Raw genomic sequence first — 72089 nt, forward strand, 5'->3', positions numbered from 1 at the left:
AAAATAATTTAAATGGAATATCTCTACTTTTTTTCATATCAAACAATATAAACTGATATACATATATATATATTAGTAAATAAATACAACAAATGAATCAGCGTCTACCTCTGGGAGGAGAGTAAGTGGTGTGGGTGGGGAGGTTTGCATGAAATAATGGACTATCTTGAATGTGGCATTAATCTTCTGTATATTGGCAGCGCCCCTCAGGCCTCCGTTACTCGTGCTGCGTTGAGGCACGCCTCTACCCAGCTAAGGATTGCCACCACTGTCTTTACCACCAAGGCAGCTGGAACTAGCTTTAAGTTATCACACGAGCTTCGGCCAAAGGTTTCAAGCCAGTGTAAGTTGAAAAAAAAAATCTTTACCAGGAGCACGTTATGTTCTACTAAATGTTTTCCCGTTTATATTTGAAGGCTCCCTGGGGTGTTTTTTTACCCGTGACGCTCAGTGTGGTGAAAATCACCGACCTGATGGATTTTTATGAAAAAAAATGATACAGAAAATATGATGATTTATTAAAGTACACAGACATAGTTGCAGTGCAGTAATGTACGAAGGAACAACACCCACAGTAACAGTTGCAGAACAACACCAACAATGAGAGCCACAGGAACACCCACAACAATCACAAGACTAACACCAATGATAACATTCTCAAGAACAACAACCATACTAACACCCACAGGAGCACCCATAATAATACACAGGAGTACCCACAATAATACACAGGAGCACCCACAATAATACACAGGAGCACCCACAATAATACTCAGGAGCACCCACAATAATACTCAGGAGCACCCACAATAATACTCAGGAGCACCCACAATAATACACAGGAGCACCCACAATAATACTCAGGAACACCCGCAATAATACACAGGAACACCCACAATAATACACAGGAGGACCCACAATAATACACAGGAACACCCACAATAATACACAGGAGCACCCACAATAATACACAGGAGCACCCACAATAATACACAGGAGCACCCACAATAATACACAGGAACACCCACAATAATACACAGGAGCACCCACAATAATACACAGGAACACCCACAATAATACACAGGAGCACCCACAATAATACACAGGAGCACCCACAATAATACACAGGAGCACCCACAATAATACTCAGGAGCACCCACAATAATACTCAGGAGCACCCACAATAATACTCAGGAACACCCGCAATAATACACAGGAACACCCACAATAATACACAGGAGCACCCACAATAATACACAGGAACACCCACAATAATACACAGGAGCACCCACAATAATACACAGGAGCACCCACAATAATACACAGGAACACCCACAATAATACACAGGAGCACCCACAATAATACACAGGAACACCCACAATAATACACAGGAGCACCCACAATAATACACAGGAGCACCCACAATAATACACAGGAACACCCACAATAATACACAGGAACACCCACAATAATACACAGGAGCACCCACAATAATACACAGGAACACCCGCAATAATACACAGGAGCACCCACAATAATACACAGGAGCACTCACAATAATACACAGGAACACCCACAATAATACACAGGAACACCCACAATAATACACAGGAACACCCACAATAATACACAGGAACACCCACAATAATACTCAGGAGCACCCGCAATAATACACAGGAGCACCCACAATAATACACAGGAGCACCCACAATAATACACAGGAACACCCACAATAATACACAGGAACACCCACAATAATACACAGGAACACCCACAATAATACACAGGAACACCCACAATAATACTCAGGAGCACCCGCAATAATACACAGGAGCACCCACAATAATACACAGGAACACCCACAATAATACACAGGAACACCCACAATAATACACAGGAACACCCACAATAATACACAGGAGCACCCATAATAATACACATGAGCAAAGCCAAAATTAACATACACAGGAACCACACCTACAATAACACACTGGAACGAACGCAATAATATACGCACAAACTGTGTATATTACACAACGCTCATACCAACGCCCCATAGCGATCAACACAAAGAAAAAAAATCCACAAAAGCAGCGTGATGAAAACCCACGATAGCTTCCTGTGGAAAGTTTCAGAAGTGAAGAATGAACATTAAAGACGAATATGGGTTGTTTATCCAACAAGGAAGTTCTCTTTCCTTTCTTGGAACATACCTGATTGTGTCCCATCTTCCAACGGGTTTAGCGAATGTGTAAGGAGTGATGCTTGAACAACTACTGTTCCTGTTCACATTATAACCACTATTGCAAGAATCTTACCATCCAACATACCGCAAGTGAGTCTCAGTTATATATACCAACTTTCTTGAACGACTTATAACTCTTATTTCTCTTTCATTTGGTAATCACAGGGCGTGACGACCAGCAGGATGGGGGACGACGGTCAGAGCACTGGAGTATAGTGCAGCTCCAGCAGTAAAACAGCCAACAGCTGTATTACTAAAAGAGAGGGGAAAAAAACATTATATTCATGAGGAAGTGTGTGTGTGTGTGTGTGTGTGTGTGTGTGTGTGTATGTGTGTGTATGTATTGACAACGTATGTGCTGGCACAAGGGGTGACATGTCCAGTGGTACTGGCCACCTGTTTGAAACATTGATGGCAGAGTGGACTAAAGTGTCTCGAAATTTTGGCAGACTTCCCGGGAGGCGTGCTAAAGGACCGGCAAGTCGCATTATTGTTTGCTTAAAACCACTCGTTCCTGGATGATTATATATATATATATATATATATATATATATATATATATATATATATATATATATATATATATATATATATATATATAATGTATCGTGCCTAATAGGTAAAATTGGTCAATTAATAAAAACTCATTTAAAATTAAAATCCTTTCTAAATTTTTCTCTTATACGTTTAAAGATATATTTTTTTCATTAATGTTAATGTAAAAAATTATAATTTTGCAGCAAAAGAATCTTAGAAAACTTACCTAACCTTGTTATAACAAGCGCAATTTATTTTAGCCTAATCCAACTAAATATATTTTAGATACGTTTACAATAATTTAATATTAAACAAACACAGAGAAATATATTTTTTTCGTTAGGTTCAGAATGATTTTTGCGAAATTATTGCATACACAAATTTTCGCTTGTCCTATATGGCAAGATGAGCCTTGCTATTTCAGCCAAGATCGCAAGTTTTGCATATTTGGCACGACACACACACACACACACACACATATATATATATATATATATATATATATATATATATATATATATATATATATATATATTCTTTCTTTTCTTTCAACACACCAGCCGTATCCCACCGAGGTGGGGTGGCCCAAAAGGAAAAACAAAAGTTTCTCCTTTCATATTTAGTAATATATACAGGAGAAGGGGTTACTAGCCCCTTGCTCCTGGCATTTTAGTCGCCTCTTACAACACGCATAGCTTACGGAGGAAGAATTCTGTTCCACTTCCCCATGGAGATAAGAGGAAATAAACAAGAACAAGAGCTAGTAAGAAAATAGAAGAAAACCCAGAGGGGTGTGTATACATATGCTTGTACATGTATGTGTAGTGTGACCTAAGTGTAAGCAGAAGTAGCAAGACGTACCTGAAACCTTGCATGTTTATGAGACAGAAAAAACACCAGCAATCCTACCATCGTGTAAAACAATTACAGGCTTACGTTTTACACTCACTTGGCAGGACGGTAGTACCTCCCTGGGCGGTTGCTGTCTACCAACCTACTACCTAGGATATATATATATATATATATATATTGTACTGCCTAATAGGTAAAACTGGTCAATTAGCAAGAACCCATTTAAGATTAAGTCCTTTCTAAAATTTTCTCTTATACATTTAAACATATATATTTTTTTTCATTTATGTTAATATAAAAAATGAATTATTTTGTACCAAAAGAACCTTAGGAAACTTACCTAAGCTTAATTAATATAATTAACGCAATATAATTTAGCTAATCCAACTAAATATATTTTATGCAAGATTACAATAATTTAATAATAAACAAAAAATGAAATATATTTTTTTCGTTAGGTTCAGAATGATTTTTGAAAAAAATTATTGCACATACAAATTTTTGCTTGCCCTATTCGGCAAGAAGTGCGTTGCTATTTAAGCCGAAATCGCAAGTTTGGTATAGTAGCCTCCACGAGCAGTATCTATAGAATTGCAACCACGAACGAGTGGTATTTAATCAATAACAACTCTGCGACTAGCTGAGGCATCGAACTCGTGTTGTTTTAGGCCGCCTCATGGTGAGCGAAAATTCACGACAATACGCGTTCGATCCTCCGGCTTTTCGCAGTGTTGGTATTGATTAGATACCACTCTCCAAACGGAGAGTAGAATGTAATTAGCTCTGAGGTACCTACACCATCGTATGTCCTCGGATCACGGTACAACACCTAGCTCTGCTAGGTGCGTGGTTCTTGTAGGATTGTTTGGTCCATTGGGTTAGAGCATCGTGAATTTTTGTTCACCATGAGGCGGGCTAAAACAACACGGGTTTGATCCCCTGGCTAGTCGCAGTGTTATTGATTAAATACCACTCGTTAGTGGTTACAAATATTGTGTGTATATATATATATATATATATATTTATTATCACACCGGCCGATTCCCACCAAGGCAGGGTGGCCCGAAAAAGAAAAACTTTCACCATCATTCACTCCATCACTGTCTTGCCAGAAGGGTGCTTTACACTACAGTTTTTAAACTGCAACATTAACACCCCTCCTTCAGAGTGCAGGCACTGTACTTCCCATCTCCAGGACTCAAGTCCGGCCTGCCGGTTTCCCTGAATCCCTTCATAAATGTTACTTTGCTCACACTCCAACAGCACGTCAAGTATTAAAAACCATTTGTCTCCATTCACTCCTATCAAACACGCTCACGCATGCCTGCTGGAAGTCCAAGCCCCTCGCACACAAAACCTCCTTTACCCCCTCCCTCCAACCCTTCCTAGGCCGACCCCTACCCCGCCTTCCTTCCACTACAGACTGATACACTCTTGAAGTCATTCTGTTTCGCTCCATTCTCTCTACATGTCCGAACCACCTCAACAACCCTTCCTCAGCCCTCTGGACAACAGTTTTGGTAATCCCGCACCTCCTCCTAACTTCCAAACTACGAATTCTCTGCATTATATTCACACCACACATTGCCCTCAGACATGACATCTCCACTGCCTCCAGCCTTCTCCTCGCTGCAACATTCATCACCCACGCTTCACACCCATATAAGAGCGTTGGTAAAACTATACTCTCATACATTCCCCTCTTTGCCTCCAAGGACAAAGTTCTTTGTCTCCACAGACTCCTAAGTGCACCACTCACTCTTTTTCCCTCATCAATTCTATGATTCACCTCATCTTTCATAGACCCATCCGCTGACACGTCCACTCCCAAATATCTGAATACGTTCACCTCCTCCATACTCTCTCCCTCCAATCTGATATTCAATCTTTCATCACCTAATCTTTTTGTTATCCTCATAACCTTACTCTTTCCTGTATTCACCTTTAATTTTCTTCTTTTGCACACCCTACCAAATTCATCCACCAATCTCTGCAACTTCTCTTCAGAATCTCCCAAGAGCACAGTGTCATCAGCAAAGAGCAGCTGTGACAACTCCCACTTTGTGTGTGATTCTTTATCTTTTAACTCCACGCCTCTTGCCAAGACCCTCGCATTTACTTCTCTTACAACCCCATCTATAAATATATTAAACAACCACGGTGACATCACACATCCTTGTCTAAGGCCTACTTTTACTGGGAAAAAATTTCCCTCTTTCCTACATACTCTAACTTGAGCCTCACTATCCTCGTAAAAACTCTTCACTGCTTTCAGTAACCTACCTCCTACACCATACACTTGCAACATCTGCCACATTGCCCCCCTATCCACCCTGTCATACGCCTTTTCCAAATCCATAAATGCCACAAAGACCTCTTTAGCCTTATCTAAATACTGTTCACTTATATGTTTCACTGTAAACACCTGGTCCACACACCCCCTACCTTTCCTAAAGCCTCCTTGTTCATCTGCTATCCTATTCTCCGTCTTACTCTTAATTCTTTCAATTATAACTCTACCATACACTTTACCAGGTACACTCAACAGACTTATCCCCCTATAATTTTTGCACTCTCTTTTATCCCCTTTGCCTTTATACAAAGGAACTATGCATGCTCTCTGCCAATCCCTAGGTACCTTACCCTCTTCCATACATTTATTAAATAATTGCACCAACCACTCCAAAACTATATCCCCACCTGCTTTTAACATTTCTATCTTTATCCCATCAATCCCGGCTGCCTTACCCCCTTTCATTTTACCTACTGCCTCACGAACTTCCCCCACACTCACAACTGGCTCTTCCTCACTCCTACAAGATGTTATTCCTCCTTGCCCTATACACGAAATCACAGCTTCCCTATCTTCATCAACATTTAACAATTCCTCAAAATATTCCTTCCATCTTCCCAATACCTCTAACTCTCCATTTAATAACTCTCCTCTCCTATTTTTAACTGACAAATCCATTTGTTCTCTAGGCTTTCTTAACTTGTTAATCTCACTCCAAAACTTTTTCTTATTTTCAACAAAATTTGTTGATAACATCTCACCCACTCTCTCATTTGCTCTCTTTTTACATTGCTTCACCACTCTCTTAACTTCTCTCTTTTTCTCCATATACTCTTCCCTCCTTGCATCACTTCTACTTTGTAAAAACTTCTCATATGCTAACTTTTTCTCCCTTACTACTCTCTTTACATCATCATTCCACCAATCGCTCCTCTTCCCTCCTGCACCCACTTTCCTGTAACCACAAACTTCTGCTGAACACTAACACTACATTTTTAAACCTACCCAATACCTCTTCGACCCCATTGCCTATAATATATATATATATATATATATATATATATATATATATATATATATATATATATATATATATATATATATATATATATATATATATATATTATACAGGTTCAATCCAAGAAAGGGGAGGGCAAGTCCGATTCCTTGGATTGAGAACCCCCCCCTGTCTTGCATCAAAGAGCCCCCTTTGAGGAGTCGGGGTTGTTAGCATTGCTAGGTTTATATATAAAAAATAAGCTATGTTCTTTATTTCACACGACTCTTGTCAACCAACAGTTTCAATATCCTTTTAATTTATACCATCTCTTCAATGTCATTAACTATTACATATATTAACTATTACATATATTGAGTCACTACATGTAATGTAACTGGTCTACTTTCGACAACAGGCCAAGATATGTGTATTTACACTGCATTTTAGAAATTATCATATTATTATTATTATTGTTTACTGTCACGGATAAATGCTGTACCAGGAGATGGTACAGAGTTTTGGAAATGAGAATCAGGTTCTATACAAGGAAGACGAGGGTAACTATAATTCCTGGGATCAAGAGCCCTGCCCCGGCATCAAAGCGGCCTCTTTCTGCTCCTTGAAGGGTAAAAATAAATATGATCCAACACATGCTTGCTTGATGCAAGCTTGTGAAGAGTCATAACCTCAGTTATGCGCGGATGCTCTATATGATGTGGTCCCCCCTCCTTTTCTGCTTGGTAATCAAAAAGGTGACTGAGGACCTGATCAGCAAGCTCAGTATCTGGTTCTTGAATAATGGCACACTATCAGGTACTACAAAATCCCTTCTAGAAGACATCAATATTGTCAGGGCAAGGAAATTATATAGGTCTCTCCATCAGCCCTTCCAAATGAAAACTGATGTTCTTGAGCGAATGCACCCTCGAACAAGTGACAGCTGCCCTGCAAGAAGTCAAAAGTTGTCGATCCTGCTGCTTGCACTTTCATTAGTGCCACACTTGGGTCTAATGCCATTGATGAGATATTGGGTCTAATGCCATTGATGAGATTTTGGAAAAAAATCCCTAACCTCAAGCAAATCGAACCCAGGATCAACGATACTGATGTCCACTATGCCTTTTATCCCCTCAACAGGTGCCTATCTTTCCTTAATCTATTTTTGTACGATAGTCTCCATTGTTTGTCAGCTTCAAATTGGGAGGGGCATGGCTTCCTCCTAAGGGCCATCCTAGGAAAATAACCTAAATCTTTACCCTGGACGAAAAGGCAATCTGGGAATGTGTACTGCCTCTCAGATTACCTTGTCACTTTTCCTTCTCCAATGTATCCACAGAGCTGATGAGGGAAATTTTTACCAGAACATATATGAAATATGGCAGGAGGAGGATGACCCCAGCCACACCAGTTGTGCCAACGCACGAGATACCCCTTCAGTGCAAACAAGACCTGCTGAAACATTGGCTCACAAACTGCTCAGCTGGGACAGCGTAATGAAGTGGTTCTTCGCCTTGCTGCCTATTCAAATTGAGTACAAGTGTATTTTCGTCAAAGTGGTAGTCAGCCAGTATGGTCTGCATGGTATGGATTGTTCGAGTTCCAAAGGTTGGCATGTTAGTTACAATGAAGTCAATGAGATCAGGAAAAGGCTCACTGCAGCCCTGAGCCCAGCCGAGTGAAAACCCTGATCTTTACTACCCAGTATCCCTGATAATGCACCAGCAACCCTTATGGGAAAACATTATATCCCTGGAAGAATGTTAGACTGGCGATGAGAAACTACACCTGCGTATCTATCATCGAGGTTCCACGTGGGAAACGAAGCTTCTGTCCACAAACCAGGACCAAGACTGTGGCGAATACCATTTTTAAAGCACATCTGATTTCTTTATTGACGTATTTAATGTGTCTTCATCCATCGTCAGAATTTACAAACGTATTACAAAAAAAAATAAAAGCATAGTTTTAAAGACATCACTAATTTTTTTTTTCAGCAACACGGTTAAAGTAACCAAACTAAGATAATTTAATCTAAATGACTTACATCAAACCTAAATTTGTGTATCTTTTATATATTTTAAAGATGGAATTCAGCCAGAAATGTTAGTAATAAACTGAATCATTCTGGTAGAAAAAATTATAACGGAATTCTATATAAACAGCACAACAATGCAGTGATATAGGATAAATTCTAGTTAATGCTTAATTGTAAAATAAATACCAAATAAAAGTAATATAAAACATAGAACAAGGTAACATTAGAATTATACTCAGACTAGACCACAATGAGACGACATTAAGCACATGATTTCGGAACTCTATTTACTCCACGTAACCTATGTACTAAAGGAAATATGCTAACTTGAGGTCAAGGCTATGAGACTACATGAAGGAAATTAGTTCCGAAATCATTTGTTTCACGTAGTCTCATTGGAAATGTGTTAACTTGAGGTCTACTCTATGTAAGTATAATTCTATATCAAGGCCTTTTGCAATCTCACCGGTGGTGCTTCAAGATGCTTAGCAACCGAGAAAATTTAGATATTAAATGGAAAATTTCAGGAGTTGGCTAGTGCTGTGCTGTCAGAGGCACCGAGGCGGTGGAGACCTCGCAACACTAGTCAACGCCCGAGATTTTCCATTTCATTTCTCAAAATCCTCAATTGCAAAGCTCCTGACGAAGCCCTGGTGACAGAGTGAAAAAGCCTTGAACTATTTCGCCCGCCTGATTTTTTTTTTCAGTTATTGATCGCTTGTCTACGACTTTGCACGTCATTGTAGACATGTATATACATTTATTTTTGCTTTATTTATATTAATTTTTGTTTTAACTATGCAATCAACATTACCTTTGTATATTGCAGTGAAAATAATATAAAATTTTCATGCAAAATATTCAATTTAATAGCAATTTTCCGAAGAATTACGATAATAAGATGGAATTTTGTGTTACTGATCCCTTGGCGACGAATTCAATAGCCTTGAGTAGGATCCCAATGGCGAAGAAATGTCACGTTACAGATCAAGCTTATACCGGAACAACGTTTCGCTCTTTCAAGAGCTTTGCTAAATCGATGCTCTACACAAGAGCGAAGAGTCATCTCCATGAGAGCTTTACGACCATGTATGTCTTTTCTTCATTGCCTTGCGTAAGTTTATTTTTGCGAGGTATTGTGGTGATACTGTCGCACCAGGATTTAGACACTAATGAATAGGAGGGAAGATTAAGGAGGAAGGGGAGGAAAAAAAAAGAGACTTCCAGAGCCAAACAGAAATCCAAGTCACCAACCGCCAGGCAAGCTGATGAAAAGATTAAGAATAGTCAATGGAAGGAGAGAGAGAGAGAGAGAGAGAGAGAGAGAGAGAGAGAGAGAGAGAGAGAGAGAGAGAGAGAGAGAGAGAGAGAGAGAGAGAGAGAGAGAGAGATTTAATAATTAAGGAATGAGGAGGCCTCAGAGCGGAAGCAAGATCTGAGACGGCCGAGTTAACATCTTAATGGGCGGGTGGCTCTTGTGATGCTATCTGCTGCTGCTGCTGGCTCCACGGAATTTCAATCATCTTTAATAACTCGGGTGGCATTTAGCCTAACTGCAGCCTCCTGACGCTGAAGGAGTTTTTGGGAGGATAAATCAGTAAGGATACCCCACCTCAGGATAGCGGATGGCAGGCGTCACTTACTTATTTCAAAGCTGCTTTAACTACGCGTGTGAGGATTTACATTTGTTCCTATTTGGGAAAATATTATGTTCATGGGGAGGTGAAGTCGTAAGGGTTGGAGGTAATCAATCATGTCTGGTTCAAAGAGGGCAGCACAAATTACTTTGATCATGAACCACTGACTGGCATGAAAGTATTCGACCTTAATGGGTTGGGAAATAAAGGTTTCATTGTACACCACTAAGAGCTGGAATTCTAGCAGCAGCAGCAGCAGCAGCAGCTGCTGCTGCTGCTGCTGCTGCTGTTGCTGTTGCTGTTGCTGTTGCTGTTGCTGTTGCTGCTGCTGCTGCTGCTGTTGCTGTTGCTGTTGCTGTTGCTGTTGTTGTTGTTGTTGTTGTTGTTGTTGTTGGTTGTTTGTGTGTGTGTGGTGTGTGTGTGTGTGTGTGTGTGTGTGTGCGCGCATAAACACAAAGTTGAGAAAACGGGTTCATTCGTATACGAATACTTAATACCTCTTTCAAGGTCCAGTATTAACGTGTATAAAAATGCACTACCTAGGACTGTGTTTGTAGCTGCTGGTGTAACCGAATTCGGGAAAAGACGTGCTTTTACTGGCCACCCAGTCGCATGATATCTGTAGCTTGGTGATCTAAGGCATTAGAGCTTGATTTACTTACGTGGAGAACGAGGTGAGTCTGATTGAATCCTCGAACAGACCCATCATATCTTTTGCAAATAATTCCACTGGTGTTTGTCAGTTGTACATGTCACGCAAATAGCTCCTACACTAACATACATGTGTAAGTGCAATTATTCCATCATACTTATATGTTTTCATGTAATGTTTCAGCGGATAATTTGCAGTCTGGTATATCATGACAATTGTACTGCGTACACAGTATTCACTCATAAAACTGTGGTTCATTCACCGTTAGTACAAAGGGAGTTAGTACAAAGGGTTAATTGTACCGACAGTGACTCTCTATATAGTGGCCTGGTAATTGGCATTCAATGAAGGATATGCATAAAGAGGCAGTCTGCCCATAATGTAAGTTAGACTCTGCTTCTCTCCTACCACATAACATTTTGTAAAGCAAGCTTATTGACAAGAAGTGTGGGTACATGGTACAAACATGCGACTTATTTTGTCCTCTAATTTCTAAAATAGGTCAGTGAACATACCCCATGACTAAATAAGTCGACCCAAGGAATCCTGGTACTCTTCGTCCGCCTTCATTTTTCTGAAGTTGCTCGTCTTTCCAAGGTCAGAAAATCTACTGAGAGTTTCGGAACCAGAGTACACAAGAAGTTCATCCAAGGTATTACAAACACTGCCTCCGAGGGATCCGGCACGCTTTGAATGTCAAGAAATATTCTGTTTTATACTCCACACTTCTGATATATAGCGTTTGGAATGTTTTTCATGAAGCCAGAACAATACCGGGACATTTGTATATGACATTTGATATTTAAATAGCTTCTGTTGCATGCAATGCATTGAGAAGAATGCTAGTGTCAACTTCTTGTGCGCATTTAAATTACTGGGATTTTCTCCCGGAGTTCCTTGGAAATCTTGGAGAAAATCTCACAGGTTACACTGAAGAGCTTCTGTAACAACGTTGGGGCCGAGCCAACACATTACTCATGGTGGTAATCATGGCACGGCAGAGGTTCCATGAGGGGTGGACGAAGCAACATGTCACTCATGATGGCTACCATGGCAGATGTTGATAGGGAAGAACCAACACATACCATGGCCATTAAAGATCATGTTTCCAATTCGAATTCAGAACTACTTGTTAAGTCTGCGCATAACTGATATCGGAGAATGTACTCAGCATTATTTTAAATCATGCCATGGTAAAGTTGAAGGGAGTTTCTCAAGTTTCATCGTGAATATGCTGTGCCCTTACAATGATAATGTACGAGTGGGATTTTACCCTAGGGCACGTTTTTGGTTATGTCGATGACAAGGATACATTTCCAAATCTCGGCTAGCAAGCGTGGAAGCGCTCGGGAGAATACAATGTCTTAGATCTTTTAAAATTTTTAAAGCATTCAGGGTGATTAAGATGAGACGTATATCAGTGTAAACGTGACGAATACTTCTGACCTGTTTAGGGGAAATATTATTTTCATGAAAACTGTGTTCGCTCAGTTGATGATAATCTCGTGTAAAAAAAAAATCTTAAAAATATATAAATAAATATGATGTGTGCTTCTGGAGAAGCTATTACATATTAATTTATATGTCCTACTGGTAATTTAGTAGATACAAAGGTGTGTCCACTCTAGTGGTGGCTATGCATGGTTTGGCTCACGGAAGCATCAATCAGCTAGACATTGAAACCCATCAATGAGGCAATGTGAGTAGTTTTTAACACGTAATACAAGTTTTAAGAATCGCTCTATTTGTAGGTCACATTTTATATTCTCTTGCGAACATTTTTCTCGCCTATATTATTTACTTTCAGTAAACTCTGACGAGCGAAGAAATGCCTTGCATAATAAAGGGTTTTCTATATAAGCGGTTTATATATGTCAACCACTAACTGTACAATATACTGCACTCCACCTTATAAAAACTAAAGTTCATTTGATTTTAAATGTTTATTTAATATATATTTATGATACCTTTGATATACCTTTGATGAATTCCGGGAGTTTTTCTTTCCCGGAGCCCGGCCTCGGGCTAGGCTCATCAAGTGCTTGCCTGGTCAGCTAGGCTAAAGTCACATGTAAAACAAGCTATGTATATTAAAAGCCTGGTCAGTTAGGAACCAGCGAATTGTTTTCCAGCTGACTCCGTCTTCCCACGTGAGAGTACTTGACGATACCCCTTCTCGTCGTGCTGAAGTTTCCCAGTTCAAGCTGACAGCTGTAAACAGTGTGTGTGAACCATCCTGCCTGATGAAATAGAACATGGAAACCTAAGTATTTTTTTGTTCCCTCTGTGTAACTATCATAAAATAGGGTAACAGTAGATTGTTGATGCATCCAATTTTGATAAAAAAAAAAAAAAAAAAGATTCTTACCCCCGTCAGTCGAGGCCCGGGTTGTGAGACACTATATTCTCCACACGGAGCGAAATTACAGCAATGTAGCGTGTCCACTATTATCTTTAACATCATTCACTTTTTAATTTATGTTTTTCCTCTCTCTTGTAGAAATAATTACAATTATGCTGTACTTACGAAATTACGACTCGACACACCTGCACTGCTTCTGATACCATCTTGATGATAATGATCACACCTGAGCTTACACAACAATTACAAAAAAAATGACATATCACACTGCAGAACACCAGATAACAAATGAACTGTAACAACACGACATTCTCGCTAAATTCGGAAATATAAAAAGAACGTATCGAACAATTGAGCAATTATATATATTTTCACAAATAAATCTATGTTTATAAAAATTTCGTGATTACAACCAGTTAATTTGTTCTGCTTGATTGAATCTGATAGTTAGATGATACGTCTTCCCTACGAGACACGAAGCTCGTCGACTCCTTGGAAGACAAAAAGAATTACAAACCTTTCAGCGCTGCACTAGGATACAATAATTTACTCTTTTGTGCTTACTCAACAACAATGATACACACACACATTACACACACACATACACACTTGTTGGTAGGTTGGTAGACAGCAACCGCCCAGGGAGGTACAACCGTCCTACCGAGTGTGAAACGGAATCCTGTAATTGTTTTACATGATGGTAGGATTGCTGGTGTCTTTTTTCTGTCTCTTAAACATGCAAGATTTCAGGTACGTCTTGTTACTTCTACTTACACTTAGGTCACACTACACATACATGTACAAGCATAAACACCCCTCTGGGTTTTCTTCTATTTTCTTTCTAGTTCTTGTTCTTGTTTATTCCCTCTTATCTCCATGGGGAAGTGGAACAGAATTCTTCCTCCGTAAGCCATGCGTGTTGTAAAAGGCGACTAAAATGCTGGGAGCAAGGGCCTAGTAACCCCTTTTGTACAAATTACTAAATTTAAAAAGAAAAAATTTCGTTTTTCTTTTTGGGTGTATATATATATATATATATATATATATATATATAATATATATATATATATATATATATATATATATATATATATATATATATATTGTAGGTAGTAGGTTGGTAGACAGCAGCCGCCCGGGGAGGTACTACCGTCCTGCCAGGTGAGTGTAAAACGAAAGCCTGTAATTGTTTTACATGATGATAGGATCGCTGATGTCTTTTGTCTGTCTCATAAACACGCAAGATTTCAGGTATATCTTGCTACTTCTACTTACACTTAGGTCACACTACACATACATGTACAAGCATAAACACCCCTCTGGGTTTTCTTCTATTTTCTTTCTAGTTCTTGTTCTTGTTTATTTCCTCTTACCTCCATGGGGAAGTGGAACAGAATTCTTCCTCCGTAAGCCATGCGTGTTGTAAGAGGCAACTAAAATGCCAGGGGCAAGGGGCTAGTAACCCCTTCTCCTGTATATATTACTAAATGTAAAAGGAGAAACTTTCGTTTTTCCTTTTGGGCCACCCTGCCTTGGTGGGATGCGGCCGATGTGTTGAGAGAGATATATATATACATATATATATATATATATATATATATATATATATATATATATATGCGAAACAACCATGGGGGAGTAGAATGATAGCTCTAGGCCTTTCGTAGCAAACATATCATCAGGAGCTTGCAAAGTTGCAGAAAAGAGGAGGATGTCCTCTCAGTAGTAGTAACCAGTTACCAGTGTACCAGTAGATGACTCACTACCAACCGTCTCTGCCTGAGTCACTGGCTGTATTCATATTGTTGCTGACCTAGCAGGATTTCAAGCGCCCCCTCGCCCATGGGCACTCCTCAGTCAGTCTAGCCAAGGGGCAGAGAGAGGCAGGTTCGGCTGTGGCGCCCTTCCACATACTTCAGTTACAATATACGTACTTCCAGCCTATGTGAGTATTTTTACCCAATCCACGTGTTCGAGCTCCCACATGATAGTCCAACCAAATACGATCCCAGGGGACATCTTCACTGGAGTGAGGGAGAGTGAGTGAAGGGAACAGGAAATGCCCCCAGGCATACCAATACCCATAGCCATTAGAAAAATCCGACAAGCACCGATATTTTAATAGCAGCCTAAATGGACAGACTCCGCTGTGATACAAGTAATTTAACATACATAATTATGTTGCCAATGATGTAGAAGTCATTGGCAATTATGAAGTAACAATCCATGAGAAAGCGGGTCCATTTACAAGGAAGAGAAAACGGGACCATTTAGAGGGGAGACTTTTATAAGTTATACAGAGTAAATGGGGCTCATTAAAATAAATTCATATAATGAGGGAGGCATCTGTAATTGCAAGACAGCCACAGTTATTCATCCCGCAGGATTCTGAGGCAAACTCTGGTTCAGCCTTCAGAAAATACATGTAAAATAGGCCCTAATTCCTCGGTGTGGCACTACATCTAAGAGAGTCTAATGCATTCGTATAAGAGCCCAATTTTTGACCGTACTATTGCCTCAACTAAAAACACATCTAGTTTGAACAATTTACCACTGATATTGTATAATGAATGTTTATCATGCTTAATAACTGCCGAGAGGAGCAAAAGAAGAAGACTCTTGCTTCCTGCCAATTTGCTGGGTTGTTACAAGCTCTAATGTGGTTGAAAATCGCGTTCAACTCCTGTGTTATACATATCAAATAACGGTGTTGTGATATCCTAACTTCTGAAGGTTTCCCGGTCTGTCCCAAATAAGAGAGACTGCAACCGTTGCAACCAATTCTATAGATACCACCAGCACACTGTTGGAGTAAATTCTTTATCAGAATTCTTCTAACAGTCCATGAATTTTTAAAAACTACTTGTTTATTAAATCTTTTAAGGGCATTTGGCAGGATAAATTCTCATTGTATGGGAGGACCAGCACATTCTTGTCTGAGGTGTTGTCCTAGGCTGTTCTACAATAAGTTTTCCTAGCTGCCAGCAAGGCAGATTCCCCGAGATCAACTTTTTTTTTTAAGTGGGCTTCAGAAATGCTGCCAAGCAAAGGAGATAATATTTTTACCAACCAATTGACAAGGCATATGATGCTGATGCTACAGAACTAATAATAGGTCTCGCTGGAAAACCAGACTTGTGAGTTTTAATGAAACCATACATATAAGGGAGTGCCACAGATCTCACTCTTAACTGTTTAGTTCCTCATTCCCTCTCAGTAAGGTTCTAGATGAAGAAAGTAGGAAAATATTTGAGATTGGCATGAAACTACGGTATTCTAAAAAGTTCATGGACTCTGCCTTGCTGGCAGCTAAGAAAACTTATTATAGAACAGAGCCTAGTATAACACAGACCATGCAATGAGAATTTATCTATCTTGCCGAATGCCCTTAAAAGATTTAATATACAAGTAGTTCTTAAAAATTCAGACTGTTAGAAGCATTCTAATAAAGAATTCACCCTAACAGCATTGGTTGCAGTCTCTCTTATTTAGGGCAGACTGGAGCTTGTAATAACCCAGCAGGAAGCAAAAGTCATCTTTCTTTGTTCCTCTTGGCTTTAAATATTGTAGAATCGGCAATTATTTAGCATGATAAGCATTTATTATGCAATATCAGTGGCAGGTTGTTCAAATTAGATGCGTTTTTAGTTGAAGCAATAGTACACAGTCAAAAATTGGGCTCTTATACGAATGCATTAGACTGTCTTAAATGTAGTGTCACACCGAAGAATTAGGGCTTACTTTTACTGCATTTTCTGAGGGTTGAACCAGAGTTTGCCTCAGAATCCTGTGGGATGAACAACTGTGGCCATCTTCCTTGTAATTACAGATGCTTCCCACTTTAAAGGAGTTTACTTTAATGAGCCCGGTTTCCTTAGTATAACTAAATGGTCCCATTTTCTTGTCCCTTTAAATGGATCTGCTTTCTCATGGATGGCTACTCCATAATTGCTAGCGAATTCTATATCACTGGCAATATAATTATGTAAAATTACTCATATCATTGTGGAGTCTTACCGAATTTTTTATAGCTGCCACGTTACTTTCTTTTAGGCTACTATTACAATATCAGTGCATGTGGGATTTTTTCTAATGCTATAATATTCAACCTTTCTGGCTATGGGTACTGGTATGTCTGGGGGCATTCCTTGTTCCCTTCTGTTTCTCTCTCTCTCTCTCTCTCTCTCTCTCTCTCTCTCTCCCTCCAGTGAAGACGTCCCCTGGGATCGTATTTGCTTGGATATCATCCTCTATTCTTCAACTTTGCAAGCTCCTGATGTGTTGATTGCAACACGAAAGGCCTAAAGCTATCTTTCTACTCCCCTCGTGGTCGTTTTGCATTCTGTATTGGTTGGTTTGCGATATCAAGCCAGGACTCGATCCTGCGTTCCTATGCCCGGCCCTGTGAGAACTGAACCAAGTACGATTCACTCTTTCCACTTGACCAGCAATCCTTAAACACCAATTGCTCAGCAGTACTGAGCCAGTTTTCCCTGATACAAGGACATCAGTGGTCGTGGAGCCTTAGAGACTAATTTCAAGTCCTGGCCAATTCGTAGTACTGTTAATGATTCAGAACCACTTGTTTCGTGATTTCATTGATATTATATATATATATATATATATATATATATATATATATATATATATATATATATATATATATATATATATATAGTGTGTGTGTGTGTGTGTGTGTGTGTGTGTGTGTGTGTGTGTGTGTGCGCGCCCGCGCCCCTAAGCAATAAAGCCACAGGTAAGGGGCAGAATAAGAGCTCTATACTTTTGAAGATGGTCTCTTTGACCGATAGGTCTAGAACTCTGTTATTCTACCCAATACTTGTGATTTTGTTTGTCATATCATTGTTCATCCCGATAAGTACTGAATATATATTATGCACGCGCGCGCGAACACGCGAACACACACACACACACACACACACACGCGCGCGCGCGCACACACACACCAAATTACATGAACGAATATTGATATAATTATCACTAACTTGTCTTTTCTACTTTTTCTTAGAAAGAGTGATTACCTAGAAAAAAAAAATGTGCCCAGAAAGCTAAGAAATACATTGTCTTATGTTAATTAGAATACCAATGCTCATATTAATGCTAAAAAAAATTGTTTATATCCATCATAGAATCCAATCTAATGTAATCGGCCTTGAGATTACTGATATAAAGAGAGCCGAATTATGAGTCATGGAGGACCCGGGGCTAGCAATTTGTGGGAATCCTGCCACTAAAATTTCTTTGTTAAATTACATATCTGTGTGTGTGTGTGTGTGTGTGTGTACTCACCTAATTGTACTCACCTAATTGTGCTTGCAGGGATCGAGACTCAGCTCCTGGCCCCGCCTCTTCATTGATCGCTACTAGGTCCTCTCTCTGCTTCCTGAGCTTTGTCATACCTCGTCTTAAAGCTATGTATGGTTCCTGCCTCCACAACCTCACTTGCTAGGCTATTCCACTTCTTGACGACACTGTGACTGAAGAAGTACTTCCTAACATCTCCCACGGGGAGATGTTGTCCGGACCCCTCGCCTTTGATGTATCGAGGTCACTTAGCAGGTTTTGCACCTCCTCCTCCGTTGTTTGTATGTCATCCAGCACCTGTTGGTATGTTCCTTTTTGGTGTTCCCCTCTGTGCTGTCTTCTCGGAGCCATTCCTGTCTCTACTGTAAATACTTCCTTAAATTTCATGTTGAGCTCCTCGCATACCTCGTGATCGTTTCTTGTGAGTTCCCCACCTTCTTTCCTCAGCCTGATCACCTGGTCTTTGACTGTTGTCTTCCTCCTGATGTGGCTGTACAGCAGGTGTGTATGTGTATGTATATGTATGTATGTGTGTGTGTGTGTGTGTACCTGTTCAGCATTATATATATTTAAGTATATATGAACTTGAACTTATGACCAGAGCTTTGGTAAGAAGGGAAAGGAAGAAGGATGGGTAAGGATAGAAATATGGGAAAAGGGTGGGAGAGGGAAGAGACGTAGGATGCTAAAGGGAAGCGACACAACCACTATGGTACAATTTGGAATGTGTATATGTAATAACAGAAAATTATTGAAAGGGGTATAACACTTACCCATCAGATTCACACAGATATAACAAATACATAGGTGCATGATTCTGAGTTGGTAATGGATACACAATCTGTAATTGCCAGTTTTTTTTATATGTATATATACGTTGTGTCGAATAGTAAAACTGGTCAATTAGCAAGAACTTATTTAAAATTAAGTCCTTTCTAAAAATTTCTCTTACATGTTTAAAGATACATTTTTTTCATTTATGTTAATGTAAAAAGTAATAATTTTGTACCAAAAGAACCTTAGAAAACTTACCTAACCTTATTATAACAAGTGCAATTTAATTTACAATAATTTAATAACAAACACAATGAAATATATTTTCCTCGTTAGGTTTGGAATGATTTTTGCGAAATTATCTCATACACAAATATTCTCTTGCCTTATTCGGCAAGAAGAGCATTGATATTTAAGCTAAAATCGCAAGTTTTACCTATTCAGCATCATAGAAATATCGGAAAGGCATAGAAGATACCCAAATAAGGCATGTTAATCTATACTGAGAAGACTGATAGACAATATTTATGAATATATTTAGGAGGATTCAGGAAAATTTAGGAACATATTTAGGAATGTATGAAGTGATAGTTCTGGGGACCCCGGGGAACATTCCAGAACCCCAGACTATGGCTTTTAAACGAACAAAGAGTAATTTATTTATTTTCTTTTATCAGTTAAGGGTTACAGAGAATAATAGGAATCCATATGTATTTTATCCATTGTGAAACGCATTTTCTCAAATCACATGACCTGTTCTAGGCGACTTGAAGACGCTGGGGGCTGGCTATTGTATTTTATAATTTCCTATTCCTTGACTGCCCCATGTGTGGGGGGGGGGGCGGGGAGGGTCGTAGGGCTGGTGGCACACAGACAGTTGCCTCACATTCAGAGAGATTGTGGCTGATGTCAACCCGCTCTGCGCTATTCTGTGAAAAAACTTCCCCTCAATCCTTGCAACACTGCATAGCTCCTGATGATGCACTGAGAAGTGTGAAAGTACTTGAGCTAAAGATTTCCACCCCCTGTGGATTGTCTTGCATTAAGATCGCCTGTCTGCGATTGTTTCCATATATATTTATATATATAGGGAGGTACCACTTCTGGAACTATGCTGGGGACCCTCATCCTCAGAGAAAAGAATAAACTTCAGGGAAAACTCAAAGTTCTCCCCAGAGCTGTTTGAGTATTTTCTACTACCCCCTATATTCTATGTAGACTTTATTTAAAGACAAAATATATTCACAAAAATACAATAGGGAGTAGAACAACATAGATATCTCAGAGCCTACATCTTGAATACTTCGTCCAGCTTCCCGGTGGTGAGCCCAGTGTCCAGAATGCTACAGGCATTTTCCCTCTGGATCGTAACACTGAGTCTCTGAAAGCGGAAGCTGGCCGCTCTGTGATCTTTGGTTTTTGTGATACGTTTTTCACCCAGCTCTTTGAGGAACTTTAGAGCACACTTGCCCCTTGCTCCAAGGGTCTCCGACCCTACCGAGATGAAGTTATAGCAAGGGGGCAGGCTTTCATATTTGTGGGTTTTCTGGGTCTCCCTGTAACTGGCTCCTCCCCTTCAGCTTCAGAGTATGGCAAGTAGGTGTCTGCCAATGTGGCGGCACAGGCGTAATAACAGGCAATCTGCTTACCATCCTTCCAGGGTAGCATAGTGGCTCCATCTGGACGCTCTTGACTTCTGTCAGACCTCTGTACTTAGAGTTCCCGTTCGGCTGGGCAAAGGGCTGTGGCGAAGCTTCTCTTTATGATGTGGTTAACCTCATGTCTAGTATACTTCCCTTCTGATGTGTGACACACGTCGCCCTGCCGGAAATACACCAATGTTCGGTGAGTATGGGGGTGGTTAGGCGAAGAGCAACACCAATCCGAATGGTCCACAGAGGAATTGGCAACAGCTAAAAGGAAATCTCCTGAATGTGGTGCCTTCACCGCTAGGAGACGAGCTTTGTCCTTTCCTGAAGCGTTGTTGAGCATTGTCTTGGCGATTTTTTCCATGATCGGTTTGTCCCAGTGGGACTGTTTGTGCTCTCTGGGAGAAGCTGGTCTATTGGAGTCTGCAAGGGTGTCCCACCACACGGCTGCTTCAGTGAACCTGGGGTCTTGAGCTACTACTGCACCTCTCAAGCGTTCGGGGACAATCTCCTTGACTAGTCCACTGGAAGCCAAACAAGAGGACAGAAATGAAGATGAATCTACCTGCGCTTCCTTGTGCACGCCTATACCTCCCAATCGCACTGGGAGAGTTGCCTGATACTATTGCTGATCTTCCAGTGACAGATTCAGTGCCTTCTTAAAGAGTGATCTCAGGAGAGAATCATATTCGTTGAGTGTTGGGTTGTCAAAAGAGGGTGCGCCCCCTCAGAAAGTGAGTTTTGGCATAGTAAGACACCTTTTGAGAAGATACAGGGCATCATGTGCATCAAGATCCCTTATTATCTCCTCCATTCTCTTCAGGCATTCAGTTTGTCCTCGAGGGCTGTGTCGATGGCGTGATGACCCAGCGGTGCTCCCAAGAGGGTGCTCCTGGATGCAGTTGTAGTAGACTTCAGGAACGGCTGCTCGCACAGCTCTTATTATTTCCTGGTTCTTTGTGATGATTTCACACTTGGAGGGATTGAGGATGAGTCCCAAGGCTTCTCCCTGTGTCTTCACCAGTTGTAGGTCTTCTAGCAAGGACTCTTCAGTACCTGCAAGAGTGCCATCATCCAGGTACCAGACGCTGAGCTCGCTGCGCAGGCTGGTAGTTAGTTCTCTTACCGCAAAGCAGAAGAGAAGTGGAGCGAGTGGGTCACCCTGCTGAACACCCTCTGATAAGGGAATTTCATGGTCGCCAAACAAAAGAATTGAGGGTTTTATATATATATATATAGAAACGTTTACTCCCATTAGCATCTCAGCGTCCTTACTGAGGCATGTTAACATGTAGACAAATTTATAACCCTCGTATGCATTCAGTTTCTGAAGAATTTTCAATTAATTACATATTAATTTGCAAGACGCCTTCCTGCCACCAGGAGCGTGGGGACCGACCAGCATAGTAACCTCGGAGTAACGTGAAGCTACACTTAGACGAATCGCTAATAATAGAGTTTCTAATGGTTACTGCTTACAACTACTGTGATAACACACGCACTCACCTATTTGCGTCTATAACTCTTCACAATCTGATGGAAAAAAAAACCCAGATTGGCCTTGTCAAGGATGTGGCTGGTTGAGCCCCGAGGATAGTGATTAGTCAATCGGCTGAGAAAAGACATCATGGTTAGACAGATGGATAGATTGATGGAGGACTAGGTTAGAATAGGTCGTGGTGTTGTACAGGGGAAGAAGAGGCGGAGAATACAAAAATAGAAACAATGGACAGTTAAAAAAAAAAGCAGAAATAATAAGAGCGTTAAAATAAAAGAATACGTGAAACCCACAAGTATGGTACTCTGTTCTAACCAAGGAAAATTAACATCGATGAGGGAAGCATTAATCACAGTGGTCAGACATGACCAGGGAGGCAATCAGATCTTTGTCCAAGGATGGGGAGAGTATTTAGGTCTAAGAAGCTGAAGTAGCAGCAGTAACATCAACATCAGAACTACCACCACCACAACTAGTAGTAGTAGTAGCAGCTGGTGGTGGTAGTAGCAACATTAACATAAATAGTAGCATCTGCAGGAGCAGTAACAGTAGAGGTAACAATAGTAACTGAAGTAGCACCAGTAACTGAGGTAGCACCAATAGCTGCAGTAAATGTGGCACGCATGACACCAACTACAGTAGTAGGAACAGCATAACTCGGTAACAATAACAGTAGCTGTACTAGCAGCAGCTGCTGCAGTAGACACAGCAACAATGCTAACACCAGCCACAGTACCCGTAGTAGTAGCATCAGTAGCACCAGCAGTAATTCTACGAGTTGCAGTAACAGGAGCAGTAGCAGTAATTTCACATAAGACTTAGGGTACCGTTCCTTTTTCTTGTTAGGTCAAAAGACTATTTTTAATTTGATAAATTTGGATAAATCAGTACTGTGCTGCTATCCTAGTCTGTATGGTAGTTACACAATATTATCTTAAACTATCTATGTTTCCCTATTATATTCCATCAGGCAGGGTGGACCTCAAACAAGGTGTTGACGTCTGTCAGCCTGAGTCGGGAGACTGCAGTAAGGCACTAAGGATATCGTCCAGTATTCCAGCAAGGGTTCATCAGCTAGGGCAGTTTCAGGGTAGCTGGAATAACTGTCACTTGGAAATTGCCACCTCTCAGAATAACCTAATACCACGACCAGGGAAAAAAAAAAAGAGGATTTTATATGACGATATCTCCATCCTTAATAAGATGAGTGGCATGATAAAGATTGTGTTTAAAAAGAGAGAGAGAGAGAGAGAGAGAGAGAGAGAGAGAGAGAGAGAGAGAGAGAGAGAGAGAGAGAGAGAGAGAGAGAGAGAGAGAGAGAGCGCAGACTGTGTGCAACTGACAAAGATGCCTGACCATTGGCATATTACATCTTACCTCATTCTATCCATTTTTGTTGTTGTCTTCCAAGTTAACTGGCCGTCGCTTAGCGTAAACACCAAGCACAGTCATAATAAGTCAATTAGAACACAGTGGAGTGGCTGCAAGGTTTATGGCCTCAGTGACCAGAATACTCGGCCCGCACAGTGACCAGAGCAAGAGCAGAGCACAAGCTCAAGTACAACGCTGGAGAAGAAGAGTTTTTTTTTGTGTGTGTGTTTTAGCAAAATCAGATACATCTGCCAATGGTTTGCTATCCTATTCTATGTGACAGATGCACAGTGGGAACGAAAGCTAGTCATACTGAGTACACAGGATGGGATACATACATACTGAGGAAATCTGTAAGCCTCAGTTGAGAGATTTCGATAGGGCCATGAGGATATCCTCAGTTAACATCGAGGGAGGTGAAGGAGAGTGGAGGGCGGCAGTTTATGATGGCAGTAGAAGGCGGCAGTGGAGATTGACGGTGGAGGGGATGGCGGTGGAGGACTGAAGGGGAGGATGACGTTAGATAATGACAGTTGAGGTTGAGGGTGGTGGTGGTAGTGGTGGTAGTGGTGGAGTGTTGTAGTACTGTGGCATGAGGGAGGAGTTACAGTTGGACACAGAATCCCGGGACCGCCTGCCCTCCACACCACTACATAGCTTGACATACGGTCAAGTAGCTGTCGGTGTTAACCTTTGTAAACTTGTGACCTGCATGTCGGTAGGTTTACCACGCTGCTGCTGTGATAAACATATTAGTCTACCTTCATGTCTGCCTTTGTTATGCACGCAACTACCAGCCTAACATGAATTATTCAGATGTCAATGTGACGTCTGTTTCCAGCACTACTCAAGCGGGATTTAGTAAGACCTTTGCTACCACGCAATCTTGAATTCACACTGCACAGAATAATACATAATATACGCATGTGTTTTTTGCCTGTTTAGTTACAGTGTGCTCCTCGTGCTTTGAAGATCAGCGCCCAAACTCTATTAATACTATACCGAAGCTGTTTGTTTTTGCGGCTGCACTCACAATAGTTGTTGTATAGATAAAGTGCTCGAGCAGCCCGGTCACGCAGCTCATCGGGAGTCCCATGAAGAAATCCCATTGTAATTCTCGCGCGCGTCTGCATGTACCTTGATAATGGCGACAGAGGCGTCTGTAACTAATACAAGCACAGCTCAGGGTCATGCAAAACCCACGTACTCTGACTATTGTCAGACCTCGAGGTGCCTCGCTCTGATGACCAGCTGGAGCGCCGCCGCTTTGCTAGGATCGTCTGCCCTCTTAAGAACATAAGAAAGGAGGAACACTACAGCAGGACTACCGGTCCATACTAGGCAAGTCTTTCTCAAACCCAAAACCAAAAACAAAACCATTGGACCAATGCTCCCTTCACACTTCAAGGGGGTTGATGGGATACCCTCTTGCTACTGAGGAACTGTTGATTCAAGACACTGGAGCTACTCTCCCATTCCTTGCATCTAACCTGATTTTCTATTTCCCATGGGCTGTATGATTCCCACGGTTACAATAACCAGATGCAATTCGCTTGCTACGCGCCCTGAGAGAGGTATGGCGTATTTAAAAGCTCAGCTTAGTCTATCTTGGTGCAAGGCAGTCATAAATATACGTCTGCGCGTATATATGCGGATACTTGTGTATAATTTTCAGTACGTATGCGCTTACTCATCATTACCATCAGTGAAATATATTAAATCTTGGGAGTTTCACGTTGATTTTCGCAGAGTATCAAGGAACCTTCCTTGAGGGGCGCGTACTCAGCGATTTGTACTCACCGAGTTGTGTTCGCGGGAATAGAGACTTAGCTCTTGGTCCCACCTCCTAGACTACTTAGATATCTGGACTCTTGTGCCTTATCATATCTTCTCTTGAAGCCTCATCAAAGTCATCCCACTTTTCAAGCATCCCATGACTCATCTGTTTTCAGCTTCTACCTGTATCTCCGTGATCCTGGTCCTCTTAATTCAATCTGTCTTTACCTTTTTGTTCTTCAGAGAAGAGTGGTGGAAGATTAGTCACTCAACTTAGAGTCGATGTGATCAGTGAGGGACTGAATCCCTCAAACTCATTCTGGTCTTTCACCATTCTTCTCTGTATTATACTGAGGAAGCCACTAGCTGGTGAAACGTTTTCACAATAGAGATACCCAGATGTCGCTCCTCTATCCATTCAGGTTTCAAAGCGAAAATTCTGCGCCTCTTGCATGTATTGATGTCCAGCGAGCTGGGGCCACAGGACATGGGCAATACCTTGTCTCGGATCACACAGCCACTGAAAAAAAAAATCGCTTTTTATATTCATTGGAAAACGCTAATCCCGTAAGGTTATGCAGTGGGTCGGGAAAGGAAGGCATTTATATTTGATTCAAAGAGAGAGTAGCTCGAATTCCTTAGATCAAGAGTCCTTAAGCAGCATGAAGGCAACTCTTTGAAGAGAGTAGCAGCAGCAGGAACAGCGTATTGCAGCAGTAGCAGTTGCAGCAAATTCAACTGCATGGTCGGTAGCGTTATTTCTGAAGTCACTTGCAACATCAGTAGAAACAGCATCGTCAACAAAAGAAGCAGCAACAACACTGGCAGCGACCACAGTAGCATCAACAACAACAACAGCTGCAGAACCCACAGCTATACCATTAGTATTAGCAACGACAATATTAACTTCATAATTATCAGCAGAATCAACAGCAATATCATGATCAGTACCGGCAACAGCTTAATATTAGCGTGGTCAGTCACAGCAGCAGTCACAGGAGAAGCAAGCAACAGCAGTAACAGTAATGGGAGCATGGACAGCATAATAGGTTGCATAATTAGTAGCATCAATAATACCAACAGCATTAAAAAAAACACGCAACGGGTGGGATTTGAACACATGGCCGGTGGATAAAACAGAGGAAGTGTGTTAAACGAAGATTTGATTTTTTTTAGAAAAGTCGGATACAACAGCGATGTGCTGCTTCCTTATCTAAATAATAATTATATATCAGGAAACTTAAGAAAGCTATGTTTTATTCTTATATTCTATAACATGGGATGGGTTTCATATATACTGTTGAAACCTGTCAGCCGAAGCAGACAGATGAAGACAATGTTTTTTGTTAGGTATTCCATTAATTATGGGTCCTGCAGCCACGGTACTTTTAATGGTTTCGTTCCAACAGAGTTGAAGTTACTAATACTTGGGAATTACCAGCAGTCAGGATCGTCTGTCCTACATGCACTAGAAATGGAATTTGCAAAAAGGTATTTCGATCATCAGGTAGAAGTGCAGGGAAGTGGAGTGTGTCAACTTACGTCCCTTCCCGACTGTTGGAAGGTGTCAACTTACGTTCCCTTCCCGACTGTTGGAAGGTGTCAACTTACGTCCCTTCCCGACTGTTGGAAGGTGTCAACTTACGTCCCCTTCCCGACTGTTGGAAGGTGTCAACTTACGTCCCTTCCCGACTGTTGGAAGGTGTCAACTTACGTTTCCTTCCCGACTGTTGGAAGGTGTCAACTTACGTTCCTTTCCCGACTGTTGGAAGGTGTCAACTTACGTAACCTTCCCGTCTGTTGGAAGGTGTCAACTTACGTTTCCTTCCCGACTGTTGGAAGGTGTCAACTTACGTTCCCTTCCCGACTGTTGGAAGGTGTCAACTTACGTCCCCTTCCCGACTGGTCGAGGGTGTCACCCCATGACTGGTGAAGGAATCAGAGATGAGTGGAGAGTGTCCTGACCGGTGGAGGTAACTAGGAAGTAGTGTGTTTCGCCGTTTCCAGGCTGCTGGAGGAGGGAACTGGCGGGTGGAGGGTGTTACCCTTCATTGACTGGAGTGAAATGAAAGATGGAGGGCATTCTCCCGCCTCCATCCCTTCCTTTCATCCCATGATGACGCCGGGTCACCATCTGGAAAAAAACCTGGGGATGGACATGTACCGGCGAATGATTCAAGTGTAACCCAGGATGATGGGGAGCTGGATTAAGACACAAATGCAGTATAATACATTTCTTTATTAATAACGTTTCGCCCACACAGAGGGCTTAATCATATCATCAACAGATGTAATCTACCTGGGGTGAAAGGATGTGCATATATATATATATATATATATATATATATATATATATATATATATATATATATATATATATATATATATATGTTGAGTGGCTAACGCGACGGGCTGGAGTTTTGAGACTCTGACCGCGGGTTCAATCCCGGCCGGGGTATGGTTTGTTTGCAATCGTGTCATTACGATTTCGTGAGTCATATATATATATATATATATATATATATATATATATATATATATATATATATATATATATATATATATATATATATATATATATATATATATATACACACACACACACACACACACACACACACACATACACACACACACACATATAGCGAGTGTAGTGAAGACGAATCAAGTCATAACATGTTGAAGTTTACCTCTTGGGTAGTCTAATGATAAGCGGGACAAATATTTGACTGAGAAGAGATTGGATTTGACTGGCTGAGAAGTGGTTGGATTTGAGTGACTGAGAAAAGATTAGATTCAAGACCTGCTTTGCTGGGGACAGCTTGGAGTTGTCTGATATGCCGATTAGTGACGATTCCAGAATCCCGCGTTTTGACGTGACAATGAGTCGTGCGCTCTTGTAACTAGTCAAGTGGTTCATTCTACTGGCACATTTGTGGAGGCAACCCGATGGTTCTCACAATTGTTGCAGGTGATTGAGTATACCCCTGCCGTGGTACTGAGTTGGTGGGGTCCCTTACTGGTGATGTCCTTGATTGTAGGGGAGGCATTGGTGATGGATTCTTGAAATGTGGTGTTGAAGAGAATGTTGGAGACATGTTTAACATCGCTTTATACTACCATTATGCTGGTATTTTATTCCGTCTCTTTCTCCATGGTGGAGACAGATGATGTAAGGTGCCCTTTCCTGGCTGGTGGAAGGAGAGGGGTCGGTAAGAATTCGCTCATTTAGAAACCTTTCCGACAGTGAAATCATACGCATGCCCAAAAGCATAAAGTCGTGCACGTGCCCAGAGCAATCAAGCGCTCCGAGGTTCCTTGCTCTTGGTAGTCAGGTCCTGGAGACTAGGAGTGTGCATATTATAAACCTTGGAAAGTGATACCGACAAAGTGGCTTAAAAAGACACGTGAGCAAATACTAGGACACATTTAAAATGTTTCGGTCCTGAGACCGAAGTGATCAAGGTCCCAGGATCGAAACCTTTTAAATGTGTCCTAGTATTTGCTTACGTGTCCCTCTTCCTGCTCGCTCACCCTCTCCTGTAATAAACACGGAGATCAGTGTGGAAGTCTTGCATTCATTCCTTAAAGAACCCCTAGTCATGCCTGGAAAAATTAATGAGAAGTGAAGGGTGTCACCCTCCCTTGGTTGGTGGAATGAACAGAGGTGGTTGGTTAACTGGGTTTAAAGCCTACCAACTTCACATTTAACGCTGCATGTGACCTGCGCACACCAGTCAAAAATACTTTAACCCCTAAAAAAGGGATTAAGGTAAACGCAGTATATATACACTAAGAAACATAGACCTCGCAGTTCTTAGATACAAGGAGGTGGAGGGACCGATATAACGGAAACCTATAGGAGCAGCGAAAAAAAAAATTGAGAACAGGAAAATAAGAACAGAAGTATACGAGAGATGCTGCAGAATGTCATACTGAGTCAAAGATAAATTAAGAATTGAAAAAGCAACAACACTGTGTGGATGTGTCTATTACTCAGTAAATGACTCTGCAGGATGCCTCGGAATGTCCCGAAGGGGGAAACAATTATCAGGTCATGAGTGTGAGGGCGTGGGCGTGAGGGTGAATGCATGAGAGTGAGGGGGTGGGCGTGTGGATGTGTGGTCGTGAGTGGGCTGTCAAGGAAGACTTATTAACGTCACAAAAATACTCCTAGCCGAAAGACGTGTCGAAATATGATCACGAGTTGCAAAAAATATCATGAACATAATTTTACTGGCAGACGATACAAGGGAGGAGGAGGAAGAAGAAAGCCTATTTGCTACCAGGACAAATATCCTCCAGTGTCGAAAAAAAGCAGACACGAGTACAACATAATGCGATCCTTTAGTGACTACATTTCGCCCACACAGTGGACTTTATCAAGTTACAATCAGATCTGTGTCGATATTTTATATGTACCATTCATCTCCTTCCTCCAGTGTTACCTGAAGCAGTTCATCAGTGATATTTTCTCGTTTTTTTTTCCATCTGACTAAGACCCGCCTCAGGAAATATTTGTCGTGTTTCCTGATTAACCTAGCCTAACCTAACCTAACCTAACCTACCTACCTAACCTAACCTCTTCCCCCAAGCAGTTCAGTAATCCGTCTTGATATTCGCAGATCCGTCCAGAACAGAGGCTGGTGAACGGTCCCCAGGACAGTGGACATACCTGAGCTGGGAATCAAAATATATACTTTAATCTGCTGCTTCGAGGACATACAACCGAAGGTAAGTTATAAAATTAATTCATTATTATCGTTGCTTTTTTTTTCATCAAGATGGTGTGTAGTAAATGGATTTCAAAATGGTGCATTCAAAAAGACATCCAGATGGAGTTTTCTCTCTGAAATATTAATACATTTCATAATGTATTGGTTTTAAATGAATCTAGGAGTGAGGAGACTAGGCAAGCAGCAAGTTGAATAGGCAGGGCCAGGAGCTGAGACTCGATCCCTGCAATTATTAACAGGCGAGTTTCTATACGCAAATATCTGCGTGGACACACACACACACACAGACACACACACACACACACACACACACACACACACACACACACACACACACACACACACACACACACACACACACAGTGAAAGTTTAAAATTAAAATATTTTGACTAGAAATCCATTACTTTAAAGCGCCTAATCTTATAGATCTAAATGTATTTTTAAAAAAAATATGATTTTTTTATAACCTGTCAACGTCAACACCATCTGTAACATCAACACAAAAAAACGTCAACAGCAACACAAACTCAACACCAAATCTAACATCAACACCAACGGAGAACGCACTTATAAAGTACAATAAACGCAGTGCAGAAAGGACAAGTTAACATTTTATTTTAAGCAAAAAAGTGTTGGAACATACCAGGAACGGGATCTAAGAGTGTTATACAACCACTGTAAGTTAGTTTTTTTTTTTTTACGAGCACACCATTGGTAATCACAAATATAAAATCTGCATGACTCACGAAATCGTAATGACACGATTGCAAACAAACTATACCACGGGCGGGGTTAGAACCCGCTATCAGAAAGTCTCAACGCGAAGGTCTGGAGTTTTAAGATTCTCTGATCGCGGGTTCTAACCCCGCCCGTGGTATGGTGTATAAAATCGGCAATGAGAAAATACAACTTTAACTTTGCTTGTGTATCATGCCAGGTAACAATAAAACAATACAAGAGGCCGGTAAAGTGTCACAGGATTTTCTTTATACACATTTATGTATTAGGAATGAAACCTGTGAAGTACACGGAGTTCATTAAGGATGAAGATCACCTGGATGAAAAGACGCGTAAACCGGCGTAAGTCAGTTGTAGCGACATTTGGCTACAACTGACTTACGTTATGATTAAATAAAGTTCCCATAGGACGATACGTCGTCATAATTAGTGCATACGTCGTACTTTATCTTTGTATGCGTTTGTCTGCTTAACATCTCCCACCAGCACATCAGCTGTTCGCCTCCAGTCATCAATATTTTAATCATTACGACAGAGCTTAAACACACTTTCAGTGCATTGACATAGATAAACATGACTCACGAAATCGTAATAATATGATTTCAAACAAACCACAGTACGGGTGGGGTTAGAACCCTACCCGTACCACTAGGGCCAGCTGGCCCAGTGGTTCCCCCTCCAGGGAGGTTCCTTGACACTGGTGAGGGGCTCTTGATCTAGGGAATTGGATCTGTGCTCCAGTTCCTTGAACTGAGACTGAATACCTTCCATCCCTCTCTACTCTACAGGCGCTGTATAATCCCTACGGTTTACCGCTCCCCCATGATTATAAGAATAATTTACACACTGGCTTGGAGTTTTACGATTCACCATGGGTTCTAACTCCAACCGTACTGTGCTTTGATAGATAAACATATTTCTTGGTGTATATTATCCTGTTGCTCATATGAAAGAAAAAATTTACGCACACACACACATTATATATATATATATATATATATATATATATATATATATATATATATATATATATATATATATATATATTCAATAAGATCACAGTAAACAAGTGATATCACAATTTACAAAACAACCACTGTGAAAAACTAGCGAAATTCCTAGCGTTTCGTGATTTCTCACATTATTAAGGAACTATGACAATATGAGAAGTCACTAGAGCGCTTGGAATTACGTTATTTTTTCACAGTGGTTGTTTTGTGTATATATATATATATATATATATATATATATATATATATATATATATATATATATATATATATATATAGAGAGAGAGAGAGAGAGAGAGAGAGAGAGAGAGAGAGAGAGAGAGAGAGAGAGAGAGCTAAGCAGTGTGGTACGGAATCGAATCTCGGCCAGCCGCAGTTTCGTCAATGATTAAAAATTACTTGTTTCGTGATTTCATTAATATATCGAGAGGTGTAACGTGACAGCATTGACAGAAAAAAAAAATCATATCTGCAGGCAGAGCAGGTTAAGCAGGAGTTAATAGTGTGACATCAGAGGAATTGAAACAGGAAATAAGCAAAATTAACTTGCTTCTGCACAATATTCTAAATAAATACATTAAAGTGAAGAGCCCTTATTAAAATATGTTATAAAACAAATTTCCGATAATAACAGTTTGGAAATGCGAAAAAATAAATTAAATAATTGTGAAACAAAAGAGAACGTTAGTTATACAGAGTGAAACTTGTAAACCAGGAAAAAAAAAAAAAGGAGTCAAATGAATTGGCAGAAATAAGGATGACCGCAAATAACTGTAGGTTATTGAAATAAGCAATAGACACAAAACTGTGTACATTTCTGGAGGTAATGCGAAACAGAAATAACAAAAAGGTAAAGTTGACGTAAATGGAAAACGTAAAACATTGACATTCTGATTCCTACATGTTGAACGCCAGTCCTTGTACACCTTATCTGTACCAAATTATCTTATAGGACCTAGTTATGTCTCCTCGGGATCTTTGTTACTCAGTCGTTATGAGATTTCTGCTGTTTCCCTTGTATTCGAAATTCATGTCCGTAAGAACAAGCACGACTGGCAGCAACTCCTTCCAGCTTCTTCAGTGGTTTTTTTTTTGTGCGTTGACCTAAGCAGGATGTCCACACTGACACCGCATATTTGAAGATTAGTTTTACATACATGATAAACCACTTAACTGAAAGACTCCTTATTCAAGTTCCTGAAGGATGTCATTAGATTTGGTAACCTTGCGTATGCCAGGGGCTGGGTTTGGCGTGATTATTATCCCCACGTGAGTAAGGTTATCCGACAACAGTAGTTATTTCTCTCCACAGTCGTACGATGCCACTGATCTCCTTCCTCTGTATCTCAGCTCTACCTTTACACTTAATAAAGCTGATTATTATATCTGAAAAAATGCGCCAGATGTGTAGGAGACATACAGTTCTTTACCTTGGTTCAGCTCTAACCTTCATTAGCATCACCAGTCCTGTAGTCTGCCAAGGACTTCTTGCAGTTCCTTGTTTTGGTCTTATGATCTTAACTACTCATCAGCATTATATTATTCACAACGTCCTGTAAAAATCGAGCTCTCGGGTGAGATACGTAGTAATTTAAACGTTTTTTTTTTCTGTGTTAATGAGATAGTATTTTAGTTACCTAGAATTTGGTAACCCTACAGTATAAGTTTTTATAGGTAGTGATACATGCCACTTACACGGGCAGTTAGAATAAACGACTAACCATCTGGAAGATTAAGACATATTTAACAGATTGGTATCTTCCCACAATAAAGTTATCCAACTGTTGTACATTTTTTTGAACTCATCTACTTGTAGGTACTGCAGACCATTAACATGAAAATAAACACTTTACGAAGGTGGAAGTGCTACAGGTACAGCGGAGTCGGTGCAGAAGGGTGAATAAAATAATTAAAACCAGTGACTAACATCCGAGTAGACACGTTGGGACGTCACACACTCAACATTCATTAAGCTTAGATGATAATTTCTCCTGATAACATCTGCTATTGTTCACGTATTACACAGCAGTGGACGGTGATGGGCGGGTGTCAGCAACTACGAGTGCTCTGCAAGCAGGAAATTACTGGATTTAAAATCCTTCCAACTTGAATGACTAAAACAATACAAAGAATGATGGAATTAATGATATCATAGTTGTTATATCTAGACTAAAATCGGTGAGGATGACAAGGTAAGGATAACAATGGAAGGATGTAATGTAGTTATCTCAGCCTAAGATATACACAGCATATACACGAGCAAAAAACGACAACACACGCTCCGAAGATGATCATGAGCAGTAATAGTCCACTGGCCAAGTTACAAAATAGATTTCTCTTTTGCAGAATTGCGCATACACAGACAGGCAGACATAAAGACAGACACACACACACACAGTGCAAAACTTTGAAATGAGACTAATCTCGAAGTTGAGGGGTAAGAGCTATGAGGAGAAGATAAAGCAGCTAAAGCTGATGATATTAGACAGAAGAACAAAAGGTGACATGATGACGGCTCACAAAATACTGAAGGGATGGACAATGAGAATCTCTTTGAGAGGCAGATCTCAGTGACACAGGGGCACAAATAGAAATTAAGAACACAAACAAACCTTAGGGATGTTGAGAAATACTTCTTCAGTCTTAGAGAGGTCAGAATATGAAACGACCTAGATAGCTAACTGGTAGAGGCAGGATTCATTCAGAGTTTTATGAGTGGTTATGATAGGGTTCACCCAGCTAGGAGAGGATGAACTCAGTAGCAGCTAGCGGAGAGGCGGGGCCAAGAGCTAAGAATCGACTCTTATAACTACAAATACTCGAGTAAATAAGCACGCGAACACAGATACAGATAAACGCACGCACGAACACACACAAACTACAGACCAGTATCACTGACAAGTATAGTATGTAAAGTCATGAAGAAAATTATCCGGAGAAGAGTGGTGAAGCACATAGAAAAGATTAGGCTTATACATGAGAATCATCATGGCTACAGAGAAGAGGAATCCTGTGTCACAAATCTAGAGTTCTACAAGGTAACAAGACAAGACCGTAAGAAGCTTCCGACACTGTACCACATAAGAGACTGGTTCAAAAGCTAGAGGAGCAGCCAGGAATAGTAGGAAAAGCACTAGAATGGATCAGGGAATACGTCACAAGAAGGAAAAAAATGGGTGTTGGTACGTGACGAGGTGTCAGAGTGGGTGCATGTGTCGAGTGGGGTTCCACAAGGGTCAGTCCTAGGTCCGGTGCTGTTTCTTGTATATGTGAATGATGGAAGGAATAGATTCAGAGGTGTCCATGTTTCCGGACGATGTGAAATTAATGAGGAGAATTCAGTCGGAGGAGTATAAGACAGGACTACAGAGGGATCGGGACAGGTTGTAGGCCTGGTCCAACAAATGGATCCTGGAGTTTAACCCCACCAAGTGCAAAGTCATGAAGCTTGGGGAAGGACAAAGAAGGCCGCAGATGGCGTACAGGCTAGGGGATCAATGGCTGCAAACCTTAATTAAGGAAAAGGATCTTAGGGTGAGCATCATACCGAGCACGTCCCCTGAGGCGTACATCAACTAAATAACCTCTGCAGTATATGGGGGCATCGCAAACCACTTCGATGTTTAAGTAATGAGTCATTCACGACACTGTACACTGAGTACATCAGGCCTATATTGGAGTATGCAATACAGGTATGGAACCCACACCTGGTCAAACACGTCGTGAAATTGGAGAAAGTACAAAAGTTTGCAATAAGACTAGTTCCGGAGCTAAGGGGTATATCTCATGAGAAGTTCAGGAAACTCAACCTGATGACACGAGAGGATAGGAGGGACAGGGAGACATGATAACGACTTATAAATACCGAGACTAAGTGACAAGGTGGACAGGCGTAGAAAGTTTCAGAGATGGGGCACAGGAACAAGAGGACACAACAGGAAACTGAAAACTCAGATAAGTCATAGGGAAGTGAAGGGGGCCCTGCAACCCATGGCAGATACAATAATGGTATAATAGCCTGTCTTTTCTGGTGCGGTGAATAATACTCTTCGGAGGCGAGTCTGAGATTTATTTGGTTCTTTGTAGAGGCAGTGTGTGTAGACGGCCCTGAGGTCAAGCCTCGCCTGGCAGTGTAGACTCAGGAGACACTGCTGGTATATCTTCATAGAAAGTATTTTTGTATTAATTTTGGCCTGAGTGGGTTCCAATTTCCAAATTTTCTTTCTTTACAAAATTTATCAAACTACATTTTTTAAAACAGTAAAAATAATATTTTCATACAGAATTGTGGAGAATTTTAAATAATTCTATTTAAAATGAGAAAATATTTTTTTTTTTTTAAGATTATAGAGGGAACACACTATTCCGAACAGTCTCATCAACATTTCCGTTTTCATTTTGGTTTTTTTTGCCCTAAAATGTCTTTTCTTGACCTTCCAGTTTTCCAAACTGGTGTAACGTATCTTGGGCAAAAATCCTGAGGCTCTTTGCATTCTTGGCTGCACATAAACATGTTTGTTACACAGATCATTCCCAAATTTTGCTTCCGTGTGATTACTGGAGACAAACTCCATTGTCTGGCTTCAAAATTTCACCAATATTTTACCTTACCTAGAAGGTTCGTGTATTTAATGTTGTGTGTAGATGCTATTTTGTATCTTTTAATCTGGAAATGGTATAATATTTTACAGTTTTGCATTATTTTGTTTTTTTTTTATGTTGATAGTTGTTCTTGAATAAAGAAACTGGAGTTATCATCCGCTTACCTGGACCGAATTTGAGTTCCTCTCATTACACAAGCGCTATATGAGCCCTGCGAGTTTAGCGCTTTCCACTGGCAAAAATAAAAAAAATGAACGGCATCAGTCTTCAGTGGCTGATGCAGTAAGAGTCCGACAACAGTTGCAGGCTTACTGTTGCAACAGTAACATACTGTTGTTGTAACATCCGCTTTTTCCGGGGGAGCTCTAACTGCTGGCCCCTGTACTGCCATTTATCACCTACATCCCCACACACAATCCACACACAATCCACACACACCCACATCCACACACACCCAGACAGATACCCACACAGGAACTACAAAGGGATCTGGACAGGCTGCAGGCCTGGTCCAGAAACTGACTCCTGGAGTTCAACCCCACCAAGTGCAAAATCATGAAGATTGGAGAAGGGCAAAGAAGACCACAGACGAAGTACAGTCTAGGGGGCCAGAGACCACAAACCGTACTCAAGGTAAAGAATCTTGGAGTGAGTAAAACACCGGGCACATCTGAGGCGTACATCAAACAAATAACTGCTGCAGCATATGGGCGCCTAGCAAACTTAAGCACAGCAGTCCAACATCTCAATAAGGAATCGTTCAGGACCTTGTACACCGTGTACGTTAGGCCCATATTGGAGTATGCGGCACCAGTTTGGAACCCACACCTAGCCAAGCACGTAAAGAAACTAGAGAAAGTGAAAAGGTTTTCAATAAGACTGGTCCCGGAGCTAAGGGAAATGTCCTACGAGGAGAGGTTAAAGGAAATCGACTTAACGACACTGGAGGACAGGAGAGATAGGGGGGATATGATAACGACATATAAAATACTGAGAGGAACTGATAAGGTGGATAGAGACAGGATGTTCCAGAGATGGGACACAGCAACAAGGGGTCACAGTTGAAAGTTGAAGACTCAGATGAATCACAGGGATGTTAGGAAGTATTTCTTCAGTCAGAGAGTTGTCAGGAAGTGGAACAGTCTGGGAAGTGATTTAGTGGAGGCAGAATCCAAACATACCTTTAAGAAGAGGTATGATAAAGCTCATGGAGGGGGAAGAGTGATATAGTAGTAGCGGCCAGTGAAGAGGCTAGGCTAGGAGTTGTGACTCGACTCCTGCAACTACAAATGAGTACAACTAGGTGAGTACACCTACACGCGCACACACCCCGCACACGTACTCCACATACCCCACACACACCCACCCACACATACACCTACACACTCCCACACACACACACCCACATATAGGCGAGTAGAAACGCGCGCGCGCGCGCGCACACACACACACACACACACACACACACACAAACACACACACACACACACACACACACTGAAGTATAGAAAACGGGTGGTGTGTATAAAGGGCAGAGAGTAGGAAAGTAGTATTGGGTAGCAGCTTAACAAAACACAGATCACCTGCTCCCGTGTTCCTGGTTAACATTTGTCTTCCTCCTTCGTCTTCTTGTTCAGTGGACCAGTGCAAATTGGTCACTAGGAAGCATAACAATAAGGGTATTGACCCCTGTGGAGAACTGGCATGACCCTGTATAAAGCAGGGGCGCATGTAAGGGAGGATGGGAGACTAGCAGTGATTCAGTTGTATTTTTGTTCCCTATAGTCCAATAATAATAATAATAATAATAATAATAATAATAATAATAATTAATAATAATAATTGATAATAATATGTATTAAGAGTTCTTAGATGTTCTTTGAGATGTTATCTAACTTAGCTACACTATACGTCAGCAAAATAAATAGTCTTAGTAGGTATACGTCGATACTCTCAAGAGGCCGAAAATCTAGAGCTCAATTCTTTCACGAGAGGTAGGAACTATGCTTAAACATTAGGAGGCCCAGGAGATTTAGCTTAACACACTCAAGCCTACCACCTGTACTTTAATACCCTGAAATGGCTCAGACCCTACTGATCAACACACGAGGCCCAGGATCTGTAGATCAACGCATCTCAAACCAGTCGTAGTTAAAATACGAAATCAGTCACATGAAATTATGTCTGCAATGTCAGCAGAGTTTTCAAAGTACAAGACAGAGACGAGGAGGGAATTTTTTATTTTAGGGAGCTTAATCTCGCTGACATATCAAGAATAGTTGAAACTGATAGATTAATCTTTAAGAAACTCACGGCGATTGTTATTCATGCAAAGTGTGCTTGAGTACACAATTGTTATTCGTGCAAGGTGTGCTTGAGTACACAATTGTTATTCGTGCAAGGTGTGATTGAGTACACAAATGTTATTCGTGCAAGGTGTGCTTGAGTACACAATTGTTATTCGTGCAAGGTGTGATTGAGTACACAAATGTTATTCGTGCAAGGTGTGCTTGAGTACACAATTGTTATTCGTGCAAGATGTGCTTGAGTACACAATTGTTATTCGTGCAAGGTGTGCTTGAGTACACAATTGTTATTCGTGCAAGGTGTGCTTGAGTACACAATTGTTATTCGTGCAAGGTGTGCTTGAGTACACAATTGTTATTCGTGCAAGGTGTGCTTGAGTACACAATTGTTATTCGTGCAAGGTGTGTACACAATTGTTATTCGTGCAAGGTGTGCTTGAGTACACAATTGTTATTCGTGCAAGGTGTGCTTGAGTACACAATTGTTATTCGTGCAAAGTGTGCTTGAGTACACAATTGTTATTCGTGCAAGGTGTGATTGAGTACACAAATGTTATTCGTGCAAGGTGTGCTTGAGTACACAATTGTTATTCGTGCAAAGTGTGCTTGAGTACACAATTGTTATTCGTGCAAGGTGTGCTTGAGTACACAATTGTTATCCGTGCAAAGTGTGCTTGAGTACACAATTGTTATTCGTGCAAGGTGTGCTTGAGTACACAATTGTTATTCGTGCAAGGTGTGCTTGAGTACAAAACTGTTATTCATGCAAGGTGTGTTTGAGTACACAATTTTATATTATTAGTAAAAGCCTGAATAACTTCCGAAAACGTACAGCCAAAAACTGTGCCGAACGTTCATTGTGTTTGATACATCAGGGTGGATGTAGTGATAGTGGTGGAAGTCATAAGGATGATGACAGTAGTGGTAGAGGCGGTGGTGGTAATAATAATAGTGATGTTGGGTGAGTGGTGATATTGATGGTTGTAGTAGTGGTGATAGTAAGAAGAGAGGATAAGCAGAAAAAATATCCCTGCAGTAGCTATGGTACCAATATTCTCCTAAACTACTCACTATTTTTTGCATGTAAGATACCAGCGAATCCTCAACCCCCTTCTGATTTTCAGTTTCTTCCTCTCCTAAGCAACCAAACACCCAACCACTCTCCGTGCCTCCCTCTGTGTGTGTGTGCATATGTACTCGCCTAGTTGTTTCTGCAGGGGTCGAATCACAGCTCCTGGCCCCCTCGTCTTCACTGGCAATTACTAGGTCATTCTTCCTTCTCTATGAGTTTTATCAAACCTCTTCTTAAAGCGATCTATGGATCCTGCCTCCACTATATCACTTCCCAGACTATTCCACTTCCTGACAACTCTGTGACTGAAAAAATACTTCCTAACATCCCTGTGATTCATCTGAATCTTCAACTTCCAACTGTGTCCCCTTGTTGCTGTGTCCCATCTCTGAAACATCCTGTCTCTATCCACCTTGTCGATTCCTCTCAGTATTTTATGTCGTTATCATATCCCCCCTATCACTCCTGTCCTCCAGTGTCGTTAGGTCTATTCCCTTTAACCTCTCCTCGTAGGACATGCCCCTTAGCTCTGGAACTAGTCTTGTTGCAAACCTTTGCACTTTCCCTAATTTTCTTGTGTGTTTGGCTAGGTGTGAGTTCCAAACTGGTGCTGCATACTCCAACAAAGGCCTAACGTACACGGTGTATAAGATCCTGAACGACTGAGATGTCGGAATGCTATTCTTAGGTTTGCTAGGCTGCCGTATGTTGCAGCAGTTATTTGTTTGATGTGCGCCTCAGGATATGTGCCCGGTGTTATACTCGCCCCCAAGATCCTTTTCATTGAGTGAGTTTTGTACTCTCTCTCCCCCTGGACTGTACTCCATCTGCGGTATTCTTTGCCCTTCCCCAATCTTCATGAGTTTGCACATGGTGAGGTTGAACTCCAGGAGCCAGTTTCTGGACCAGGCCTGCAGCCTGTCCAGATCCCATTGTAGTTCTTCCTGGTCCTCGTCCGATTGAATTCTTCTCATCAACTTCACATCATCTGCAAACAGGGACACTTCTGAGTATTCCTTCCGTCATGTCGTTCACATATATCAGAAACAGCAGTGATCCTAGGACCCTGTGGAACCCTGCTCGTCACATGCGCCCACTCTAACACCTCGTCACGTACCATGACTCGCTATTGTCTTCCCGACAGGTATTCCCTGATCCATTGCAGTACCTTTCCTGTTATCCCTGCCTGTGTGAAACGCCTTCTTACAATCCAAGAAAACGCAGTCTACCCGCCCCTCTCTCTCTTGTCTTATTGCTGTTACCCTGTCTAGAACTCCAGTAGGTCTGTGGCACAGGATTTCCCATCCCTGAAACCGTGATGGTTGTCGTTGATAAGCTCATTCCTTTTTAGGTGCTCCACCACTCTTCTCCTGATATCCTTCTCCATGACTTTGCATACATGTCAGTGACACTGGTCTGTAGTTTAATGCTTCGTGTTTGTCTCCTTTTTTAAAAATTGGAACTACATTTGCTGTCTTCCATGCCTCAGGTAGTCACCCTGTTTCGATAGATATGTTGAATATTGTTAGTGGTACACATAAGACCTCTGCTCCCTCTCTCAGGACCCATGGAGAGATGTTATCCGGCCTCATCACCTTTGAGTTATCAAGCTCGCTTAGCAGCCTCTTCACTTCTTCCTCGGTTGTATGCATTGTGTCCAATACTTGATGGAGTACCCCACCTCACCGTCTCTCTGGAGTTCCTTCTGCCTCCCCTGTGAACACTTCTTTGAATCTCATGTTGAGCTCCTCACATACTTCTCGGTCGTTTCTTGTGATTTTCCCTCCTTCCTTCCTCAGCCTGATTACCTGGTCCTTGACTGTTGTTTTCCTCCTGATGTGGCTGTACAACAGCTTCGGGTCAGATTTTGCTTTCGATATGTCATCTTCGCATTGTTGCTGGGCCTCCTTTCTTACCTGTGCATATTTATTTCTGGCCTACTATTGCTCGCTTTATTCTCTTGGGTTCTTTTGCCTTCTATACTTCTTCATTCTCTAGCACACTTGGTTCTCTACATCTTTGGGTGAGCTAAGGGCTCATCCTGGCCTTCTCCTTATTTCTGTTACTCTTGGGTACAAACCTCTCCTCAGCTTTCTTGCATATTGTTGCCACATATTCCATCATCTCATTTACTGACTTCCCTGCCAGTTCTCTGTCCCAGTGAACCCCGTGCAGGAAATTCTTCATGCCTGTGTAGTCCCCTCTCTCGTAGTTTGGCTTCATTCGTCCTGCCCTTCCTGCTTCCCTCTCCACTGTGTGTGCGTGTGTGTGTGTGTGTGTGTGTGTGTGTGTGTGTGTGTGTGTGTGTGTGTGTGTGTGTGTGTGTGTGTGTGTGTGTGTGTGTGTCTCAAGCAGCAGTACAGAGGAGAAAGCAGGCACCGACATTGACAAAGGTAGTTTTCTAATGTAAACATGGCCGGGTGGAGAGCCCGCTTAAAATAATTCTTACGTTCGTCTCTAATTTCGCAATATTTTACACAGGGAGGAGATGCTACATAGATATCATTGTTGGAACACTTGAATATGACATAATGGTATATACGAAGACAGTATCACAGCTTTAGATGAGATTTTATGAAAACAAACCTCAGAATTTATACACAGAGATATCGTTTAATACTCACATTATTTTATATAGTAAATGTCACTAGTATATATAGTAAAAACGAATGCAAGGGTTATATATATATATATATATATATATATATATATATATATATATATATATATATATATATATATACATACATATATATTATATATTTTTTTTTTATTTTTTATCACACTGGCCGATTCCCACCAAGGCAGGGTGGCCCGAAAAAGAAAAACTTTCACCATCATTCACTCCATCACTGTCTTGCCAGAAGGGTGCTTTACACTACAGTTTTTAAACTGCAACATTAACACCCCTCCTTCAGAGTGCAGGCACTGTACTTCCCATCTCCAGGACTCAAGTCCGACCTGCCGGTTTCCCTGAACCCCTTCATAAATGTTACTTTGCTCACACTCCAACAGCACGTCAAGTATTAAAAACCATTTGTCTCCATTCACTCCTATCAAACACGCTCACGCATGCCTGCTGGAAGTCCAAGCCCCTCGCACACAAAACCTCCTTTACCCCCTCTCTCCAACCTTTCCTAGGCCGACCCCTACCCCGCCTTCCTTCCACTACAGACTGATACACTCTTGAAGTCATTCTGTTTCGCTCCATTCTCTCTACATGTTCGAACCACCTCAACAACCCTTCCTCAGCCCTCTGGACAACAGTTTTGGTAATCCCGCACCTCCTCCTAACTTCCAAACTACGAATTTATTTATATATATATATATATATATATATATATATATATATATATATATATATATATATATATATATATATATATATATACATATATATATATATGCAAGGAATGTGCAAGAGCAGGCGAAATATACACAAACACTGATCTCTGGCTAAAGGAGATTCGAACCTACGAACCTTGGAACAAGGTACGCAGTGCTTTACCAATCTACCCACACTGGACCAATACCTTGGAGTCCAGCTTGAGCTAGACTTTGATCCAAGGCAGGGGATGAGCTGAAAAGCTGTATGCCTTCTCCCTGAAAGCTGGCTGCCTTGGATCAAAGTCTAGCGCAAGCTGGACTCCAAGGTATTGGTCCAGTGTGGGTAGATTGGTAACGCACTGCGTACCTTGTTCCAAGGTTCGTAGGTTCGAGTCTCCTTCAGCCAGAGTTCAGTGTTCATATATATATATATATATATATATATATATATATATATATATATATATATATATATATATATATATATATATATAGATGTCGTGCCAAATAGGTAAAACTTGTGATTTTGGCTTCAATAGCAACGCTTTTCTTGCCGAATAAGGCAAGCGAAAATTTGTGTATGCAAAAATCTCGAAAAATCTTTCTGAACCTAACGATTATTATAATCATGTGGAAGCGCTAAACCCGTAGGATTATACAGCGCATGTGGGGGAGGGGGATGGAAGGTATTCAGGCTCAATTCAGAGACCCAGAGCACAGATCCGATTCCCTAGATCTAGAGCCCCTCACCAGGGTCAAAGAACCTCCCTTGAGGGACTGAACCGAATGAAAAAAAAATATATATATATATATATATATTCCATTGTGTTTGTATATTAAATTATTGTATACTTAACTAAAATATATTTAGTTGGAGTAGGCTATTTAAACTGTGCTTGTTATAATAAGGTTAGGTAAGTTTTCTAAGGTTCTTTTGGTACAAAATTATTAATTTTTACATTAACATAAATGAAAAAGTATATCTTTAAACGTATAAGAGAAAATTTTAGAAAGGACTTAATTTTAAATGAGTTCTTGCTAATTGACCAGTTTTACCTATTCGGCACAACATACAATGAACCATTCGCCGAACAGCAATAATGTATGAAGCAGCAGAGAACAGCATAGCGTCAGGCTTGGAACAAGGAGACCAAAAACGACCCTAACTGGGGACCATCAGCATATCCTCCACAAAGGCATAACACTCCCTTATTACTGAAACTAAGTTCAGCATTACCAAATCCCCTCTACGGTAGTGTGTAGATGCCACAACAAATATAAATTGGAAGCTTAACTCGGGGCCATGAATATACAGCGTCTCCACAACACAACCTAAACCAATGCACTGTGAACAGAGTTACGAGAAGTCTCTCTCTGCTCCCAATGAAAACATTACCAAAAAACAGTCTAAATTACAAGAGATGACAGCAGACTAAGCGTGGTGCCACCACGAACAGCCAGAGAGAGAAAGACAAAATGTTTAAGAGAAATAGCGCTGCAGTGGTTCCCAAACTGGGGGTAAATTACCCCCTGGGGGTAATTTAACCATTTTTGGGGGGTAATGGAGGGGTGACAGAAAAAAAGTTATGAATTCTGAAAATCAAGAAAACAATGCGGTACCCGGTATGAGGATTATTGTTAACTTTGTCTTAGTATATAAAGTTGTAAAGTAAACCTATTATAAGTACGTAATAAAGTTAAACCAAATAACAATAAACATCAAAAACTAATATACAGTATTAGAAAAGAAGAAATATATAGCAAAGTGTGTGGAAACCCAAAAGTATTTTGACAAGTATGCTTCAGGACAAAAGTCACTCAGTAGCCCAGATCGACCTGTCCAGTACGCGTCACTCACTTCCTGAGGCTGCCTCTATTTCACACTGTCAGTTTATCTGTGAGCATCAGCCGAGGTAGACATAAGCTGGTATGTATGTGTACTGCCCTGTGCAGTATATAGTTAGTATTTACCCACTGTTACTGTGAATTTGTAGCTATTATTAATTTTATATATAATGTATGTGTGGTTCTTACGTTTTCAATGGTTTTGCTAGGATTAGCAGAGTATGCGAGACTGTATACGTTCATGTTTAGCCATATATATCAATAATAACAACATTTTGTGAAAGGGGTAACATGCTTTATGTGGCATGTTAAATTGGGTAACAAGCTGAAAAAGTTTGGGAACCACTGCGGTAGAGAGTGAGGCAAAGTCTGCAGCTCCAACATCAGAGGTGTCACATGACTTACCACGTTCCACCTCACTCAAAACTGCCTAACAAGTAGGCAGGTAGTTAGCACGTGCTGACAGCCAATCAAAACTCTCCGACAGCGAGCACAATAGGAGATATAGTTGTTACATCCTACCAACATACATAAGCTAACATAATAGTCCAATAATAAAGCAAGATATTTTCATTTTAACTATTAATAAAAACATCGGCAATATAAAATTATATGAATCAAGATATATGTAAAATATACATTATATACTTTGCATCCCTTTCAGGGGGTGTAACACCCAATCCCTCATTTGCTTTCATTTTACATTCCTTCACCATTCCCTTAACCTCACGTTTTCCTTCCATATACCCCTCCATCCTTACATTACTTCTACTTGGTAAAAACTTCTCATATGCTAACACTTTCTCATTACTACTATTTTTACCTCCTCATTCCATCAATCACTCCTCTTCCCTTCTGCACCCACCCTCAATATTCACAAACTTCTGTTGAACAAGCTAACACTGCATTCTTAAATCTACCCAATACCTCTTCAACCTCATTGTCTATACTACCACTAGCACATCTTTCTACCAATAGTTGCTTAAATCTTGCTAGGTTGACAACTTTTCGTTTTTCGCGCTATATTTAGCGTGCTACGATTTTTTCTACCACGAGATTTTTGGTATTGCGCAGACGCGCATTTTAGAGTTTTTCAGACAAATTAGAGCAAAATTTGGCACGTTTTTCTATATACAAATAAAGCGACAGTAATAGTAAGGGTAACAGATAACACAAGCAAAGCTCTAAACAAAAGCCGAACGGATGTGATGTATTTTTAAAAACGTAAATAAATAAAGGTAAGGAGAAAAAATAAAAACTAAGGTTATTTATGAGTTTCACCAGACAGTTTTCTGAAGTTCTGGTTGAACAGGACTCACATGACTGATAATATCCATAGACATGTGATAGACTGTGTGAAACATCCATCACATCTGTTCGACTGTTGTTTAGAGCTTCGCTTGTTATCTGCTATCCTTACTATTACTGTCGCTTTATTTGCTCTGACTATTCATTATGAGGAAGAAATATGCTGAACATTGTTCATCATAAATACTTGGCTATTTAAGTGAACTCTGCAAAGAACACTTTACTGACAGTTCTGGATGTAAGAACTCTTAGCTCATTTCTGACCGCTACCCTTCAATACAGTCGCCAAGCTTCTTTCCATGCAATGAAAAAGACTGAAAATTACTGAACGCGCGGATCTAAGACTTCAAACCTGATGGTGAGAAATTGATGTCCCTGCACCAAGCACATCAATCTCTAAAATTGTGAAGACAATGTAGCTGCATATGAGATGTAAATTTACCCTTTCACATTGTTGAATTTGCAGTAAACCTATTACCAAGAAAGAAGTGTGTTCGTATGTGTTTGCGGTGAGGGATGGGGGGTTGTTGAGATGTGCGGGGAGCGTTAGGGATGTGTGGGGAGGCGCTAGAGATGTGGCCTGGGAGCCAAGAGGGCGGCATCCTGAAAAAGTATGGGAACCACTGCTTTAAAGTAATCCTTGAAAAGTAATGGACTTGAGTTACAACAGCTTATTGCTCTAGGCACTGATAATGCGTCTGTTATGACCGGTGTCAACAATGGAGAGTATGCAAAATTAAAATCTGAAGTTCCTCACATAATATTAGTTAGATGTATGTGTCAGCCCCTTCATCTTGCTATATCTCATCATGAAACTCAATGTCTTCTTAGGAACTTAAACTTCATGATCGGAGAAATATGTAACTGGTTCTCTCATTCTTCAGTTCTCCAAGCAAAGTACAAGGAGCTTTTTGCCAGCTTCCATTGAAACTAGTTCATCTAAGCTCAACACGATGGATGTCCATTGAATCTGCTACTGTGAGACGAGCTTAAAACTCATTTTGATTTTGCAAGAGATGTTGAATGATGTTGTACAACTTAACTTTATTCGATGTTCTGTCTCAAGAAAAATTATGTTAGGTAAAAGGATACAAGTTCAACTAATGTGACATTTTGTTGTGGCAACGTTTCGCTCTTTAGGAGTTTTATCAAGCCGTTACGTAACGGCTTGATAAAGCTCCTGGAGAGAGAAACGTTGCCACAGTAATATGTCATATTAGTTGAACTTGTGTCCTTTTACCTAACATATTGTCGGTAATTCTACCAACATTAATACAAGAAAAATTAAGTATTTTTCATATTCCGAATTCGAAATTCGAAACAGAAATACACCGACTAAGTTACTAAGTGACCATGTCAATCTAATGGATTTCATCTGTTCAAAGATTGTTATCCCTGGAAAAACGATGAAGAAATGTGATGTAGCTAAAGACTATTAACTGTCAGACTGCAACAAGTTTCCTGATGACAAAGATATTTGTGGAAGGTGCTTACTGTCTGTAGAGGATCTTGTGACACAACTGCGTTTAAGCTTGACAGATAATGTTCGAGTGCTGAAGTCAGTGTCATGTCTGAGTGCAAGTAAATGTCTACAGCCAATTAAAAGTTGCATATTAGATCTGGCAAAAATGTTTATTGAAGATGCATCAACTCTCACCTAGATCGAGTGTCAGTGGAAGGAACTTCATCACATATAGTGGGCACAAACCTCTGTTATACTTAGACTGTGGGCAGAAATAGCTTCATCCAGGGATGCCAGAGGAGAAAACCCTTTCCAAGATCTCTCAGATTTAGCTTTAACAGTCCTTGTTTTACCTTATTCTAACGCTGATGCGCAACGTGTGTTCAGCCACATGAACATTGTGAAGTTAAACCTGCGTAACCGACTAAGTATCAAGAGTTTGAGAGCTGCTTTGACTATTAAATACAAATTGAGAAGGCATGGTAAATGCTGCAATGATTACAAACTGCCAAAGGAAGTGGTACGAAAAACAGGCTCTTTGGATGCATATCAGCCTTCTCAACAATCACAAGAAACCACACACACTGAGGAAGAGATGGTTGACTGGGATTTAGCAGATCTAGACTACTCGCCTATATACTAGTACTAGCACTAGTGAGAGAAAATATAAAGTTTTTAGTGCGGTTTAGGTAAGATTCGAGCACTATTTTAAAATTTCATTTGGCAACCCTAAATCCTAACTGCTTTTTCCTTTAGCTTATAAACCTTCATCTCTCTCTTACTTTCTAATACCATTCTCCTTGTACGCCATCTAACTTTTTTTCTTACCGTAGCTACAACTAAAAAATGATATGATACATCCGTTGCTCCCCAATAAACATGCATATCCTGAAGTTTACCCATCAGTCTAGTATCCACCAATACGTGGTCCGACTGACTACTGTCATTACGCCCTATATCATATAGTTATCTTTTTTTTCGTCAAATAAGTATTATCTAACCTCTTTCTATACAAAGTTCAATTAAAGGCCCCCAATTTAATTTACCCGTGACACACTAAACTTACCATGCTCTCTATAACCGTATCTTCCACTTTGGCATTCAGGTCTCCTACCACAATTACTCTCTCACTTGGTTCAAAGCTCCCTAAACATTCAACATCTCCCCAAATCTCCCTCCTTTACACTCCTCTCTTCTCCAGGTGCATAAACACTTATTATAATTCACATAATCCTTGAATTTATATATTTATATTCCCTCTTCTGCCATAAATGATCCTACAACATTATTACTACACGTTTCTTAGCTTTAACTCTCTCAGATACTGCTGACCTAATCCCATTTATTTCTCCCCATTGAAACTTCCCTACCCCCTTCAGCTTTGTTTCGCTTAGAGCTGGGACATCCAACTTTTCATTCATAACATTGTTAATCATCTCCTTATCATCATCTACACTACATTCACGCACATTCAACCATCCCAACTTTATAAAGTTTTTCTTCTTATTTTTAGTAATTTATACAGGAGATAGGGTGACTATTCCATTACTTCCGGTATTTTATTTTCCTTTTATGACACGCAAGGCTTACGGGGGAAAGATTCTTTTCCATTTCCCCATGAAGATGAAAGGAAATAAATAACAAAACTTATTATGAAAACAAGAAAATCAAATGGGTGTGTATCTACATAAGCGTACAGGTATATGTAGCGTAACATTAGAAGAAGCAAGATGTACCAGTTTTTTTTTTTCCATGTTTATGAGACAATGAAAAAGACACCACAATCCTACCATTGTGTAAAACAATTACAGGTTCCCGTTTCTCACACATTTAGCAGGACGGTAGTACCTCCCTGGGTGGTTGCTGTTTCCCAACCTATTACATTATATGTATATAGAGTCGTGCCGAATTTTTTTTTTTTCTAAAAATTTCTCTACGTTTAAAGACACATTTTTTTTCATTTATGTTAATGTAAAAATTCATAATTTTGTACCAAAAGAACCTTATAAAACTTACCTAACATTATTATAACAAGCGCAATTTAATCTAGCCTAATCCAACTAAATATATTTTAGATAAGTTTAAAATAATTTAATAATAAACAAACACAATGAAATATATTTTTTTCGTTAGGTTCAGAATGATTTTTGCGAAATTATTACATACACAAATTTTAGATTATTTTATTTGGCAAGACGAGCGTTGCTATTTAAGCCAAAATCGCAAGTTTTACCTATTCGGCACGATATATATATGGTTTAGAGAGACACATAAGCAAACACTATGACATATTTATTAGAAAACGTTTCGGTCCTGGGACCTTGATCAAGGTTCCAGGACCGAAACGTTTTCTAATAAATATGTCATAGTGTTTGCTTACATGTCTTTCTAAACCAACTTGTCGGTATTTATTACCAAGGTTTATACCATATATATATATATATATATATATATATATATAATATATATATATGCAAAACAACCACTGTGAAAGAATAGAAAATTCCAACCGCTTTCGTGACTACTCACATTATCAAGGGACTATAAAGTAAAGCATCAAAGGAAGGTGTATAAGGGATCTAGCCAACACCTCACTATCAGATCCCACAACAATTAAACACCTGACGTGCGACTCATAAGAAAGGGAACACTGCAGCAGGCCCGCCGGCCCAACTAGACAGATCCTTCACACAACCCACCAACAAACTATTATTCCCAAGAAATAAGAAATTTTAAAAATTATTATTTGTCCAGTGTATTATTAAATTCTTCCCAAATTCTATTAATTATAAATGAATCTAATTGATATAAACCAAAGGAAATATTCCTATTATTGTCAAAACTGTTTTTTTATGAAATAAGATTCAATTATATTCCTGTCGACCATGGACTTGCTTGATACTACTTTCTCAACTTTTTGAAAATCAATTGGATGGTTAAAATCTCTTACATGAATAAATAGAGCATTGGAATCTTGTCCAGTTCTAATGCTATATTTATGTTGTTTTAATCTTCGAGATTTTTACCAGTTTGACCGTAATAAACTTTATCGCAAATTTTACAAGGAATCTTATAGACACATCCATCAGCATTTTGAGGGGAATTCTTTATCAAAAGTTTTTTTTACTGTATCAAGATTTTTGAATGCAACTTTAATATTAAAGGTCTTAAGAGAAGGCACATCAACCAAGTTTTCATGGTAAGGGAGAACCAACGTATTTTTAGGGCATGCTGCAGTGTTCCCTTTCTTATGAGTCGCGCGTCAGGTGTTTAACTGTTGTGGGATCTGATAGTGAGGTGTTGGCTAGATCCCTTATATACCTTCCTTTGATGCTTTACTTTCATAATTCCTTGATAATGTGAGTAGTCACGAAAGCGCTTGGAATTTCTCTATTCTTTCACAGTGGTTGTTTTTCGTATTCTGAAATCACCTGTTTACTGTGATCTTCTTGCACATTATATATATATATATATATATATATATATATATATATATATATATATATATATATATATATATATATAAATGGAAAACAGGAATTAATAAAGGGGATGTAAATAGCGTGCTAAAAATATCTAACCTAGATAGGAGTCGCGGCAATGGCTTTAAGTTGGAAAAATTCATATTCAGGAAGGATATAAGAAAGCACTGGTTTGGTAATAGAGTTGTGGATGAGTGGAACAAACTCCCGAGTACCGTCATAGAAGCTAAGACTTTGTGTAGTTTTAAAAATAGGTTAGATAAATACACGAGTGGGTGTAAGTTGGAGCCGACCAGCTTGTGCTACTAGGTCAGATGCCGTACTCCTTCCTTAAAAAATTGGCCACATATCTTCAGTTCCAAAATTATTCTAGATAAGCTTCACTCAATTGCTGAATGGGCATAATTATCAGAAGGTTGATAAGCCTGTAAGTCTTCCAATGTTAGGTTCCCATCCTGTTGAGAAAGAAAAATATTTAGATCATGTTGCTTAAAAAAGACAAGCACTCACAAGTTTACAAAACTAAAAATACTGTAGTCATTTACACATCATGTTAAACTACTATCCTTGGTGCACTATTTGGTCACTGTATTATCTTCTCCTAAAATTCCATTCCATTCCATTTTCTTATAAGATAGGGCCAATTAACATTAATGTATTTAACTACAGGAATGTGTAGTATAATACAGTACTCCCTTTCAAAACTGTCGATTTTTTTTTAACATGTCAGTAATTTCCCACTGAGGCAGGGTGGCCCAAAAAGAAAGAAAAACCCAAAAAGAAAGAAAAAACTTTCACCATCATTCATACATAATTACTGTCTTTGAAGAGGCACGCAGATATTGTCGTATCTAAAATTATTGATAATGTCTTATTAAATCTATACTGAAGGAAGAAAAGGTTCTCCCTACCTATAGTGCATGATGTGACTTGCACCTTATACTACGGGGTCAACTACTGTTAGTTTACAAACGTCTAAAAATGACTCTGTCACACAGACTTCAGGAAGTGATGCATAACCTCCCTAGGAACATATCCTTCATAACAATAGAATAAATATGTTCAGCCAAAATGTCAGCTAAGCAAACAGCCATAACATTCTTCTAGTTATAAAATACCAATTTTTCCTTCATAATTCTAACATAGTATAACAAAACATTTAACATACACAATTGTGTACCATCTAGGTGTGCAACTACCCAGGGAGGTACTACCATCCTGCCGAGTGTAAAACGAAAGCCTGTAATTGTTTTACATGATGGTAGGATTGCTGGTGTCTTTTATCTGTCTCATAAACATGCAAGATTTCAGGTATGTTTTGCTACTTCTACTTACACTTAGGTCACACTACACATGCTTGTACAAGCATATATATATACACACCCCTCTGGGTTTTCTTCTATTTACTTACTAGTTCTTGTTCTTGTTTATTTCCTCGAACCCACAGTCAGTCATATTACTATTATTATAATCAAAAGGAAACACTAAGCCACAAGGGTTATACAGCACTTCAGTCAGTCACCAAAAAAAAAAAAAAAAAAAAAAAAAAAAACTTGAGTGGGGTTCGAACCCACAGTCAGTCATATTATTATTATTATTATCAGAAAGAAACGCTAATCCTCAAGGGCTATACCGCACTACAGTCATAAAAAAATACAGGCAAACACAAACACATACATAAACACACATACAAACATACACACGCACACAGACACACATACACACACATATACACACATATAGACACATACACACACATATACACACATACACACACATAGACATATATACATATACAGACACATAGACACACACACACACACACACACACACACACACACACACACACACACACACACACACACACACACACACACACACACAGAGAAGTTCTTGGTGTTCTCTTTATTTGATCATTCAGAGTTTAATCATCTTTTGTGGAGGTGTTGAAGGCGTCTCAGTGTCCAGTGGACGCTTACGAGTCTTCTTGTTAGCAACTAGTAGATGAGCTTTAACGTCTGCTAACAATACGCTCTCTTGTGGATCATTGCAGGAAGTATCTATGTCATTATTGAATTCAGTCAACATTGACTTGACTATGTTGATTGCTGTTATATCTGGGTTATATTTCATTCTGATGGTGAACCAGCGGATGATGTCATCAGGGTCCGTGAGCTTGGAACTGACAACTATGTCCATGAATGCTATTGCATGGTACACGCAGGTCCCAGCATACTGCCGTACCTCATCAACACTTAGGAGTCTTCTGAAGCAGGGGTGCTGGTTGTAGTAGTCATTTACTATTTTGTTGGCGAACACAGGATTGCCGCCATTGTAGTAGATTAGGGTCCCATCTAGGCAGAAGTACAGAGAGACAACGTGAGGGGTTTCTTTTGTCACTACAAAGCGACCATGACCCTTGGGTAGAACATGTCCACCAAGTAGATAATCGCCAGAAATAACTCTGCATCTTTTTCCAAATGCACGAGGAGTATTCTTAAGAATGGCGACCATATGCGACCTTCGCAATGGTTGCGTGACCTCCAGGAGAGGGTGATAATCACCAAGCATTTGGATATCCATTGTCTTAAACTCACTCAACACAAACTTGGGCACTGGCGGGGCTCGAACCCGGGACGCTGCGGTCTCAGAGGGGTATGCTAACCACTAGGCTATGGGGATACAAGCAAAAATAATCAAAAAAATCTATTTATACACCACAAGAATGGTAGGTACTTTACAGGAAAAGTGATAATGCTGTGTTATATAGTGAGAGTGTATCATTTAGTGATAGTTGTGTTATATAGTGAAGATAGTGCTGTGCTATGTGGGAGGTGGGGGGCGGGTAGGCATAGGTGGATAGACGAGCGGGGATGTGGGAGGAGGTGGAGGGAAGTGGGGGGAGGTGTGAGAAGGTTGGGGAAGGTAGGGGCAGGTGGGAGGAGATGGGGGCAGGTGGGTGGAGGTGTGGGCAGGTGGGGGGCGGTTGGGTGCACGTGGGGGGCAGGTGGGGGAGGTGGGGGTGGGTTGGGGAAGGTGGGTTACTAGCCCCTTCCTCCCCCTGGGAGGAAGGGGCTAGTAACCCCTTCTGTATACATTACTAAAGTTAAGAAGAGAAACTTTTGTTTTTTTTTCTTTTTGGGTCACCCTGTCTCGGTGGGATATGGCCAGTTTGTTGAAAGAAGAATAATTGTACATCTACTAAAGAAAGGGAAGGTATACCTCTTGTTACATGAAATTTTGTGCCTAAGTAGTGATCCTACTTTTGACAAGAGAATTCCTTTCAAATAGACAATTCAGAGGTTTGATGTCTTGTATAACTTTATTTGTACCATTAAGATGAGAATGGAGAAGTTATGAAAAGAATGAGACTTCAGACTGAATCATCATATCCAGCAATACTAAGTGAGAAAATGGATTACCTATCCTAATGATTTTTTAGCTGTATTTAATATACAAGAGCCATTATGGCTATAATTTAGCTACACACTAACATTAACAATATAGTACTTTAATCCATAAAATTGGGACTAAAGTACTGATAAAACTCCATATATATACAGATACATCAAAAGCTACTGTATATTTCTATTAGTATGATTACCTATTTGTAGCTACAGAAGCAAAGCTCATCTTAAGTGAATGTGACCTGATCTGACTAGGTTAAGGCATTGGCTTAAGTAGGTGGGAGAATTGGACCTGTCTCACATGGGCCAGTAGGCCTGCAGCAATGTTCCTTTTTACTTTATATATATATATATATATATATATATATATATATATATATATATATATAATGTCACACACACAGGCACCAAAACTGAGCTGCAAATGCGAAGAGCTCTCAAGAGCATAGAGGAGAACACAGAAAGTTTAACTCTGTAATGACTTGATGACTTACAGTATGGATTAGAGTAGATATTACTTTTTGCATACTTTGAATTTAAGGTTTTGCCTCCTTTCAGTAATTAAAACGTCTAATAATGGCAATGGATGACGCTAGACTATTTAATTCAAGTGGGAATTAGTTTCTATCTACAATTCTCTTCCGCAATCTGGCGTCAAGAAATTCCAAGTATAAATTACTAAGGACTGGTGAAAGAATTTTATCTTGCCATATCACAGTTTTGAGTGTAGAACTCACAATTAAACAAAAACTTTGCACTGGAGTCACAATCGCATAATGACAAAATAGAATTGCTAGTTTAGAACAATGTTTTGTTTGTGTTAGTGTATATACTTGCTCATACAACTACCTCTTTCTCTCATATATACCTTCCCCAGGTTACTGTTTGCAAAGAATAAATTTCAGTGTTTTTATTTGGCTTACTTCGGACTACTGTAATTTATTTCTGAATGAAAAGACAATATTTAAAAAATGAAATTCTTTACTTATTATATACCAAAAAAAAAAAATTATGCACACTTCCGGTTTGATTCAACAAATATTACTAAATCGTAGAATGTTATACCTTTCGTTTACATTCCTATACATAAATGAAAACACGAAAGAAAGGAAAACATCCAAGAGACGCTAAAATTAACTTAAACCAACGTTGTGTATTGTGTTCAGCTATGCACACAGCATATATAAGGTATATGAGGTGGCGTAGTAAGATCAGGAGGGGGAGGAGGAGGGGGAGGAGGAGGAGGAGGAGGAGGAGGAGGAGCAGGAGGAGCAGCAGGAGGAGCAGCAGGAGGAGCAGCAGGAGGAGGAGCAGGAGGAGCAGCAGGAGGAGGAGCAGGAGGAGGAGCAGGATGTAGTGGTGAAGTTATCATGGGCAACAGCAACAGCAGCTTCAGCAGTAGTAGTAACTGTAGTAGTAGTAAGATTAGTAGTAGCAGCAGCAGCAGTAGTAGTAATAACAACAGCAGCAGGAACAACGCAGACGTAACCTTGTCTAAACATCGTTACCAGTTACTTATCTCGTGTCTTTATAAACTACAACAAAAGCAGTAGTAGTAGTTACACAAGTGCAATTTTCCCAGGAAGTGATTGTAGCAACAGTAAAAATGATAACAGTAATAATATCATCAGTAGGGAATAGGTTATTTGTTATCATACCCCCGGCCGGGATTGAACCCGCGGTCATAGAGTCTCAAAACTCCAGCCCGTCGCGCTAACCACTAGACCAGCTAGCCACAATAAGATTCAGCCAACTAGGTATATTTCTACACCATAGGAAGGTTAGCACAGGCACCTCTGTGACCACAGAGGTGCCTGTGCTAACCTTCCTATGGTGTAGAAATATACCTAGTTGGATGAATCTTATTGTGGCTAGCTGGTCTAGTGGTTAGCGCGACGGGCTGGAGTTTTGAGACTCTATGACCGCGGGTTCAATCCCGGCCGGGGGTATGGTGAATTTATGTCCATTTTGTAATACGGAGACCAGAACTGAGCTGCATAATCTAGGTGAGTGACACGATTGCAAACAAACCAATCGTGTCATTACGATTTCTTAAGTCATGATGAGAGTAAGACACATGTGCAACATCTGGGTATCTTTATTGTAGACGTTTCGCCATCCAGTGGCTTTATCAATACAAATTCCAGGACATAACTTGAAGACAGTAGAACTATGTACAGAAGATGAGGTAATCAGTCCCTCAACCTAGGAGTAGGTGCGAACAGCACCATAGTCGTGTTGACGGCAGTGAAGGGACTTGAGCTAGAGTTCGTCACAGCCACGGTAGCTGGAGATTCGTCTGTAAAAACTTGCATTTGTGGTCACAGAGGTGCCTCTGCTAACCTTCCTATGGTGTAGAAATATACCTAGTTGGATGAATCTTATTGTGGCTAGCTGGTCTAGTGGGTAACGCGACGGGCTGGAGTTTTGAGACTCTATGACCGCGGGTTCAATCCCAGCCGGGGGTATGGTTTATCTAGGTGAGGCCTTACTAATGATGTATAAAGCTGCAGTATGACCTTTGGACTTCTGTTGCTTACACTTCTTGATATAAATCCCAGTAATCTATTTGCCTTATTACGTACGCTTAGGCATTGCTGTCTTGGTTTAAGGTTGCTGCTTACCATAATCCCCAAGTCCTTTTCGCAATCTGTATGGTTAAGTTCTACATCATTTAACTTATAAGTACTAGGGTTATGGGCACTCCCAAGCTTCAGAACCTTGCATTTATCTACATTGAACTGCATCTGCCACTTTTCTGACCAAGAACAGAGTTTGTTTAAATCCTCCTGAAGTTCCATAACATCTACGTTTGAATCAATTATCCTACCTATCTTTGTGTCATCGGCGAATTTGCTCATATCACTAGTAATTCCCTCATCAAGATCATTGATATATATTATAAACAACAACGGGCCCAAGACTGATCCCTGTGGAACGCCACTTGTTACAGATCCCCACTCGGATTTAACCCCATTTATGGACACTCTCTGCTTCCTGTCAGTGAGCCATGACTCGATCCACGAGAGCACTTTTCCCCCAATGCCATGAGCTGCCACTTTCTTTAACAGTCTATGGTGCGGAACTCTATCAAAAGCCTTACTAAAATCTAAGTAAATAATATCAAATTCTTTATTGTGGTCAACAGCCTCACTCTTGTATAGGAAGCCTTCGAGCCCACATATTCCTAAATTAAAAACACACTTTACAAAAAATAACCTGAATCAAGCTCATTGTGAACTAAACACATGCAAGAACCTGATGGCCACAATGTTTACAATTTTTCGTCCGTAAACATTCCACCTCATAATTTCGTGTTACTGGTTAAGGCATTCATATTGACCAAGTGCTCTTTTCTCAACATACCCACCACATTTTCCATAAGACATCCTCCAGTTTCCTGCCACACTGTCAGAGACAGTCGTTGTAATCAGCTTCTAGAGCAACACAGTCACAGACGCACTGTTAATATCACCAGCAAGATGAACATTATCAACAACAGAAGCACCTCCAGGGCCAGCACCATCATCGCATAAACACCACCACCACACCAGCACCAGTACAAGCACCAGCACCACCATCCCACCAGCACCACCAGTAACAACAGCAGCTTCAGAAGCTAAAGAACCGACAACAAGATAAAAGTGGCATCTGAAGGATGAAGGAGAAGGCATCTCAATTGACAGCAACCAGTTTCGTGTGACAGTTTGTGATAGGAACGCTAGCTGGAGATACCACAGTCTTAGCTCAGACACAACACTCACACAATGATCTCCCAGCTGTCTCAAGAGGAAAAAATATATAAACCAACGATGACTGTCAATGAATGTTAGAAATATAAGTCTACAGCTGTATCGACTCAGCAACAGCGCACATAACGAGGGTGAACCTCAAGTGTTGCTACGCCACCTTCATACACAATTTCCGACCCCACACGGGCTTCCTGGACAGCATCAAATCAGCTGTCTGTTCGGCAGTGGATACCTTTACTAACGACAACGTGTCGCTTACGCACGAGAGTTATCTTTATAAAGCTCCTGCGTGGGTGAAACCTAAGAGAAAGAGAGGGCGAGACCGTGGATTGAGAGCTCAGGTTACAGGAGCACTAAGTGACTGAAGATTACTGAGAACGATCTCGCATGATGCAAAACACGAGTGATTTTGTGGCGAGAGAAATTAAAAAAAAAAATCAATCAAGAGACTCGGCATGGTTACAAGTTGGAAACCAATGTACAGCGTAGGATGCACCTCATGGGATGCACCTCGTGGGATGTACCTCGTGAGATGCACCTCGTGGGATGTACCTCGTGGGATGCAGCTCGTGGGATGTGCTTCAGAGAGCCAGCTGACCTCAGCGAGCCAGCTGACCTCTAGGAGCCAGTTGACCTCTAGGAGCCAGTTGACCTCTACGAGTCAGTTGACCTCTACGAGCCAGTTGACCTCTACGAGCCAGTTGACCTCTACGAGCCAGTTGACCTCTACGAGCCAGTTGACCTCTACGAGCCAGTTGACCTCTACGAGCCAGTTGACCTCTACGAGCCAGTTGACCTCTACGAGCAAGTTGACCTAGCAGTTATTTTCTTGACCTGATTTTAGAGGTCAAGAGGTTGAACTGCACAGAATCTCAACTCAACCTGGAGCATCGCCATATTCCTCGGGAAGCGCTAAACTCCTAAAGTTTACTACAGCGTCTGGGGTAATGAAAAGTAATCTCAAAAAAGAGGATGGCTCCAATCCCCTGAATTTGGAGCCCATCAATGCCATCAAGGAAACCCCTTGAAAGGGGTGGACTGATCTGGAAGCTTCAGTAAGTGGTCGATATACCAAAACGCTTGATAAATGTCAGTTTCTTATTTTGTGTATTTGCAAATGTCAAGGCTTGACCATATCAAGTTCAGATGTTGACAGTCGTCTTGGTTTAGTCTTGTTCTACAACACCATGCATGTGGAAACTAAACTATGCGTGTCTGAGGTATCAGAGTATCTGAAAAATTAGCTTGGAAACTGACAAGAAATGCTAATTAGACAGAAAGTCAGGTAAAGCAGAGAAAGTTAGAGAGATAGAACGCCAGTTAGAGAAAGAAAGCCAGTTGAAGTGCAGAAAGCCAGTTAAAACAGCAAATCAGTTAAGGCAGAGTAAAAGTCAATTAAGGCAGAGAAAGAAAGCCAGTTAAAGCAGAGAGAAAAAAAAAACAAGAAATGACACTTAACTAACGAAGAGAGAATTCTTTCAAACCATACCACGGGGGGGATTTGAACCCGCGGTCAGTTAGTTAAGCGAATGCTTAGGGAAAATTAAGAGAAATTTTTTTTGTTTAAAATTTATGCAAAAGCGAAGATGCTGTAGTAGTTTCATCAGCAAAGTTTGAAATGCCAGTTGTAAATCACAGTGGGGTACCTTAAACTGTTGTAAATAAAATGACTGAGTTAAGTTGTGCAGTTTACAAAGTATTAGAACTATGGGAAGCTTTAAAAAAAAATTGCTTTAAACAATTTTTTTCCTGCCTGCATTACCAAACGCATCAAACAGCTGGGGAACGTCGATAGTTGCATCAAAGAAGGTTTCTCATGTTTGTATATATATATAGCACTTCGATGCCATCATTACCAACTGCTACTATCACTACTCCTATTACAGTTACCATAGTGACAGTACCAAAAGATTTAAGTCCACGAGTCGTAGCTCAATTTATATCAAAGATTCTTTCCAGGCAATGGACTGTACATCTCAATATTCAAGCGACAGCTGCGGCGGTGGCGTAAGTTTCCGGGTTACCGGTTGGAGAAGACCAGGGCCAGGACCCGCCCTGGCGAACCTACCTGTACATGGTGGCGTCGCCGTCAGCATTGTCAGCGGCGTCCGTGACAGGGTCTGGGCACAGTGAGCCCAGGGCCCATCTAAAAGTATGAAGGTCAAAAAAATCTCACGAGTCCAAATTGAGCTAAATGATAAACCAAAATAAAGATTTTTTTATTAATTTTTATTTTATTTACACATTGGCCGTCTCCCACCAAGGCAGGGTGGCCCGAAAAAGAAAAATTTTCATCATTCACCCCATCACTGTCTTGCCAGGGGTGCGCTTACAGTTATGAAACTGCAACAATAATGCCCCTCTTTCAAAGTGAAGGCACTGTACTTCCCATCTCCAGGACTCAAATCCAGCCTGCCAGTTTCCCTGAATCCCTTCATAAATGTTACCTTGCTCACACTCCAGCAGCACGCCAAGTCCTAAAAATCATTTGCCTCAATTCGCTCCTAACGCTCACGCATGCTTGCTGGAAGTCGAAGCCCGTCGCACACAAAACCTCATTTACCCCCTCCCTCCAACCTTTCCTAGGCCGACCCCCTACCCTGCCTTCCCTCCGCTACAGATTTATACACTCTCGAAGTCATTCTATTTTGTTCCACCCTCTCTATATGTCTGAACCACCTCAACAACCCCTCCTCAGCCCTCTGGATAATAGTTTTGGTAATCCCACACCTCCTCCTAATTTCCAAACTACGAATTCTCTGCATTATATTCACACCACACATTGCCCACACGACATCTCCACTGCCTCCAGCCTTCTCCTTCTTGCAACATTCACCACCCATGCTTCACACTCATGTAAGAACGTTGGTATAACTATATTCTCATACATTCCCCCTCTTAGCTTCTATGGACAAAGTTCTTGGTCTCCACAGACTCCTCAGTGCACCATTCACCTTTTTCCCCTCATCAATTTTATGATTCACCTCATCTTTCACAGCCTCATCTACTGACACATCCACTCCTTAATATTTGAATACATTCACCTCCTCCATACTCTCTCCCTCCAATCTGATATCCAACCTTTCGTTGCCTAATTTTATCATCACCTTACTCTTTCATACATATATTCACTTTTAATTTTCTTCTTTTACATACCTTACCAAACTCATCTACCAACTTCTGCAACTTCTCTTCAGAACCTCCCAAAAGCACAGTGTTTTCACTTGAATCATTCTATGAAACATTATTCATTGCAACTTGTAAATAACTCGCGATGCTGAGAAGCGAATGCTTTTCCCATCATCTCAAGTTATTTACAATCCTATAAACGATATATGTCAGCCACATCTTGGGATACTCAGCACCAGCATGGAGCCTTTGCCTGATAAAGCTTGTTAAAAAGCTGGACAAAGTGTTAAGGTAAGCATCAAGACTGGTCCCAGAGCTAAGTGAATCGAGCCAGTAGAAGCTAAAGGAATTGAATTTGACGACGTTAAAGGATAGAAGAACAAGGTGAGATATAATAACGACATATAGAAAAATCACAGACCTAGAGGACTTAATAGAATGGATAGGAATAAAGTGCTCGAGAGGAGGGAAGCAGGTACACGAGGGCACAGTTGGAAGCTAGACACACTGGTATATCAGACAGTATTTCTTCAGCCTCAGAGTGGTCAGGAAGTGTTAAGAACTGAACAGAGCAGCAGAGGAAGGGTCCATACATTAAGCATAGGAGGCACGAGGCTAAGGAGTAAACACAGCAAGTGGCAAGTTGAGAAACAAAACCAGGAGCTGACACTTGACCTCTGCAACCACAAATAGCTTAGTATGCACGCGCGCGTGCGTCCATACGCGCACACACACACACACACGCACGCGCGCGCACACACACACACACACACACACACACACACACACACACACACACACACACGCACAACAGGCCAAGTGTCTAATCGACAAGTGCCTATGACAAAATGGTAACTAGCACTCATATTCACCCCTCAATACAAGAATATTTTCCCTTTCTAAATACGATGTAAAACACTAAAATCAAACCTAAGTGTCACATTAAGTCTATAAAAATCCTTTGATAAATTAAAATAAAAGGTTGCAGGTCCCAGGGCTGGCAGTTGCCACTATGCGAAAACAATAAGCAGTGATTAAGACATTTTTCATAGCTTAATATGAAGCCTTACACAGGAATATATTGCGTTACTCAGGTGCGTTATATATTGCTATACCGTTTCAGCCTATAGTTGTGGTTAACTGATAGCATCTATAATTTATTGGTATGCCGTAGCGGCTCACAGATATGGTAATCATAGCTCTGAAGAGTGCATTACTCCCCGGCTCTCTTGCTGTCCAGCTTACCCTCATTTAATACGTTGATTTTTGAAGTAGTGCTCAACGTAAGATTCTTAACGCTTCTAGTTTTTCTCAAATAATAGCTTCTATATTTTGAGGCAGTTGGAGTTAATTTAGGCAAGTGGCTTAAACCAATAAAATTTATGATTAAATAAATGTTATGAGACTATCAGACCTGAGTAGAACTACCAGCAACTCCTTCCTGAAGGTGAAAACGTGCAGTTATTAACACTGTAATGTTTCATAAATGTCGCCCCGCTGCCAGAGGTATCCATCCCGTTTATGAAATTTGCTTATTGACGATGACGTTCGTGTGTATATGGGGTTGTGTGTATGTCGGTGGGTTGTGTGTATGTCGGGGGGTTGTGTATGTGTGGGAGGGGTTGTGTTTGTGTGTATGTGTGGGAGGGGTTGTGTTTGTGTGTATGTGTGGGAGGGGTTGTGTTTGTGTGTATGTGTGGGAGGGGTTGTGTTTGTGTGTATGTGTGGGAGGGGTTGTGTTTGTATGTGTGGGAGGGGTTGTGTTTGTGTGTGGGAGGGGTTGTGTGTGTGTGTGTGTGGGAGGAGTTGTGTGTGTGTGCGAGGGGGTTGTGTGTGTGTTTGGGAGAGGTTGTGTGTGTGTTCGGGAGGGGTTGTGTGTGTGGGGGGGGTTGTGTATGGGGGGGGGAGTCCCTCAGATCACCGAGGCAAAATATATTACTAATTTAATAATTTTCATTACAACTTTTTTCCTCAGCATTTGAATTGCTGCTTTTAAAGTTATGATGTTTACCCGGTTACCAAAATGTAAACTGATCAGTCAAGAGCAAACGTACATTTATGGAGTTGCAATCAGATAACACGGCATAATTATAAAGCACTGCACGACCACGATAATTAAACCCTCACAAGTTGCCTTTCGTGGCTGCTCATTAGAATCTTCAGTAACACCGTCGTTGTCTCATATTGGCCAACTTGAGCGAGATTAGTACACAATATAAACATTGAACACATCAGTTTCAGCGCATTCTGGTTAACTGTAGGTGTTTAGAACCTGTTAATAATTAAAACTGAAGAGAGGAAAAATACCTGATGCCTAAGTGGGGGAAATACTGGCCGCCATACTGACTAAAGTCGCGATGAAAAACTAGGTGTTTATGGTGGGGCGAGAACTGTGTTTACGTTGTGAGAGAACTGTGTTTGCAGTGTGAGAGAACTGTGTTTGCAGTATGAGAGAGCTGTTTACAGTGTGAGAGAACTGTGTTTGCAGTGTGAGAGAGCTGTTTACAGTGTGAGAGAGCTGTTTAGTGAGAGAGAACTGTGTTTGCAGTGTGAGAGAGCTGTTTACAGTGTGAGAGAACTGTGTTTGCAGTGTGAGAGAGCTGTTTACAGTGTGAGAGAGCTGTTTACAGTGAGAGAGAACTGTGTTTGCAGTGTGAGAGAGCTGTTTACAGTGTGAGAGAACTGTGTTTGCAGTGTGAGAGAGCTGTTTACAGTGTGAGAGAACTGTTTACAGTGAGAGAGAACTGTGTTTGCAGTGTGAGAGAACTGTTTACAGTGTGAGAGAACTGTGTTTGCAGTGTGAGAGAACTGTGTTTGCAGTGTGAGAGAGCTGTTTACAGTGTGAGAGAACTGTGTTTGCAGTGTGAGAGAGCTGTTTACAGTGTGAGAGAACTGTGTTTACAGTGGCGGAAAGAACTATGTGCAGTGGGGGGAGAACTTTGTACTTGTGACAGGAAGAGAACTATGTGTACAGGGAGGCTAGTACTGTCTGCGGGGAAGAACTGTGTAAGGTACAGTGAAACGAAAAAAAAAAAGATTAACTTTGCAACATAGATAACATGACGAAATAGTTTGTATTTTCATTTGAAGTGCTAAACCCGTGTCGGCCATTCAGTACCAGGGCTGGTGGCTCGTAAGGCAGTAATATACCAGTAGACATGATATAAGAAAAGCGTATAACAGAGTAATCTCTCAGGTGCTCTGCATCAACGTTGATGCAGGCTCGATTCTCCGTCCGCTAATTTCAAAACAAACGCGCTTAGCCAAGGTCTGTATCAAATGCAGAATAACGAAATAATCCACTGGAGATGACACTGAGCAGGGCTCCATGTTGACTAATACCGGACTATGAAAAGAAAATTCTATGCGAATAAAAAAAAATGACAAAAGAGTAATATAACATGTGTGTAGCTAATGAAGAATGTGACAAATACACAGGTGACAAGGTAACAAACACACCGGGGATATTACATGCAACAAACAATAATAGCAGTGGTAGTAGAGTACCAGTAACAAGCTACAGCGCCGTGTGAGAGCGTACATGTAACAGATGAATGAAGACTCACAGCAGAGATCCTCCGTAAATTTCAAGTAGTGTGATTTAACACCCATAGCGTATATTATCATTTGTGTTAAATAAAACATGGCCACTCAATATGCTGTTGTTGGATTATTCATCAGGGATAAGTCACCTGACACGAGAGTTTATCATAAGCTACGATGACCTGGTCAAGTGGTACAGAGGACCAAACGGATGGGACGCGACTGCAAACGATCACTAGCTTAGAAATTCAGACATTTTACATGGGGTAGAACTTTTGTCTTCTCTACCTCGGCGCTATTTTGCTGGGCTGTAGAGACCAACCTATTATTATTCTAACCCATTTTTCTTAAGTGATTTGCAATGTCAATATCTGAACACTCACTGTAAAGATACGAATTCTACTGTCTATATTTGATGTGAGGTTAGGTTACATAAATCTATAAAGTACGTGTATTTAATTATAACGAAACAAATAAATAAAAGAACCGAGACATTATGTCAACTCAGTATCTGCGCAGCTCGAGGAAATGTACAAATTCTTGCACATATGAGTCGTGGTGCGAGATAAGTCGTAAATCCATTATCATAACCAAAGGAAAACGCTAAACCCGTAGAGGGTCACTCAACTCATGGGTTGAGAGGATGGGAGGCATTCATATTTGATCTACGAAAGGGAAGGACAGATCCACTTTCCTGGATCAAAGGCTTTCCTTCCCTCACCGGCATCAAGACACTTCCCCTTGACGGGTAGTGGGTGGCAGAGACGGTGGTATTGACAACAGCAGACGGGAATTAGGTTTAACTTTTTTTTACCCTTTAACTGGTGGCTCCACTGCTTACCAATTTAGTGGCCTAAGCAGGGAAACTAAGCTTATACCATCACTAAGAAACTATGCTTGTACCGTCACTAAGAAAGAACTAAGCTTGTACCATCACTAAGAAACTATGCTTGTACCGTCACTAATAAAGAACTAAGCTTGTACCATCACTAAGAAAGAAACTAAGATTATACCATCACTAAGAAAGAAACTAAGCTTGTACCATCACTATGAAAGAACTAAGCTTGTACCGTCACTACGAAAGAAACTAAGCTTGTACCATCACTAAGAAAGAAACCAAGCTTGTACCATCACTAAGAAAGAACTAAGCCTGCACCGTCACTACGAAAGAACTAAGCTTGTACTATCACTAAGAAAAACTAAGCTTGTACCATCACTAAGACAGAACTAAGCTTGTACCATCACTAAGAAAGAACTAAGCTTGCATCATCACTAAGAAAGAACTAAGCTTGTACCATCACTAAGAAAGAACTAAGCTTGTACCATCACTAAGAACGAACTAAGCTTGTATCATTACTAAGAACGAACTAAGCTTGTACCATCACTAAGAGCGAACTAAGCTTGCATCATCACTAAGAAAGAACTAAGCTTGTACCATCACTAAGAAACTAAGCTTGTACCATCACTAGGAAAAACTAAGCTTGTTAAATGATTAAGAAAGAAACCACATGAAGAAAGACGATATGTAGAAATTAGAGAGAATTAAAATAATGGCTAGTTCAGTGAATACATATGTATAAGAGTGCTTGTATGCGTGCAAGTGTGTCGTTGAATGTAATTATTGCGACCCGGGTACAATAGCGTTGTGTTCATGGGGGTTGTGTTCGTGTACGTTGTGTTCATGGAGGTTGTGTTCGTGTACTTTGTATTCATGGAGGTTGTGTTCGTGTACGTTGTGTTCATGGAGGTTGTGTTCCTGTATGTTGTTTTCATGGAGGTTCGGTTCGTATAGGTTGTGTCGTGCATTGTATTGTGTACATTGTATTGCGTTCGCGTGTTTTGTGTTCTTGGGTATTACGTTCGTGTGTTGTGTCCGTGGGTGTTGTGTGTGTGTGTGTGCGCATGCGTTGTATATTTTAATACATCTGTGTCGGTGACAGAAACCCTTGACTCTTCGAAGTCCCGCACCAAGCATCTAACTATCCGCTAGATACCACTCCCAACACATTAACACCCAGGTGAGCAGGCACAGCATGTATAGCCTGACCTACCTATACATCTCGACCTGGCCAGGACGCAAACCCGGGAAAGTTCAAATATGATCTGCCTTGTTCGAAGTTCTATCATTTTTTTTTATTCCATTCGGGCCTTTTAACTGTTGATTAATTCACGCAAATTATCATCTTACTAAATTTTAAAAATCCATGCATGAATTCGGATTCACCAGTATCGTTTCCCAATTCATTTTATATCTTTAATACGTTAAAAAAATCTAACATTTCTATGACTGGGTTGACAAGACAACCATACATACGTTAACTAGCTCTCACTCACAAATTAAATAACCTGAGTCTCATAGTGAGGGGTTAAAATGGCAGTGCAGTGGCTGAAACAATTATCAATTCATTCATAACTTGCGAAAGAAACGTTAGACGATGTTTTGACCCGTCCTGCACCATTATCACCGCAGAAGGACCGAAGCGTCGTTTAAAGTGCACAAATTATGAGTTTACCGTGAATATACATTGATTTAAAATATTAATTTTAATCTTAAAAATTAAATAGACTGGAGTTATTGTTAGTATAATATAGCGTAGAAGAGTTGTCATTAATATGTAAGAACAAATCGATGCACTAGTAAACAAAATGAAGAATGGTTCAGTTTCATCAAAAGCGAAACGTTGCTACAATAAAATGTCACATTAGTTGCACTTGTGTCCTATTACCTTACACAAACAAAATGAAGAATGGTTCAGTTTCATCAAAATATTTTAGTAGTTCCTCGTGATTGTGTCCACGGTGTTGACTGGCAGCAGTAATTGTTCTGATGGGAGATGCTGCTGACGTAATTAGGTCTTCTTATAAATCACAACACTTGAAGAAGCACTTTGAAGTTACCTTCCTGAAGTTAAGAAAAAAAATATAATGCCCTTAATGGCAGAGTTAATTATCTGCTATACGCAAAATACCTCTTCTGACTTCCACATCCATCACTCAGGGTCAAAAGTCGAAATTAATCACGTAAAAGTAATATATCATAAATATCCTGGAATTCTGACGTCCTTGATAAATTGGGCGGCAGGAAATACTCTGGAACCAGGCACCAGGCGATTATCCGCTCCCCCGACCAATCACACGCCAGCAAAAGACCGAGACATCTCATTCGGATGAGGAATGGCGCTCGCACCAATTAATTACCTTAGATCCTCTCTCAAGATTTCGTTTCCCTCTCTTCGCTCTCTCGCTTCATGTCGAAGTTTGCCGAGTGGCAAGTTTTACAACGCTTGTGCGCTATGATGAATTCTAGTGTTAAGGAGATCATGGTAAAGATGACACTAGTTCTGGTGTGATTCTCCAGTAGTTCTGGCTCGGGTCTTACCCATAAAGTGACCCGGAGAAAAATGACACGTCGTTCAGTGGTAGCGAGTTCGGCTTACCAATGAGCCCAAGATTAGTCACACGAGATTCCAGACAAATGGACAAGTCTCGTTACTGCTCATGTTCACCTAGTAATAAATAGGAATCTGCGTTTTAGCTCAGGGTTGTGGGTCACATCCTAGGAAAGAGGGGCAAAGAACCCGAATGAATAAGCTACAGTGCATGGCTTTCTTTAGCTATCTGGGTTTTAAGGCGAAGAAAGTCTTCTTTTTCATGCTGTCTTTGTTTTCCACGTCACAATGGTTCAGCAAGGAGTGGCATATTTCCTGGTTGCACGTCCGTGATAGCTTCATTCACCCGCCTCTCACAGCAAGAGTGGTAACTTGCATAATAGCCCCGTAACAAATTACACGTGATACATACTCGTCTATTTTTCCTTCACCGTCCTTGAAGCGCCTAGCCGCCGCCACCAACCAGGTTCCAAAACCGTAAAATCCGTACATTACAGTTTCTTTGGTCAACAACAGGTTTTTTTTTACCCTTCAAACCGTAATCAAAAGCTCGGAGGTCCTCACGTTATGGTAATTCTGCTCAGCAACTTTGGGCAGTGCTCACGCACATGAATTAAAAAAAAAATAAGGAATTTGAATGAAATATGATCTTAACTACAATGGATCTGATAAAACAATGCAAAATGAATAGTTTTGCGTGTCCTTCCTGATGGCTCGATCGTCACTTTTTTGGTACAATAATGCGTAGATGGCATTCTGTTCCTTTCTAGCCAAAGCCTTTCACACACTAAATATTTACAAAAAGAAAAACTCCTCATACTTTACGAGAAATAGAAATATCAGCGAAGCATTAAATATGTCCTTAAGTATTGTATTTGATGCCAAGAAATAAAGATGTAAAAGGTTACACAAGATTAGCTAGAAACCAAGGCCAGTACAGCGTCCGAACAAGAGCGATGGTTCTCTCCGATAGTCATTTGTTTGAGGAAGCGAGCCTGATGGGTAATCTAAACGACTGGTTATGTGCAGGGAGGTAAACAATCCCCTTCGTTGGCAATGGGTCAAAATTACACAGCTGGGAGAAGGGAAGAGAGAGAGAAGTCTCGTGTGGACCCCAGCACGGAACACAATCAGGGAATGACCTGTGACCCGGCTACACCCAAACATAGCGCACGGGGGTCAGGGTTCACGGTGCCAAAATGACATGTTACATGTGATCCCCAGCTACTGCTTATCTCAACCCTCTATCAGGAGGTGAGGTTAATAATTTTCTAGCACAGAATCAAGGTGTGCCTGGGTGCAGTACTACATATTGCTGCTTTTTACCCCTTTTCTTATTTGTTGATGTTGTTTTGTTGTTGTTACATACTTGTTGCCCATTAATCATGAGTCATCAGTAGTTATTGATGCACCTTTTTTTTTATATCTGATATATGATAATTCAAGGATTGAAAAGTTACACGTATAAACAAAAGTGATTCCTATCACAAAATTGAATGACAAATGTGATAGTACTAAGATTGTGACTTACTGAAGTACGTGCATTATGGATTTTATACCATCATAAATGGCCTTCAGTGATTGATTAATATTGTAAATTACTGAAAATGTTCTTGACAATTTTCAATTGTTTGTGAAACCCATTCTTCGTGATTGTGAAGCCTCTTGTACCTGCAACGCTCATGAAGCCCCTTGTACGTGTGGTGTTTGTGAAGCCTCTTGTATGTACAGTGATATGAAGCCTATAGTATGTACAAGTTTGTGAAGTATCTTGTACACCTTGTAAGTTCAAAGTTTTGGTGATGATTTTAGGTTAGTTGTTTACTGGGCTTCAAGTTTATCAACTACACGAGCGTCACTAATTGCATGTAACCTTACCACCCAACCATTCAAATATACCTTAATCCTAAATAATACGGTTTAAGTTGGCTGGGTAATGGGATTTAAAGCCTATCGTCTACTTAAAGGGTCATTAAGGCTGTAAGTCACCTATTCACCAACAGTCGAGAATACTTTTAATCACTAAAACAAGGATTTAAGAGTATATTCACCCAGAGAAATATACTTCCCGGTGTATATATCTCCTCAGTATATAAACAGAGATAAGAATATCTGTGTATATTACATTGATTTCAGGCAAAAAAAACCCCTCGTAGGTGCCTTGATGTCGATGTGGGGTTCTTGATCCTAGGAACTGGATCTATCTTCCCCTTTCTTCGATTGAACATGAATGCCTCCCATTTCCCAGGTGTTATATGATCTTTATGGGTTTAGCGCTTTCCCTTCTTAAAATAAAAAAGAAAAAAATATATATTCATAGTTAAAGAACAATATAAAGGCAATTAAATAATCGCACTAAAAATTAATAGTAAACTATTATTATTAAGATTATTTGCAATTACCTTTTTGTGTTGTTACTTATATATATATATATATATATATATATATATATATATATATATATATATATATATATATATATATATATATATTATATATATATATATATATATATATATATATATATATATATATATATATATGCAAAACAACCACTCTGAAAGAATAGAGAAATTCCAAGCGCTTTCGTGACTACTCACATTATCAAGGAACTAATATAATATATATATATATATATATATATATATATATATATATATATATATATATATATATATATATATTTAATTTTAATCAGTGAGAAGCGCTAAATCCGCAAGGTTCATGTATATTTAGACATGAAGATCTGCAAGACTAATGTTTCACACATTTCCAACCTCACAATGTTTTCAATAGAATTAGTTACCAGATTTACTCTTGAATACATAAAATAATTTTTTCCTGGTCTTTTCTGAGGGTAAACAAAACTTTTAATCAGTCTTGATTATATAGTCATCAGAGATGGATAAAATGAGAGGAGAGAAAGATAGACAGATAAATAGAGAGAGAGAGAGAGAAATATCAATCTTGTAA

Source organism: Cherax quadricarinatus, chromosome 5 (genome assembly GCF_038502225.1).
Source record: "Cherax quadricarinatus isolate ZL_2023a chromosome 5, ASM3850222v1, whole genome shotgun sequence".
Taxonomy (NCBI): Eukaryota; Metazoa; Arthropoda; class Malacostraca; order Decapoda; family Parastacidae; genus Cherax; species Cherax quadricarinatus.